The sequence below is a fragment of the Zonotrichia leucophrys genome, chromosome 4, assembly GCF_028769735.1.
Source record: "Zonotrichia leucophrys gambelii isolate GWCS_2022_RI chromosome 4, RI_Zleu_2.0, whole genome shotgun sequence".
NCBI classification, from domain to species: domain Eukaryota; kingdom Metazoa; phylum Chordata; class Aves; order Passeriformes; family Passerellidae; genus Zonotrichia; species Zonotrichia leucophrys.
Genome location: NC_088173.1, coordinates 50,348,390 through 50,404,221, shown reverse-complemented (window position 1 = coordinate 50,404,221; position 55,832 = coordinate 50,348,390). Strand labels below are relative to the sequence as shown.

The following is a 55,832-nucleotide window of genomic DNA, read 5'->3' as shown; positions in this document are numbered from 1 at the left end:
CAAATCAGAAACCAAGTTTAACTATTACCAACTAATGAGCTGTTTCCTCTGATGCAACAGTATCCCCCTCATCTGCTCTGGTGAGACCCACCTGCATCCAGCTCTGGGGTCCCCAACACAGGAAGGGCTTTGGCCAGTTGGAGCCAGCAAACAAGATGATTAGAGGGAAGGGAAAGAGAATTGGGATTTTTCAGTTTGGAGACAAGAAGGTTTTGGGGTTAGCTAATTGCAACCTTCCCTGTACCTGAAGGGAGCCTACAAGAAAGCTGGAGAGGGACATTTTACAAGGGCCTGGAGTGACAGGACAAGGCAGAATGGCTCTAAACTGAGAGAATAGAGGTTTAGATTAGACATAAGGAAGAAATTGTTCCCTGTGAGGGTGCTGAGGCCCTGGAACAGGATGCCCAGAGAAGCTGTGGCTGCCCCATCCCTGGCAGTGTTCAAGGCCAGGCTGGATGAGGCTCTGAGCAACCTGGGATAGGGGAAGGTGTCCCTGCCCATGGCAGGGGCTGGAACAACATGATCTTTAAGGTCCTTTCTAAGCCATTCTTTGATTCTGTGATTGAATTACATCAAAACTGATGCAAGAGGAAAAAAAAACCAACAGAAGGAACAAGGGAGAGGGATGGGCTTTAGGGGCAAGAATACCAAATATATGCCTAGAATAGCTCTTTGAAAAAGAAACCCAAAATTTCCTTTTGTTTTGTTTTTAAGTTTGCGAGCTAACGCACCTAGTATTAAATTAAACATAGGACTTGAATCAAAAACACACTTTAACATTCTTCCAGCAAATAATTCAAGTCCAAGTGTTCCCCCTCAAGGATAGAACAGTCTAGGCTAAGAGAAATTATATAAACAATTTTCTGCAAAACAAAACAAGTATAACATCAGCAGCAAGCTCCTATAAGATGCAAAGGGAGGTACATTTACGGATTGCTGGATCTTCCCAAGAGGGGCTAGAAAGGAGCAGAAGGACTATACAGCATCCTAATGACTGATCAAATCACATTACTGCAGCACTGGGGAAGCATTCCAACTTCAGAACTGAAACAGTGGGGCTTGTTTACATTCCTGCACCAGGTACAGGCTTTGTGCTTACAGTTGCAGCAAAGGAAGGCATCGCTCCTGTGAAATGTTGTTTGAGAGGAAATAATTGGAAACACAAGTAGAAGGAAAGTTCTAGAACAGATGAACTGAAAAAGGTCCCATTTTGGTGCCTTCTTAAAGCACCATCAGTGACCTTCCCATAAATATGGCCCAAAAAGGAAATATCCTGGACGCTATCATGAGGTTACTGCCCTAAGATGACCATTAAAGAGCCATAAATGTCATATCACTAAATAATCCCTCAGTATGCTGGTAAAAAAATAATTGTTTGGAAGGGCTGTCACTTGACTCCAGAGCAACACTGTGAGGTTCCAGTCAGCTTTTGAAATTACACCTAACTGAGCACTTGGTCAATTTAATTGGTGGAACAGTCACTCATCACTACCAGCAGAGCTTGCAAACACAAATCTTCCCAACAGACCCATCCAGTGTGTTTAAAAAAGGCCTCTAGCATCAGGGTTTTCATGTACCAGTACAATGAGCACAACCAATTTGGAAATAAGATCTGACAACAAGCGTCCAAGGCTAAAAATTTTAACTGCGGTCCTTGTTAGAGCTGCATAAACAGTATGTATAATCAGTATAATTACATAAATTATATAAAACCTTTTATATATAAACTTTTATAATTTTATATAATTATATAAAAATTATATAAAAACAGTATAATCTTCCCCAAGTGAGATGCCCAGCAGTCCCTGTAAGATGGCCCTGGGCTGCTGGCACCTCCTGGGGCTGTTTCCCAGGCGTTCTGCAGCCTCAGAGTGATCACTGCACATGGCTTTTCTGCTCCACACATCTCTAAAAATGAAGTAATGGAGCAATGAAGGAATAAGGCTGAACCAATAAAGCATTCCTCATTTAGGCTACTGGAAAGCTCCTTCACTGTCCAAAGCAGAAAAAAGTCCTTGTCATGGAGCTACAACATCCCTCTCTCCTAACAAATACTGGTTTTCTCTATTGGACCTTTATCAGCTTTTCACCCCTACAGGCTCTAAAACAGTCCCAGCAATGAGGGTTTGCTGCTTCCCAGGAATCCACTTACAAAGCCAATAGTTCTCACCCTTTCATCCTAAATGTTGTACCCAGCTTGATTTCACCCAGCTATTTTGGCTGTAGCCAAACCAATAAATTCTTCATCTATCTTTTGCTCAATGTTTGCAATACATCAGGTCTTTCATTACCTTCCAATTGGTGTTAAGACTCCATCTTGTTTGCCAAAAGTCTTTGCCTAGATGGGATCTAAAATGCAGTATTTCGAATTGGCAAGTGTATTAGTAGAATAAGGGTTTGTTCCCTGTTGGTAGCAAGGTTCCTCAGACCAGCCAGAAAGGCTCCTGTTGCAGTTACACAACACAGCAGCTGCCATCTACCCACCCATCTCTAAGTTTCTCTTTGCATTACTTTATTTTCCAAGTTTCTGCCTCAGATCTATCATCTCCTCATTTGCGTTATTTTCTCCTTTTTATGTGCTAGTTCACACTTTGCTGAGTTAACTGTAAAGTTTTCTGACCACATAGTGAGATCTCTGGCCCTGAGCTATTACTCCTATCTACAAGAGATCTTCTTGCACATAAATTAGCTTTGCAAACTGGCAGTTCTCCTACAGCCAGAAGCATGTACACACTTCTTGTTAGTAAACAGTAAATTAAATAGCCAAAAGTGTTGCATTTTCAATACTAGAAATAAATATTTCTGTATGTCAATCAGTCAACCAAATAGACACAATGATCTTTTCCTCATTATTAAAGTCCTTCTTGCTAAGATAAGGTCTTTCATTTCTAAGCTTCTCATGTTTCTCTAACACATTAAATGAGAGAATCTCAACGTAGAAGGAAATGCTGAATATTTTACATCTCTCTGCAACTAAGCATATATGAATGAGTACTAGAGGATTCCCTATCTGCTCCCCAAGTTGTTCCTCAAAACCAAGAGCACACTGACTGTGTGGCATGGCAGTAAACTACTCAGTGGTCTACAAGTACCCTAACAAATTCCCCCCCCCATCTGAATACAGAAAACTTTAGGTCCTGAAGATCCTGTATTTATCCACTCTGAAAAACCAAAGATTTTTCTGAAAATCAGAACAGCTAAGGAAGATAAGCTTAATTCTCCCTTTAACTCTGCTATGAAGCTGAGAGCCTGAAGTAATTGCTAAACACCACGAAATTACTTTAGACATACAAAAAGGAAGAGAACAAGCACCAACCTCCTGCAGTGTGGTAACAGCAGGGACATCAAGTTTCTTTGTACTGCTACCTTTCCTCCGTGTGTCACACAGTTTATTTGTTCTTGGGACACATTGGTTGCTATGCATGGATCCATCAGCCCTTTAATTGCATTCGATTTACTTGGTTTAAGTCACAGAACTAGGTTCCTTTTAAACATCACCCCTAAGGAGCAAAATAAGTCATGCTTTGCCCAAGTCCTGGCTAAAGCTGGGGAAGGAACTTCACTCCATAAGGATTAGGCAGATAAGTTTTGGCAGCATCTCTGCAAACACCAGAGAAAGAAGTTTTCAAGACCAGAAAAAATAAAGGCTGGGAAAGCGACTGAAATCCAGTCAGCAGCACAAGCAGAGCCTGAAAACAGCTGCACTCAGATTCAGGTGTCTGAAGGGCCTCAGTGGGGTTCATCAACTAAAAGTTCTCAGAACAAATGCTGAACCCCCACTGTGGTAGGACATAGGGAAGACAGCATTACAATTCCTCCTCTACTCTGTCTTGCCTGCCCTTGAACTCTTTTAAGCAGGAAAAAAAAGTCTTCAGTTCTCTGACTTTGAATCTATAAATTTCTTTTCAGTTTGCTTTCATGGAGCAGGTCTTAAGTTCACCTCAAAGGCTCAGGCCTCATCCCACACACAGAAATGCAGCCCTGGAGCATCTCTGGTGTGCCAGCACTGTACCCAGCTTCAGGAGTTTTCCCAGTATGGCACAACACAGGCAGGGAGAAAAGCTGTTTGTTCTGCAGCAGCCTGGATCTCAAGGGCTGCACTTGCACTTGAGCAGGAGAGAGCCCCCTGCTCTCCCCACAGAGCCTTTCCACCCACATGCTCATCACTGCACATCACTCTCCAAAGGCTGCAGAAAACACTTCCTGCATTTTCCTGTTGTTCTCTTTTGTCATCTTATTGCACAAGTCCCATCCCTTCTCAGTGATTTCTCATGGTCAGCTCCTTGCAGCACTGACTCCTTCCTCACAGCACAGCCAACAAGCTCCATCTCTCCTCACAGCACAACCAGCAAACCCCAACTCTCCCCCTCTTTTGTAGCACTCATCTTCTCATTGGACACAGCTATGACCTGTTAAGGGCAGGGCTGCTCCTGATCTTTGGTGATCAGTACAGCTGCAACTCCTCAGGGGTGAGATTGCCTTCTGCATTATCTTTATTTTCTTACATTCTGTCCCTCCACAGTTCTTCACACAGATGGCAGCCCAAAGCTCAAGAGCCAGGATGAAAATCAAACCCCCACTTCAGGAAGCTACACAGGATAACATCTTGCATCTCTCATGTTTTATCGGTGCAGAGCTTTTCTGAAGCTCCCACATTACCCCCCAGATGGTGCTGTGTTACATCAACCAGAGTGCCCAGGGTCACCTAATCCCCAGCCACCAGCAGCATTGATCCCTGAGCAGGCTGCCAGGGGAATGGCAAAGGAGCAGATTAAAGGATTTGTACATCACAACAAAGTAATACAAAGTAATACTTGGGCCAGACCAATTAATTCCAGAGCTGTTACAGATGGCATGGCAACAGGTAACCAAGGCCACAATAATGACAAGGTAGTTTAAAGCTGCACAAAAGAGAGAGATGCACATCATAAACCTGTAAAGGTATCTGCATCCCTATTCTGATTGCTTCTGTGCATGAAAAAATGTGATGATCCTGTCTCCTGCTTTGTAGGCATGCCTTAAAATAAGATGTGACTGGATATGGCTTTAATGACACATTTGCACTCTGAAATCTCTCCTCTAAGATACACAGACAGGAACTGAGTTTTGGGTTTTTGTTTGTTTAGGGTTTGGGTTTTTTTGATTAAGCCTGCATAAAATGGCATCACTGCTTTACACCAAAGGAGTTTTGTTCCTTTATGCAGCGCAGCAGATAACTGGAGCCACAGGGCAAGGAAAAAAAAAAAATCTATTTACTACGCAAAATGTCTGCAGCTTAAGAGACACCCAGGGGATGAGCGATTCACACAATCATGAAGATTTTTAATGTTACTGTGACAGATGTTTTGGGGACAATAGTTTTAAAAATCCTGGAAAGATGCTTAAGCAATAAAGTTGATGCCTCATTTTTTTCTACCTTATAATTGTTTCTTGAAGGCATAAGGACTTATATCTATGAGACTAAAGTCAGGCCTCTAATTCCATGCTTCACTGCCAGCATCTTTAAAGAGTAATAAACACAAAATATTCCAGGTTTTCCGTTACAGTGATATCTCATGAGCCCAAGTTCCATCCTTGGAGTTTTATGCTTGGAGTGTTCTCAAACAAGAAATCTCTAAAGCAACCCTGTGACTTTTTCCTCCTTCAACTATCAATCTCCAAGAGACCTCAGCCAGGATGTAGTCCTCCAAAATGTGTATAATTATATTTTTTTCATCACTCCTGGTCTAAGGGATTTTCTATAAGAGGCTTTCTCTAAGACTTCTATATTACAGGCACACAGTAGCCTCTCTCAGTTTGCTGAAAACTCAAACTCAGTTCTCAGAGAACTGTTCTAAACCTCTGCAGCACTAAATTTCTGGTACAACTAATTCCTTCATTTTGACTGCTTTCATTCAAACCTTTACTTCTTCCTAATACCTTCAAATATCCTCTATCTCTACAAGAAGTCATTTCCCCAGGCTCCTCAATCCCTGCAAGAGTCAACAGAGCCCATGCAGGCTAACACTGTGATATCATTACAGCCAGTGTCCCCAAGGAGAGGTTTGGAGCAAAAAGGCCTTTTTCGAGACGTCAGATATTTCCATTAGGGAAGCTCACCTTCCTGAAGCCCACCTCAGAGAGCACAGCATGCTGGCAGCATTTATCCCCTCATAAACCAGCAGCCTCCACCTATGAATGTCTGTTTTCCTTTGCTCTCCTTTAGAGACAAGTATACTCTGAATACCACTGGAGGTAACTGAGCCATGTAAGTCATTTACTGAATTACAGAAAGAGCTCAGGAATGCTCTGATGCAAACTCCAAGGAGCTGTTTTCAAGTGTAGAGCCACTTTCCTTCTCTTCTGCAGTGCTGACAAACCAGTTGCCTTGTAATGTTCAATCACAGCGTTCTAAAGGCTCAGAAAATACATCCCCTTTTTTATGTGGCTACTACATCATTTCTGGCAGTCTTATTTTGAGCCATGTGCAAAACAGAGACCTGCCAGAGATTCAAGAGTCTCTCCTTTCCACATTCGAAAGCAAGACTAGGATACAGAAATCATCTAAATTAGCAAGAGGCTGTTGACTCCACACTGGTCTCCCACCAGCAAGGATGACATTGGATGACAGTAAGTCTGGAACAGAACATGCTCCCCAAAAAAACTGCTTCACTTAAATAACCATTTTCCAGATCAGCTTTCTTTCAAGTCATGCACCAGACTTGAAATTCCAGGGAAAACAAATCCCTTGGCATTTAAGATTTTGCTGATTAAGAATCAAAGAAACATCCACTCAGAGTGCAGGGCTTCAATGTTATCTTTGCATCTCTGCGCAGAACTGAAACATTCTACACAAAGCCTGTGGCAAGGAGCACAAGGGAAAATCTGCACTTTCCACAACAGATGCAGGCAAACAGATAACTGGGCAGGCTGCTCATTGCTCTATCAAACACTGGGATTGTGTGACATGCTTCCAGACCAACACCATTAACTCCTGCAGACTCCCCAAGACATTTCTGTCCTCATCCCTTTAAGCCTGTTCTATGCCAAGCAGCAAATTCCAAAATGAATTCCCTATGGTGTCTTCCTGAAATGAAACACCAACACAGCTGCCTTTACATAGAGCCCAAAAGAAACTGATTTCTTTGTCTGGAATTTAATTCTGGGTTATCCATTACAGCCTGCCAGGAGTTGCCAGCAGCACGGCAACAAGAAGAGAATTGAGCATGGCATGACACAGAGCTGGGTGGGCACCTACAGAAAGCAAAACCAGTCAGTAACTCCTTGGCAGATATCCTAGGAAGTTGCTTGATAGAGTCACCTGACTGTTAAAAGGACAGCTCAAGAAATATACCAGATTTTTTTACAAAAATAAATCCTGATGGTTTGCAATTTATTGTTAGGGTACAGTGTAACTTAGAGCCATATGTTGGTTACTTCCCTTTACCCTCCAAACCAGCAGCCTGCATTACCATCAGTAAGAACTGGCATCATTTGGGATCAGTTTCATTACAGCCATCTGCAGAAATCTGTGACAGTTTATTTAACAAAATACAAGGGGGGGAAATAAAACCAAATACCATTATTTGCAGTTTGCTTTGGATACACACCAAGCAGAAAGTCATCTCTCTCTCTTCTTTAATAATGCTCATTGAAGCTTGGCTTATACCTGCTCCGTCAATATGAGGCAACAGAAACAACTTATTGACATTTTTGAATTTGACATCTTTGCTCACACAAAGAAAGATGCAGCCAGACCCTTTTGAAGATACCAGACACTGATGTGGAGGGAATAAAAGTCTTTTCCCCCTTCCTACAGTGAGACTTTTTCCAGAACAAACATGAAAATTCTGACCACCATATTTCTCCCCACCTTCTCTTACTCAGCTGTCACTACAGTATTACTCACTCCTTCATGTGGCATCCATGACAGGCAAGAAGCCCAGGGGTAAGCTATTCCATAAAAAGTATGGAGTACTTCGTCTTCCTCTAAGCAGTTGCAAACCCATATATAAAATCCTCACAGCAGCAGTGATTACATAAGAGAAATGGGATTGATTCCCTTTTCTGTAATGCTTTGTTTTCCCTGTTTCAAGATCCAGAATTTCCTTATCTGACTATTTTGAACTTTTGCCAGAATCCATTCCCTTTCAAAAAGCTTCGAATCAAAAAAGCCTTAAAGATAACACAAAGGTATCATTTCAAATGACTTGAAATGTAAATGATACAAAGGCTCTGTCTCATAACCCAACCCAAAGGGCCCAAGATGAGAGCAAGGGAGACAGAGTATGCAAAAATGAGCACAGGGTGATACCTCATGGGTCTCCATCCCATGCATTGCAGCTCCACTTTCTACTTGTGCTGCACGGATTTCTTTTTCCTTAATCAAACTAATGTGCCTACACATTTTCTAAGCAAAATACTTGGATTGCTTCTCTTCTCACAAGAAATAAGCTCATTTTTTCATTACACTTGCTCACAGCCAAATGAAATGTCTTTTCATTTGTAACAGTGTAATAAGGAAGCCAAAGTTAGAGTTTGCTCTCCTGCTCCTCAGCTGTCTGTGTGTGCCTGTAATGCAGTCATTGATTTGGGAGTAAAAGAGATTAATACTAATTGGCCCACACTGCTGTGAGGAAAACTGTGACTAGCAATAAGAAACCAAATATTTACAGCAGCAGCAGCAAAGCACTGGAACAGAGTGCTCAGCAATGCTGGAGGGTATTCCTGGACATGTTCAAAACTTGGCTGAAAAAGCCCTGAACAACCAGACCTCACTTTAAAGCTAATCTTGGGTTGGACTACACAACCTCCAAAGCTCCCGTTCAATGTAAATTTAATGCCAGATCGAAGACCAGGTATTCATTGTCAGCTTGTGTGCCTACAAATCTTTGGAGATCTATACCCCAAATCAATTTTTTATTGCCAGCCTTGTGGAAATGAGGCATAAGCCCTGCAATTCCATGCTGTTTGTTCGACCAGTGTTCCTTGCCAGCTTCTCCCAAACCTGCAACAACTCTGGAAACAACTGAGCCAACATGACATAGATTTGATAGAGGGCTCAGAGCTATTCATATTTCCAAGTGTTTCAAAATAAATATAAACATTGACACACACTGAGCAGTCACACAGCTGGAGGCAACCAGAGCACACCATTAGAGTAGATGGCTTTGTCATTAAATGGCTTACAACATTGCTCTTTCCTTGCCTAAGGCCTTCATCCTGAATGAAAATACAGCTACAAAGGGACTGGCAGAGCAGGTTGGCTGCATCTCTGAGGCAAGATATAAAATAGACAGGATAAGAGCATTCCTGAATGCATCAAAGGAGTCCAAGGAAAAATAGTGGGCAAGAGAAGACGCATTTAATCCATGTACATATATTCTGATTTATCTCTTCTCATTACAGCTCCCATACAACTTGCTGTGTCTTAGTAAGTGCCTAAAATTTTATAAAACAGAAAAAAAACCCCAACAAACACCACTTTATAAAGAGTCCTGCTCAGCAGAATAAGAAAAAACCACAGGCACTGCAATACACACAGGATCTGTCAGAAGGACAGGTCCCTCCTTGTCACCAGGAGGGTCACAGCAGCACTACCTACAGCAGGCAGGTGCACAGCTTCTGCTGATTTTCTGTGTGCCCCACACTGGAGACAGAACTGCTATTTTAAACAAGAATCCAAGAGGAAATCTTAGAGGTTCCTGCTCCTTCATTGACAAGGGGGCCACAAGCCAAATCACTGGAAAAGTAATTGAAAAGCAGATCAGAAGCACATTAGAAAAGCAAGAAGCACAGACTTGAGGCACTTAGTGTGCCTTTCCTTTACAAGCTTCAAAATCTGAAGTGTTTGTTGTGTCCAAAAGACAATATTTTACACAATAGAGGGGCAAAACACAAAAGCTCTGAGAGCTGTCAGGCCCAGTGTGCCTGCAGGAAGCATCTTGCACACCAGTCTCCTAAATCAAATGGTGAGATCCATTCCACCAGTGTTGAGAAGAGAGGTGCTTTTACACTTCATCAACACAAATCCATCCACACAAACAAGAATCTGAATGAAGGTTTTCCTTCTGCTGCACACAATTTTTAAGCACTTCAAGGTCATTTGAGTGTGATAGCTTCTTTCAAATGGGGATTTGTCCGGTTTTCAATCATGTAGTAACTGGAGTCCCCACTTGAAAGAGAGGGCTCCAATCCAGGTTTGGCACTTCAGTGGTAAGATGTGGCATAATAAACTTTAAATGCATTTTCTGATAGGTTTTCTGTTTGATTAATCAATTTTCAGCCTTTTGGACCCTTAAGTTGTAGTCTTGAGAACCATTTGGCACTCAATAACTCTGCTAAAAGTCAAAGTAATTTTGCATTTATGCTGTTATTACAAGCAAGTTGTTACTGTGTCAAAATCATTGCTTCAAACTCTTAGATCCTGAGCTCACTCTTCAGTAAGCGTTAACAGTTCATTCATTAATCTACATTAGCTTCCCACATAGCCAGGTAAAAAAAAATACCTATGAACTGTCTGTTCAGATACATGCAAGCCAACAAACTCATCTGCTCTGATCTATTGAGTGCCTAATTCACCAGTGAGATTCTGGCTGAGACCAATTTGAGCCAGCAACAAATACCTCTCCGCATTCTGGTTTTATTTCCATTTTTTTGTCTCATCTAAATTGTGGAAAGAGAAAAACAACACTTGCCAATATACACTCCTCCCCCTCCAAAAAAACTAGCACTTTTTTCAGATCTATAAATTAAAACAGATCCTAAAATAATCAACAACAACAAAAAAAGTAGTATTTTCTCAAGCTTCAGTAGATTTAAGAAATTAAACAGCCCAAGGGTATCATGTTCTGTCTTAACATTATGAAAAAATTTCAGTCCTTCATTTCCAAAGACTTTGTTAATATACACTGGTTCAAACCATCTAAGTTTAATCACAGAAAGTAATTTAATCTTACTTCTTTTACTAGCATATTAGCATTTCATTTTCAGAGTATTTGTTTCAGCTGGTTTTATATAACCATCTAGAAAAACCAGCATCTCCTAACATTTTTCTAACACTTCTCATTGAATACAACATCACATTTTCTATAGTCTGCACTCAAGTCTCCCCTCTCATTTTTCTCTGTACTTATTTATCGAGCCAGGCCTCACAGAGCAGGCTAAATATCTGTCACCCTTTAAATAATTTCTTTTTTCGGAGTTCCAGCAGGCTATAAGCTAAAGATATAAGTCCCTAGTGGTACCACCAGACTGCCTCGTGTATTTCACTGGAACTCAGAGATTGCTCAAGTGGAAAACACATTACATACATCAAAACAAAAAAAAGAAAAGAGACAATTCTGATTCATTATTCAACCACCATTTTTCAGACTTTGTGTAAATGCATGCATTTTTTTCTACCCTCTGCTCAGAAAACATTTTACCTCTCAAAATAAAGCAGCGGTTCAATGCTGGCATTGGAAAAAACATTTAAAAAGCAGAACGGGCATAAAATAATGTGGGATTGTCATGGCAAGTTCCTTTCTTCCTGCCTTGCTTTCTCAGCTCTCCTCTGGGAAGGCAGAGCTCTTCTCTCCCTGGCACTTCCCTTCCCCTCCTCACCAGCCTCCCAAGGGGGACACTTTTTTTGCTTTTGTGACTGTTAGCTCCGTGGAAAACTGAAGGCGTTCCAGGTTTCCTCCTCCTTCACCGCTCTCATCATTTCCCATCTCTTCCCTAATTCTCTTCCCTCTTTCCTTTCTGCAGGTCCTGAAAGCAGTTATTTATCTGAACAAGAACATTTTGTTACAGCCTAAAATCTCAAACTACAATTTGTGACTGCATATTAGGGGCCATAGGGAAGAGATTGAATTCAACCATCAGCCGGGAAAGGCTTTATTGATTATCTGCACTTACCTTTCACAGAAAGCCACCTCTGTATTTCATGTCATTCTTTAAGTGTGAATTCCCCATGACAGGGGTCTCTCAGGCTAAATTTCTGCCGTCAGTCACTGTGAGAAAGCCACTGTTCCAGACAGACAGCCACAGACTCTTAGAGATTTTGAAAGTCATCATCATATTTGAGATCATTTTGCCTGGCTGTAATGACTCAGTAATTCTAAAACACCTTGCAAAAAGCCTTTACTGAAGCGGCCTATTCAAACATTAAAACCAACATATTTACCTTACATGATCCCAAGGTCTCAGTGATCTCCATGTCATTAAAAGGCTGCATAACCTTGCTAGATGTGATCTACCACAACCTACACCTGTGTAATACAGTGTTTATATGAGGCACCTGGTACTCTGTTGAGGTCAGATTTCCAGCTATTTAAATCCCCTATATAAGATATTCTGGCAGTTTCTGAAGCCTGAGGATGTTGTCATCTTATTGCAAAGCTCTCATACTTTCTTGGCGATTTTCCATGGGCAGCTATTTTCAGCATTGGCTCTTTCTCCTTCACAACACAACTAACAAACTCTAACTCTCTTTTCACTTAACTAACCCACTCTTTCGTAGCACTCAGCTTCTCATTGGGCCCAGCTGTGGCTTATTAAGGGCAGGGCTGTTCTTAATCTTGGGTGATCAGTACAGCTGCAACTCCTCAGGGGTCAGATTATTTTCTTACATTCTATCCCTCCGTATTAGGACATTAAGGTGCATGATTTCTTGGTGGAGTACATCTGTCTTCATAGCTTCAGAGCTCACCCTCAATACCAAATGCAAGAGATTTTTAACCTCAGTGCAGTGAATCTGCAAAAGTGCAGGTCTCTGGCAGAGGTGGAAAATGAAAGCTCTTCTCTGCCTCTCTGCTGTTTTTCCACATTAAGGACAGAGTGACTTCTACAAGGAATTTCCTAAGGACATGTTATGCCAGTGCCCTGTTTTCACTACCCCTCTCTGCTGGGAAAAACATGACAAAATGTGAGCATCTACTGAATTCTCTCTTGGAGAATTTATGAGTTTATTCAACACTTAACTAAAACTTTTCCAAATCTACTCAGAGATCCATAAAATAGAATATCCATTTAGCTTTATCAAGTTCTATCAAGTATGTTAGATGGAGGGAACTAAATTACATCTCTTCATAAAGCCAGATGAACTAATAACAAAAGTGAGTCAACAGCTGAAATGTACCAGTTCAGTATATTTTCCAGCTCAGTAGATATTTTTCTCCTCATCTATGCATAATTCTGATGCCATTATAATGATGGATAAGGTAACAAAACTTTCAATCTCCTGTACATCCAATCAGGGCTCCTAAATGGCATGCCACCATCAGCACCCCAGAAGTCATCAACTGCCATTACTGCAGCTTTCTGAGCATTTTGTTGATTTAAAAACAGTGATCCCAGCAAAGAGGGAACCATCTCTGATTGCTGTGTTGAACCTGGACAAATACTTGTGCTTTTGCTTCCATTTCCACTACCCCAAAAGAAGGCAAAATTCAATCTTCATTTGTGAAAGGCTCTCATATGGGTTAAGCAGATGGATAAAGAACATCTTTGTTGCTTACTCCCTTCGGGCTTTGGTGGGAGATACAGAGATTTAGGTTCAGAAATTATCAGTCCATCATTCTTTGGCAGACACAGAAAAAACACAAGCACTGCAAGCCTACACTGAAGCTGCATAAACACAGTGTCTGATTTGGGGCATGTCCACAAGTGCAACCAATTTTATGGGAGCTCAGTCAGCTCTTCCAAGTGGAATTTGCAGCAAAATCTTCAGAGCCATCATGCTCTGAAGCGGGCAGGCCATCTCTAAAGCAGGTATGACTACAGCTATTAAGAATTCTGTTAACTAAGCACTGAGTTAGAAATAACATGGTAACAGGCTCTCAGTGCAAAAGGTTCTGTTTGCTAGGTACTAAACCAAACCAGTACACTTCTGAGTAACTGGTGGCTCAGGATGGATTCTGTTTCTCCTTGCTCTCTTCACGAGTTTCTATAATGTGCTTTGTTACTGTAGCACTTGCTAGAAAAACCATGAGGAAAAAAATAAGCTTACACAGTCTGGCATCAGAAAGCAATTTTTTCAGGCCAGCCATGGTGTTCTGCAAGGTTTTCACTATGTGAGCATCAAATGAGACTGAAAGGCAATCACAAGTTGTTCTGAAAGTGCCATAAAACCTTGATTTCTTCCTGTTATTCTATTCTCTAGAAACTTGCCCACATTGCAGCTTTCAGTGGTGTGACTTGACACTGCTTAACCCTAATCACAGCTCTCTCTCCCTGAAAGCCCTTTGCCACACTGCTTTCTCTAGGACTGACAGCACACTTATGGAATTAAAACCACCCCGCTCATCTGTCCCATTTCTCTGTGCAAGCCAGCAACAAATGAATGCACTGCTCCTTGGAGCAAAGAGGTGTCAGGGAAGGAATGATATCACCAGGTCAGTGTTTTCTAGGCTAACTTCAGAGTGACATAATATCCCAAAGACCCTAACTGTGGTGATCCAAGGCCAAAATCAAATCATACTTCCAGAATTCAGTGAGAATAATTCTTTGCTCTATATTGCTCTGTTCATTCCACTTCTCAGTAACAGCGGACTGAGCACTGACAGTATCAGAAATTACATTGTTTTTATAGACAAAACCCCGTAATCTTGCAAGAAATTTTAGGGGAAAGAAGAACGCAGCTAAGCACATTCACAAGTCTTTTTATGGACAATGGCCAATTTTGAACTTGCACAAAAGGTTTAGACTTCACCAGAGAAGCAACGAACAAAACTTCCGATCAGCAAAGCAGCAAGGTCACTTCTTTTCCAACTTGCCTCTAGGACCGCTGCTGTGAAAGCCTGTTACACCTGCACTCTGAGATTACAGCTCCCAGAGAAAAAATGTCCAGACCTGTCCAAATGGAAAAAATGTGACAATTACAGACTCTGTAGAAGTTGTCAATCCATCGAAAATGCACTCAGCCACAGAGTCCTCAGAGCCCCTCTGGCAGAGCTCTAACCAAAGGTCAAACTCTAATCCCATTTCTTTAATGCATGTTGCAGCCTGACTGCTATTTCCTACATGGGACCCTGTAAAAAGCACCTTAAAGCCCAAGGTGCATCCAAGTCTTGTGTTCTTCAATCCAGAAGGACAAGACAGTGTAAGAACAGGTTTTGTAGAAGCTTCTGCACTGTTGCAACCAACACATGCAAGATTCTCAGTAATTTGGGATAGCTGACACAAGCCCATGCACCCCCTCCCTGTGTCACCAACCCAAGACACTCAGGCTGGAAGCCCCTTCCTGCCTCTTGCTTGCCAGGGCCACAGGACTGCCAGGAAGTATCAGCCACTGTATTGGAATGGAATCTTTAAAAAGATGGGTTTCTCACCACCCACCGGGAACAGACATGACCTTCAGAACATCTACCAAGAGATATCAGGGGCAGTCCCAGTCTGCAGAGCCTTGTTGGTGAAACAGATGTGTTCAAGTGATCATATACAGCAAAGCCCACTGCTCCAGGGAGCAGTTTTGTACAGCACCACAAAAGGTTATAGAGCAGAACACTGCAGCAGGAGGGCAATCACTGTCAGAAGCAACAGGCGACTTGCAGTCCAGCAGAGAGAGATTGGGCTCTACAACATAATCATGCCTCTGTCCTTTCTAACCACTAACTATTGCAGACTGAAAACAGACTGTATGGTCAAAACTGGAGCTATAGAGGGAAAGAAATCAGACTTTGATGTGGTCAAGTATCAATTTGACTGTATTACACCAATCTGCTTCAATGACAGCTTCAAGTGTTGCTAATACCATGAAAGATACCCTAAAGCAAATCCAGCCAATGCTGAAATAAGACGTTTTTGTCTACACAAGTTCACATCTATGAGTTTCATGCTCTCATTTTAAAAATAACAAGTCCCTTGCTTCAGGATGCCTGGAAAGCTTTGTGCTATTGACTGTTTGACCTTTCCCTTGCTGTTACTGGGGAGGCTGAGCTGACCAGCTTGAGGAAGGGACTTCAAAACCCAACTGTTCAATTGTCAGGCCTTCAAAAGTAAATTTGTCCTGAGCAAGCAGTGTGTGCAGAAAGAAGGGAATGCAGCTGGAAAGGAATAGTGGCACCTTTTAGCACATGTGGACAACCATTAATGTGGCTGTTCCCACTGGCAGTAATTCAAAGAATTTAGTCTGTTCATTTATAACTGGAGTGGTTGCTACAGGCCAGGTTCAGTGTCCCGCACTGAGAGCTGTGGGAACCCTAAAATATAAAACAACAAAGAGACAGACCTGCTTCTGTTGGTGTCAGATCCTTGCTGTCCATCAGTATGGCATTGCTGCAGGCATATACAACACCTGGAAAGCAGTGAGGTGGGATACCTCTCCCCTCCACTGTTTCCAAGACTAGGAAATGGCCAAAGTCTGCTTAAAACTAAACTTGGGCACACAGCCCTACAAACCACTGCAAATATTTACCAGAAAGATCTTGTTCACCTCCACACACAACACATATCCTGTGCAAATGAATAAAATTAGAGGGAATTAGGGAGGGACAGATGCACATCCAAAGCTTTCTTTAATTTGCATTCAGTTTTGTTTTTCCAAAATGTTTAGGTGAGTCTTCAACCAAAGCAGGTTGAAAAACACTGCCTCATCTTCTCTCCCTAAGGCAGGACCAGCCATCTACAACACTCTTGACAGACTGATCTCCACTGAAAGGTTTCAGCTCATCTTGGCTGAGGTCAAACTCATCAAGGTCAGTCCCAAGAGGCCATTAATTAACAACCTCCCATTAAATTGGCATTTTCTTGTGTAGAGAAAATCTTCCTGTAAGAGTTTGCAGTTTTAACCTGTGACTCAGTAGGCAGCCATGGGGAAGACAAACGACCTGCTAGCTGGGGAGGCAAGGAGGGGAAATGAACTGGCAACCGGTAGGGGATGGGCACTTTCATCCAATAACTGGCTGCCAGCAGTGAGAATCACGAATCCATCACCAACAGGGCTCCCAGCTGCCTCCCAGGAAAAGCAGCAGGGAACAGTGGGAGCTACACTCTGCATCTGGTTTAAAACTTACCCATGGACCTCTGCATGAACTTGTCTTGTTAGCTTCTAAGAGTAATTTAGAGCCATGGTCTCCTCAGTGCCACAAATCAGCAAGTTCTGTAGCTTAATCACGACACAACGTTTTTTTCCTTTCATTTTGTTTCTAAACTGCCTACCTGGCCATTATTGCTGGGGTCCCCGTGGTTCTTCTAGTCTGAGGACAGTAAATAATGACTCCTCTCCTAGTCACTCATCAGTTTGCAGTCTTCTCTCATCCTTGCTTCCCATGAGTCATTTTCAGACTCCAGGCAATGTATGCAGTCTATAGGTCACCATACCATCAAGGCTCTACATGCACATGGACTGAAGCCAAGTGTGACAAGTGATTTTTGCTTCAATTCAGTGTTCACTCAAGCCATGCCTGCTTGGACCTCATCTGCAACACAAGAGCCTGGTAAGGCAGATGAAACAAACAAGGAGGCTCTAAACAAATACACATGGTGATCCATCAGTGTGGAGTGAAGGTGACACAGTAGGTGCTGAGCCAAGGCAAAACACAACCTAAACAGGTTAAATAATTAGGCAATCATTCTGACTGGGTTTTATTTCCTCTAGCCGGGGGATGCCTTTGACAGATCACAGAGTATTTTTACTCAATGTAAACGGCATTAAGAGGTGCTTGCTCTGCTATGCCCTGAAGGTTAACAGATGCTTTATACCCAGCTGCATGGGAGAATCACTGTGTATGCTCCTCATGAAGCAGCAAGTCAGATTACCTGCAGATGACAGCCTCTATAAAACGTTTTAACATCTAAGCATAAAGCAGGAAGGAAAAAAGGGGAGAGGGTAAAGGGGGAAAAAAACCCCAAAAATAAAAGTAAAAAAACCCAACCTCATTCTTTCCTCCACAGGTCGTGTCAGCCATGCCTGTACCATTGCTAAGGCAAATTTTTGGTTGTGTCCATTAGTGAACATCCTCACAGACCGTTTCAAGTGAGGTCCACATGTGAGACTGCCCAGGCTGAAAGCAGAGCTGCTCAGACAGTGAATATTATCAAGTGCAAGAAGTGACAAAGCTTCTCAATTTCCTCCAGTTATCCTTATCACCACAAGAGTCTTTTCTGAAAGTAAACATAAAATGGCAGAAGGATGAGCAGAGATAAATAGGTGTAGTTAATGAAGCTATAGAGGCATCCACAGAGTAACTTCCCTGATTTAATATTTCTGCATACAAAGACAAAGCAATCAGTGTGAAAGAACAGAACGTGTGATGAATACTTGGCAACTGATACAGAGCAAGACTTCTAATGACATCTTCACTGGATTTCAGAGATACTACCATGCCTCATTATGTGCAACCTGTAGCCTTCTCTTATTGAAGGAGGCTTTGAGAACAGCAAAGGTAAGAGGAAAGCACATTTACTGCAAAGCATGTGGAAATAATCACCTACACCATTTGGCTTTTCTCTCTATTTCCTTCCTTCTGGTTCCCTCAATATCATGACACATTTCATAGGTGTGTGTAAGAATGACCAAGACTTTTGTAATACCATTCTGCTACCTATTGAAATAAAGGCTAGAATTAGCCAAAAAGTTAAAGCTACCAGATTATTCTGTGGCTAAAAATCTATTCCCATGTGTTCTAGATCCAGGAAGATTTATGAGCCCATTTCCCACAGATACCAGTGTACAATTACTTTGGCCAATTTTCTTGTGGTAGCAGACCAGATTTGCGTCTTAAAACATTCTCCCCTTCTCTGCCTTAAAGAGTTTGTCATGACATCCTACAAATGCCACATCTGTTACGACAACTGTTTGAAAGTAAAAACAAACCAAAAACCCAAAACATCATCTTTCCTATCCTTTCCACCCCACACGTTTTTCCTGCTAAATTACACTGTTACTTTCTAAAATATCAGATCTGGCACAGCCTTCCAATTTCTTTAGAGAGTGCAGGGCACTTATGCTGGTGCTTGAATGATACAAAATAACACCCTGGGCTTACTAAGACCCAGCACTAATTCAGGCAGTGCAGGTTAGAAATCTTTGTGAACCAAATAATACTGCACAAGAAAATCTGTTCCACTAAATTCCCAATTGTAAATGTGTGAGTTGAGCAAAAACATTTTCTCATTTCCCATAATTGGGGAGTTAGATTGGATATTGTCTATTCGTGATTCTCACTGCAGCAGCTAAATGCTTAACATTAATAATGTCATGTGTATAAACACAGCTTCTATTTCCAATTAAGTATTTGTTCAGTGCCCTCTCTCATTTCATAGAGGACACAAGATTACATTAAAAGATGCTGAAAACATTACCAAAAATTCGATTTTCTGACTCATGCTTTAGGTAAAGGAAAACAGATAAAGCAACCTGAAAAAGGTACAACAGAAAAACAACAAATAAAAAAAATCAGTAAGCGATTGAAGAGAGAATGAGAGAGCCTGAGCACCACCCCAGCCTGAATGAGATTAGCTGGAACAACAGCACCATCCCCTGCCCACACGGCAAATGGCACAGGCCTGGGGAAAATGACACTCCTGTCCCGTTTGGGAAATGGGAATTCAACTCACTGCACTGACACCCAGAGCAACTGGAGCTGTGACCAGAGGCACTAAGAGCTGAAACAAGGCTTTGCACTTAGCTCTGTTTGCTGATTATAGCAACACCTCTTGAAGGCACAGCTAGAAAAAGCCTTGTGTGGTTCATGTGCAGCCACTCCATGAAGCTTCAGTGTTTCTGCAGATGCTTTGTTGGGACAGGAAGAAAATAACCACATGCCAAAAGCTTTGCTGGGAGAAAGAGGTGAAGATTTTCATTTCCATGTCAGAAGTGCCATGTCAGGACCAATTACAGACAGTGGGCAGGTGAGTTTCCCACCAAGTGCTGTTTAGCCACGTTCCATGTACCCATTCCAGATAAGCCATCAAGTGCCATTTCCAGAGGACACCAGAAATACCCCAACACCACCAAAGCTGTGATCACCACTCCTCACTGTAATGACTCACCAGTTCTGACTTCCAGATGAATTCTACACTAAATCAAAAAGAAAAGTTATTGCTCAGGCTTTTCATGCATAACATTGCCTTGTTCATGAATTACTGCTTTTAGCACATATTTGAGAAACTGGATGCCCACAGCAATTCCAGCTGTCAGGGAGCTGAAGTGAGATCAAGAAACAATATGAATAGCACTTATCAATCTAAACCAAGCAAAATCATAACTTGATTATGCATGAATAAGAAAACTGAGGGAAAAGAAATCAAGTAAAGAAGCTCATAAGCTCCTATCCCCCCCTCACTGCGTTCAATAATGCAAAGACAAACATACTGTGATGAAAGCAAATAAAGAATATCATACTTCTGGCAGTAAAATAGGAGCCTCTTAACACTACCCTGTGGGAGGAAGAGAAAGAAAGCAGGAAGGGACAGCAGCTCTCCAGGGAAAACCAACAATATTGTACTTACCGAAGTTTGACTTTGCAAAGAGATGGATAGGATTTCTCAACACTTCTGAATTGTGGCAAAACGAACACAACACAAATTTTCATTACTCAAAATCAGAGGATGGAGAGAAAAAGCCAAACACACCAATGATTAACTATTGCCACAGAGGGAGTAATTAATTCATTGGCAGCTGTAATTGAAAGCTCTCTTAGGAATGCACTGCACTGAAGATTCCAAAGCTGGTATTCCTAGAGGGACTTTACACAGTAAATACTACAAATATTATGATTCAATTAACTTCTTTACATGTTAATTAGACTTCTTAGAGTAAGAAGTGTTCTCAGATTCTGTTTTCTCTGTTTAATTTCATCAAAAGGGAAATTCAAATGCTTTTGTCCATTTGCATCTTAAAACTTTGTGCAGATGACTGATACCACACTGACCCCTAACAACTCCAGGTCAGAGTCACTACTTAAAAATTCTGCAAGTAATTAAGACCACTCAACTTAAACAATAAGCATCAGGTTTTTGACAAGGGTCAGACTCCGCTGGAATAGCTTCACATGTGAACCAAAAATCTACTGAAGAACTAAAAACAGATCATTAAGATCAGATGATGCTTTCCTAAGAATTCTAAAGAAACTGAAGGAAGTTGAAAAATTACATAAAGTCTAATCTCTAAATGAGTAGAAAGCAGCGCCTTAAAGATTTTTGTACATGATTTTGCCTTAGCAAATTTTAAGTCATTAAAAAAAAATGGAACCCATAACTACCAAAAACCCCCAAAACCTCCTGCTATCCATCCCAAGGTATTTCCAGGCCAGTGGTCATGCCAAACTGGCAGTGTGTGCAGCTGGCTACGTCATTCCAGGATGAGGAGCTGTAAATTAACAATCCTTGCTAACACATCTGTAAAGGTTCCACAAAAAGCAAAACTGACAAACACTGACAATTCATTTCAGCAAAAGGAAGTAAACAACATCTGAACATATATACCTGAAGATAATTTTTTCTTCTGCGTATTCTACACTGAAAACAAAGCTCTTAGTAGCAAGAGATCATGACAGTACTAATTCAGAATTACAATGCAGAAAATTTAAACTTCGCATTTATTCAACATGAAAGTTCTAAAGCTCTCAATAACCTATAAAGACTCAGTTTCAGAAGAAGTATTAAAGAGTGCAGTTTCTGCAGCTGGTGTGACTGATTGATAAGCCAAGTTTAGAGCCATGGTGTTCAGACCTTACCAAGGCACAAAAGAGAAGCCTCTTCATTCTCCTTCATACATGTCAATTTGATTTTCAGATCCAGTCATAAATGCTGAACCAAAGCAGGGAATTCAAGGCAGCCCAAACAGGCTGGTGCTTCGCTCAGCCTGCACTCTGCTCCCTGATAACCTGAGGGCAGGGATGCTGCAGCCATCCCCCTTTCTCACAGGACCCCTGCCATCTCTGCCCAGTGCAGAGCCTTGTTTTCCCAAACCAATAAATCACAAGTACAAACTCCTCTGCCAAAGCAATAATTGACAAAGAGCTTTCTTATCTGAAAAACAGATGCCATCTCTTCCTCACCTGCTTTCATTCCAGACCTCCTTGACTGGTCCTAGAGTGCAGCACATCTACTCTACATTGGCCCTGCACAGCAACTCTCCTTCCTTCCCGGCCCCAGCTTTAGAGGAGAAGAAAAACACAAAGCAGCACAAAATCAGAATGCCATGCCCAAGCAAGCACCAATATTTTGGTTTTCCAACTCTACTGAACAATGGCATCACCACAGCACCCATATCCTAGGCTAGACATGAGGATGGAGAGCTGCAAAGCACCATAGGTACCACAAAACCTCAATAATGGGAGGAAATATATACCAACAGCCTGAGGCAGTGAAATCATACCAAAGGGAAAATGTATCAAAAACATTAGATTAAAAACCACATACAACTGTGATAAGAGGGGAAAAATTTATTGGTCCTTTAGATTTCCAATGATTGCTTGTAATATGTTCAGCAAATTCATTCCAATATTACATACAAAGGATTTCCTTGCTTGCCATGTTAGAATTAGCTTAACATTCAGTGGAAATGTAAGGAATAAAAGGCAAAAAGGATACTCTTGAATTTATTGTGAAATACATTACTATTTTTTCCTATTTCAGCAAAACACCTGTAAAGGACTGGGTTCCGTGCTCAGCACCCACCTTCCACAAAAGTGACTCGCAGATCACAGAAGGCACTTGAAATTCCTGGAAGTTGGGACGTGGGGAAGAAGAGGGATAGCAATGCGCTCCTTTTTACTAAGTGCAATCCTAGTATAAATTCAAGCAGCCACAAAGCTTTTAGATACAAAACCTCAGGCAGACATGCTAATGAAGGGCTGCAAAGCTGGAGGACAAGGAGAGCTGCGCGTCCCCCGCCCGTCAGTCGTCGTCTCCGCCGCAGAGGAGCAGCAGCGCTTTCCTGTAGTCCCCGGACGTGTCTTTCTGTCAAGGCAGCACAGCAGCACCGTGAGTCACCAGGGCAGCTGCCAAGGAGGGCCCCAGCCTGTGACACACTCATCCCACCCACAGGAAATCCACATGGATGACTCTCTGCTCAGGAACGACGCAAGGAAATTCTCTGCCTCTGACAGGAGAGCTGTATTTACACAGACAGGCTGCCAGAAACAAAGAATCTCCAAAAGCTTTACTAGAAAACAGAGCAGCCTGTTGTACATTTGACACATTTGTCTACAGGGGAAAGTCCAAAGGAGGAGCCCAAAGCAGCACCAAAAGTAACTCATGGGCAAAGTGCACCTGCCACTGCCTAGAAAGGCACCAGCTCTGCTCCCTGTAATCAATGGGAAGCTCTGATATGAAATCTGTATGGGCCTGGCAGGCATTGCCAAAAAACACTCCACCCAGGCTAGTTAGGGGAGCATAATGTCAGGAATGACAACAGAAAAATCATAAAAAAACAGGACTTTCAGTATAAAACCAGAGGAGAAAAATAAAAGTCTTTTGGCTTAACTTTGCAGCAACAGCTGGCTCCAGATTTCTTGCTGGCTCCTTCCCTTCCTGTTCCTTCCCATCCACTCAAAGGAAATTCTGACTCAGAGTAGTTCCACAGTGAAATCCTTTTCACTTGGAAATGTTGCCAAGGGACCCACATCACAAACCCAAGATCTAAACTTCAACCTCATGGTAATTCAGACTCCCAAGCCCAAAGTTATCTCTGGAGCCAGCACCCTCTCTGAAGCACTGCACAATAAGGAACCCAGACAAGAACAAGGAAATGATGCAGGAGCTAAATATGGTGTATGAGTAAGTGCAACTTCAGAAAACCACATCATCTGCCCTAGTGAACACTGGAAGGAAACATTTTCCATAGGAAGTGTCCCCCTCTTCAACAATGCCATGTCAAAACTGCAGAGGAAACTCCATCTCAGAGTCCAGGTCACCCAGCTCTACCCACACCCATCCTCTGCCAAGAAAAACAACAGTGAAAACAATGACATCTCAATCACCCCTGCATTCCCTGAGAACAAAACACTACATTTACCTGAATCATTTGATACAAGGACTTGGCAAAATTCTTTCTGAATTCTTGTCTAATATCCAGCAGATCAACTTCACTTCTTGAAACCATGACTCTGATCAGGGTGTCATCATCAGTGCCAGCCCCCTAAAGGGAAAAGACCAAATAATTTTCAAATATGAGTCTGCTCTGGACAGATGCTGCAACAAAACACAAAATACAAACAAGTATTGTACAACATGAAAGCAACAAGTGGCATCTCAAACCACTCCTGCATTATGGTTCAGCTCCAAAACAGAATATTTGGGACAGCATCATGAGACATTCACACTGAAATGCAGGGAACAGAGAAGCTCTGAGCCCTGGACCTCTATCAAGTGCCAGATTCTCAGGCCTCTTATTTCATGTTTCATCTCAGGCTTCAGCTGTGAATGCCCACATAAATGTAAAAGACCCCAGTTCCAAGCTCAGGCAGTAGCACAGCTGCTCACCACAATGAGAACCACGTGTAAACCCCCCTGCAGTGCTCCCTGAGGCTGCAGAACTGCACTCACTTCTGGAACTGGGCACCTCAGTCCCAGCAGTGACCAGGAAAAAGCAACATCCTACAGCAGGACACAGGCAGAGCAACTCCTCCCACCAACTCTCCTGCTGCTCATTATGGGAGCACAGCTTCACAAACATGCCCCACTCTGTTTGTCATGCTCAGTGCTTGAAACATTTCACCTTCCTGTGTGGACCAAGGCCCTGACCCCTCTGCTCAGACAAGGCAGACTCCACGCAAGCTCAAGCTGTACAAACTTGGATGTCCTGACCTGCGGATGCACCTCGGGGAAGGACTTGGCAGAGCCCCCACGGTCATCTTCAGCCTAACGTCCAGGGCCACTCATCCTTCTGGGTGCAATATTCCTGGATTACACCTAAAAATGCCCTGAAGCTGCTCAGAAGTTGTGCCATGAGTCCGGTGGTTTCTGAGGAATAAAAGCCAAGCTCTACCCTACCTAATCATGAAAGCCAGTTCTGCCCAGTGCAGAACCCTGTTATGCCAAACCAATAAATTAGAAGTAAAAACTCCCCTGTCAAAGTAATAATTGACAAAAAGGTTTCTTATCTGAAGTGTTGAACGATTTCTTATTTATATTCAAAGAAACCTCAGGGGATCTCACCAGCACACACTGGTCTGGCTCCTCACAACAGAAGTGTATAAGAATCTAAAGGCTACAGGAAAATTGCAGTCTTTAAAAAATAAAAATAAATAAGAACAAAGTAATCCTCCTCAGACAGCTCATCCTACTGATACAATACTTTCTATTTTTCACCTGAACCTAATTCTACATTGGTATTCACAGAAGCAGTAAAGGACTTTTAAAAATTAAGCTATCATTTTGTGTCTCATCACTAACTCTCAAGCTGCCACCTCATCTTCTGACAAATGCACTTTCAGGGCTCTCCGGCAAGGGAGGAACTCCTCAAGGAAGCTGATAACTTGCCTGAAAACAATAGAGTACCTGCCTCTGGTTTAATTAATATTACCCACTGGGAGTTAAAAATTACAGCTTTCCTTGCTTATCTCTTCCCATCCAAGAGAAGGTGAAGCCAACAGAAACATGGATGCACTAATGTAATTCCCACACGTAATATTTTGCAGCTGTTTAAGCCTTTGCTTTTCTCTGCTGAGTTTCTTTTACTTCTCCAAACAGGATGGATAGTAACCAAAATGTGTTCCAAAGCTACCCAATGCCCTCAGTCTGTAAACACTCACATCCAAATCCAAGAGTACTAATTTGCACAATCTACAATTCTTTCCTTCCTCAGTACATCCACCACGCAAAGACACTGGCATTTAATCAGCTGGGAAGTGCCCAGTGGATATTGCCAGACGTTCTCCAGTGTAGCAACGCAAACCAAAGAACAGCTGATCAGACTAAAAGGTCTGTGGTCTGACAAATCCATAATGAACTCCAAGGAAACCATGAATTATTTGTATCCTCTCCCAGCCCTGCACTCCCTGAACCTTTTGCAGAGAGTTAGTGATACTGTCAGCATTTACAGTGGCCACAGAAATTAACAACAAGCTAAAGGGAGAGGAATTGTAGCTGGAGAAGATGCAAAGTGACCTAGGGAAAACATTCACATACCTTCATGGAATAATACAGGGTCTCAGCAAAATAGGCAGGCACACTTCGGATGCATTTCACTGGAAAAGACAAATGATTTAATTATTTACTGCTGTCAAACACAGGGCAATCTCCTATTGCCAAGACAAGGTGTTTGTCACTGGGTCATTCTCTGCAGAGGCGCCACATGGTCTCTTCCTCTGTAACAACTCTTTGGGTTCTGAGATGTAGAACAAATTTATTTCTGATAGCAGAGAGACTTTATTAGTCAAACTCTCCAACACTGTCCTAGATAAGCTGCCAGGAAGGCAGGTGAAGGCAGAGCTCTGTCTCAGCTCTGGCAGAGGTGCACATGACCACACAAAGCAGTTCACCACCTCTTCTCCAGACACAAAAATAGATGCCAGGTGATTCTGTTCCTAAAGGAACCCTGTTTTCCCAGCAGCCTCTGTGACACCTGCCATTTCAGGAGGCCTGGGAGGAAGCAAAGGCAGCCTAGGGCTAGACACGCCAGGACTGCATTACCCACGGCCAGGAGCAGCTTCTCCAGATCACCAGAGGTCTCACGGTCAATGGTCTCCTCAATCTGGAAGCCAGAAATGGTCATGTACTTGTCAAACACTGCAAAACAAAGGGTGCTCAGTCAGGGAAGAGCCAACATTGCTGCCAGTGCCCCTCAGCTCAGGACAATGCCCCCTGTGTGTGAATCTACAGCTCAGGTGCTATTGGCCCCTCACTGTCTTGTTCTGAGCACCAATTTCCCATCAGATGCCCCCTGGACAGCCCCTCCCTGCACCTGGAAGGAACAGCTCCATGGATTATTCCCCATGACCTAAGCAGATTGGTAAAGGGGACTTCTGGAAGGGCAAGGAGCAGGGAAAAAGCTATTGTCCCTCTATTATCAGCTCAAAGTAGGCACCTCCACATGGGCTGAGGTTTTCCTGGCCGGATTTCAGGCAGAGGTTCTCAGCCCCTCATTAACCACACTACCTACCCCTCCTCAAGTGGGAAACACTGCGGGTTCCCAAGATAGTGATGAACTTTTCTTCATCTGTTCCCCACTTCAGCTCCCCAGCTCTGAACAAAACCTGTTACAAATCCAAAATATCAAAACATCAGCATTTGTTTTGTGTCCACACCTCCTGTTGAAAAGCTCTATTTGTCTCACGCTAAGGAGAATTAAATTTACTAACAAGCCATAGCTGGAAGGAAAAAATGAAATGAAATTGCCAGGTACTGAGTTCATCTTAGAAATAAATGAAAAATATCTGAAATTGACTGTGAAGGCATTTCCATGAGTAATGCAGCTTCAGGCCCTGAAACTGACTGTGCATAGTCCTCTTCATAAGGACTCAAGTTTGCTGAAGCTGTGATAATACAGATAAAATCTCTTCCCAGTACTGCCTTTTCTGCCCTTTTTACCCTTCCCTTGTTCAAATGGCATAAAATTGGTTACATGATTGGCTTCAACAGCAAAACCACACCAACTGGACCCAGGAGGAAGTTTTCCAAGAAGGAGGGGAAGATGGATCTAGAAGCTCTCACAAAAAGGATTTTCGGGCTGATATATTCTTAGCTGTTTGAAACCAGATTTTAATCATGGTTTTAGCACATCTGTGGCTTTTCAGGCAAGTGTGTATTTGCTGCAAAGACCTGGGTGCATTTTCAGCACCAGGAAAATAAAGCACTTCAAGAAGTTGGAATGAGCAAGAGCCAGGAGAGAACAAGAAAGAAAAAGCAATTTGGAAAAATCAAACAAGTTCTTTTTCCTGACAGCTGGAAAACTTTGCCCTTTTCCAAACTGTGCTAAGCTTCTCTGTAAGGAGAAAGGTTGTACATACTATAGTATATATGATCTTTTTAATATTCATGGTACAGAGTGAAAAAAAGGTGGAGAGAAAAAAGCTCTCAAGGCATTCATTGCCAGGATATTTATTACAAATAACAAATGCTAAGCCCTGCAAATGAATCCAGCACTCTCCATCCAGTAGAAAATGGAAGTCCCAGTACAGCATTTAGAAAAATAGCAGCAAAAGACAGATTTAGAGATACTACAATATGCAAATAGAACTTTATGTCAGCTTTAAGTTGGTACCTGCCTTGCCACTGGGCAATACACAAAACGTACCTCAACTGTATAACCTGAAAGAAGTGATATTCACAAAAGCTTTTTCAACAAAACAGACTTTCTCCTTCAGGCATTCTCAGAAAAGTCCCACAATTGCTTTGTATTAATATTTAGTAATCATAAACAAAAAATTTAAACATCACTACTGAGCAAAAAGTTTGCCTTCTAATGTATCAAGTCCTTTCCAGAATATATGACTCAAAAAAACCATTGGGAAGCCAAAAATACTCCTACATCTGCACAGTCATGTACCCCAGTTCTGACCATCTGTACCTGGCAATAGCAATTAGGAAGTGACTGAATGTGTTCCCACTGTGTTGGTGGTGAATGGCAAAGTCCATTGACTCGAGGTCCCAGCCCAAGTTAAATGCATGCAGCAAACCACAGAGACTGTTTGGAAAACCAGGACCTTCTCAAGAGCTGGGTTTTAGTGCCTCCTAAATTTAGCTGCTCATTTAAACCCAATTAAAGAGGCCAAAAGGAATCTACCTGCCTACCAGGGCCAGTGCTTCATATGTTTCCTCAATTACATAGGCCCAGCTAAAAGCAAGACTGAAAATTTCATGGAACAGCCTAGTGCACGATTCAAACATTTGCCCCTCTAATTTTCCAGCTGTAATTGTCACAGGAAATTAACTTTGACAGCAAAACAACAATGCTTTCTGCATTTAAGTGACAAAGGATAGGCCTGTATCAGTAAAATATATTTTGCCAATCTGTCTCTCCATCTTGCTGTGCTTTCAGGAGAATGTTTTATTGATCTAATATTCGGTGTTCCCTCTTGTCACCTTGAAACAATCCAATTTCTTTCATCTCAACAGACAATTTATGAGAGGAAAATGTCTCATGCAGAGTTGTCTGAAATAACTGAGAAGAACCATGTATTAAATGAGTTGTAATCAAATCACTGAAATATCGACCATCACTCCAACAAAGCGAATGGCACCAGCTAGAGTCAGGCAAGGACAGGGTTAACTGCTGGCATTCCTCTCCATCCAGAGCTCAGGGGCAGGGAGCAGTCATGGACAGGTATTCAATTCAGAGAGAAGCCCAAGTCAGGTATGAAGGAATGAACTGTTAACTGAGTTTTCCAGCAGTGGGTCCCTCAGAATCACCAAGCCTCAGCCTCTTCCAATGATCTACTCACTGTTTTATTCAGGCTCTTCCTTAAGAAATGGGCAAAACTGAAGTGTGAAAGTGCAACAAATTTTGATCCCAGTATTTCAGGTTTTGACACTTTTGTCCAGAACACACAAGAGCACATGAAAATGTATAAGAAAAACAGAGAACCTTAACTGTCACTTTCACATTTGGATTCCAGCTGTTTGCCATCTTTGTGAGACAACTCAAAATACCCCAAACCCTAAGTGAGTCACCCACCTGAGCATCCTGCTCAACAAGAGCCTCATCGACTCCAACATCAGGATCTCTGTTTCCCTAAACAGAAATTCAGAAGTTGTTAAACTGAAGAATTAGCAGATAAGTCAAAAAGCATTGATCTGTTACATTGATCCTGTAAGTTACTGTAACAAGTCACCCCTAAGGCATCTTGTCCAAAACCAACTTGTTTTCCCTTTTACTTTCATGTGTCTGGATGAAGTAAGGGTCCCCTTCTCCTTTTGCCCTCCAAACCCCACGTACCAGCACCTGCTACACCCATGGGCATCACAGAAGTGTTTTGCTTCAGTGATATGGAAATGACTCAGAAGAGAGCCCAAGGCTGACCCTGCATGCCAGAGCAAGTGCCTCAGCTCCAGAGCCAGCCCTGCCTAGCACAGGCCCATCCAGAACCCAGCTTAGTCAGCAGGAAGGGCTGAGTGCACCCAGCAGTGAAAGCCAGCCCACAACAGCACACCAACCTGCAGCAGCACCACCAGCAGCCTCTGGAAATGGCCTGAGGTTTCCCCTGTGATCTTGTCCTCCAGGTCAGCTTCATACTCTGCAAAAGAGCAACATCCCCTCACCACCGTGCAGGGGCCCTCACTAGTTAGAGGGAGAGCAAGGAAAGGCAAAAAGTTCCCTTGACAGACAATTTGTAGAATCATCTATCAGAAACATCTTTAACACTCAGGACATTCTGCTTTCACCTACATAACACTACTCCAAAATGGAAAATAGAGCACCTCACAGCTCATGTCAGGAACAGATGACTCACAATATTTTGGAGTTCAAGGTGACATGCATGGATACAGCTCCTTAAGGAGCTAAAGAGGATACAGACATGGAGTCATGCTAAAATTTGGCAGTTTTACTGTACAAAAATCATGAGCCCAGACAAGTTTGCTACTAATAAATTTTTCCCCTAGAGACTCTGTGTTTGGGCTCAAAATTTGTTAAAACGTGACAATTTCTTGTGTGGCAGGAATCTGCACAGAACTAAAAGGAATCTGTTGAATTAAACATTGCCCTGAAAAACAAGCCCACAACCACAGGGTAAAAGCATCTACTCCTGTGGACAGCCAAAAGCTGCACCTGCTTTAGCATAAGTGCACTTGAACACAACACAGAGCAAAAGGCAAAAAAACCCCCACATTTGTGGTTTTTTATGTGACTGTTCTCTTGTTTCCAATTACTGAAAATTGCCTTTCAGTGCAAGGGATGAAAATAATGGGTGGAGGAAATAAATGCTTTTGAAAGGATTCTAACTATAAAGCACAAAGCATCACAACCTGCAGTCACAACCCTGAAACAAACTATTTCAATTTACAATTCAAATTCTAGTTCCTTTCAATATGAAGCTTTGCAACACAGCAGAAAGAATTCCCTTGTATTGGACACATCCATCAGCTCAGAGATAGACCTTACTTCAAAGATGACATAAAATCATAATAAAGAAACTGAACTGAGACCCTTATTTCATATAGAAAATTACCTTGCTGATAAACCTGTTTAATATTCTGCACTTCTGCAGGTGTTCTGGAGGCAAGAATTTCAGTCAACACTTTCTCATTGGTTCCTGCTCCCTGCAGGGGTGCAAGTATGAATCAGTTGATGGAATAACAAAAGCAAAACAAGAAATCCCTTTGACAATCAAAACCAAGCATAAACTTATATATTTGGATCAAATAAACAAAAATATTTTCTTTTTTCTGAGACACTGTGGGGATTTCCAAGATAATTTCTCCCAGTTTGTCTTGATTGTTTTCAAAACCAAGCCAACAATTTATAAAAGCCCAGCGCTGCAGGATTCAGAGGGGCCCTTCCACACCCAAGCACAGCCAGGTGTGCCTCATGTCACAGCTGAGACAGCCACAATAGAGTGTCACCCCACCATTTCAGAACCTACAACACACAGAGTAATGCCACAGCACTCCAGAAGGCTGCAGGCATCTGCCCTTCCTGTCCCTCAGCCCAGCCTTTCATCCCCTCCTGCTGATGCCCTGCACCTGTGTGCCCTCTGCTCCCTTTGGTGGTTGGGCAATGCCCTGGGCTCTCGTTACCTTCAGTGCTGCTCACCTGCTGCCCACAGCTGTGCCCATTGGGGATGAGGCTCAGCTGCAGCCCCAATCATCAACTGTGTGCCTACACCTTGCTATTACAATCAAGGACATCAGGAGAAGTGAATGGAGTAAGTTTCCATCTTAGCTCTAATTCATACAGTGTCTGCCACCAGCCAGGACACAGATAAGCACAGAGCCACCCAGCACAGATCTGCAGCCTGCTGTGAAACAAACTGTGTACTGTTAGACAAAACTCTTCTTCCACTGGAAACACTGTACAAGAGAATTGCTAACCCAGATAGTCCCAGCAATTCTGCAGTTCTTAATGACAGCAGCAACAACAACCACTCTTTCATTTTTATGAGGACAGAACTTACAAAAGCCAGGCCAATATCTTGTTTCCACAAGTCTAATCCTTTGTTTGCAAGAACAATCCACTGCTCTTTACACACACAAAGGAGTCATTTCACAAAAGCAACACTGAAATGCAATACTGACCATTTTTTGCTTCAACATGTGATTTTCAACCTTTCCTGTAAGGAAAACACTGAATACTAAACACATGCAAACATATGCAACTGCACACAAAGCTATCCAGAATACAAACCTGCCAGGTTTCAGGCAATCATTTCCAAAATGCAGATTGTTTCATGAACATGCCTACTCAACAAGGGAGGCAGGCACAGTTAAACTCACTCTAATCCAAGCAGCAGCAGTGAAAATGGATGGGACAGCCTTTGGCACAGAGCTAGTGCTTTTAGCTGAGTTACCTTGCAGTGAAGTCCCTGCCATCACATCTGCTTTACTACCACCCCCCTTGGCTGAGCTGCAGCCAGTACTGACATCCTTTCCTGTGCAAGCAGTCTCTAAAATTCCATGGTGTTGGGTTTCAACTTTTTTTTCAGTAAGAAGAACAAAACCACTCCTGTTTCACTACCTCTACTTTCCCACCTACAGCCATCACTTTGTCAGTTCCCTGTCAGTCTTTGACTCCTAAATCAATAAGAGGAGCTTGGGAATACAATTTTTTATTAATCAACAAGGCCTTTATCAGTTTCTCTGTCAGGTCACACCGTCCCTTCCCCCAATACACACAAAGGTGTTACAGAAAATCTCCAGGAATTGAGTTTCTGTTGCCTGAAGGACTATTTGCTGGGACACGGGTGCATGAGCACATGCTTGCACAGTTGACTAAAGCCCTACATATTAACCAGCTGCTCATCCAGGATCTTGGGAGTTTGCATGGAAGTGTCATTCCACAAAGCACTACCTCACACTAGAGTCAAGTTCAGTGTCCTCTATTTTGATCAATACTGTAAATAGTCCAGGGACATCCAATTCCTGAAATTCCATAGATGTGACAGAGACAGAAAAAAAGAGCACACGGAAGGGATACTGAAATTTCTACACATCCACATGGTAAATTGTTTGTTTACCTAACCTGCCCAGAAAGGCACTAAATGCATTCACTAAAGAGAAAATTTAGAGGGGGGACACTAATGGGCTCATCAATTATTCCCTCTGTGTAACTGAAGGCAGTTTTTTAGAGGTCATTCAATACTACAGACAATACCTGCTCATAATTTTTGTGGACACCAGTTTACACAAGCTCATCAATTTTGGACTTGCACTGCAATCCATCAGGGGTAGTACACTCTGTAGCTTAAATAACAGGAAGAAACAAAGAGCACCACATTTCTGTTAAATGCTCTGAACTAATTTTCATACAGCTGCATAGTTATAAAACCTCAGCTGCTCACAGCAGAAAAATCCAGAGCCCTCTGAACTTCAGCACTGTACCTGAACAGCAAAAAGATTATGAAAGCAACTGCACACCTAGTCATTGTCTTTAACCAGAAGGAACAATTGTTCTGCTGTGTAAATTTCTAAATTGCCTCTGAGTTATTAGGATGAAAAAATACCCAGGCAAAACCACAGCACTGGCATCAGTCAGCATAACTTGGCTAATTTTTTTTAAGCCTACTTCTATTAGCACTCCCTTTAGCAATCAAAGTTCATTTTAAAAAAATCAACCAAAAGCACCAATCCTTACATGTAACACATGAATTTTCTCTCCTCTTACCTTGATGGCATGCTTCAGTGCATGAGCATCAAAAATATACGCTGGTCTCATCAGAGACACCATCAAGGTTTCAAACTTGCCAGTAAGTTCTGATTTCAGGTCATCCACAAGATCCTAGTGCAGAACAAACAGTGCTGTGATGAACAAGGACTAAGCATTTTAAAAGGATGCACATGAGTCTGCAAGCTGAAAGGCTCTGGGGATACAGCAAACAAGACAAGAGAGGAGTACCTCTCTTTCTTATAATTGGTACCTCAGCTGAAGCAAATAAGGCAGGAGAAAAGGATCAACAGGCATTTGCAAAACCTGAAACACTTCGTGATTTTTTTTAGGATAAGGCAGGGTGGGGGACAGGGGGAGGCAAAAGCAAAAGTAGATATTCTCGCAAGGAATGTTTTACAAGGAATATGGTGAATGTCCCTCATATTTTAAAGTAATCATTGTTAACCAGAACCAGCTCGTTTCCAGAGGTATTTCTTCTTACCCTGCCAAATAAGGTTTTAAAGGCAGAAGCTATTTCTTGACGCTGAGCATTGTTTCTAGTGGTGAGGATCGTCAGCACAGTTTCTTCATCAGTCCCTGAAGGTAGAAAGTACAAGTCACAAACACGCTTTGAAAAACAAACTGCAGTGGCACAAACTCAAAAGGCAGTGAAAGATGCTTGGACAACAAAAGCCTACTGGCCAACAGCAGAATCATTCAAATAACAAATGCCACCGTACCCCAAGCTGAGCCATCAAGTTTGGTGCAAAAACACGACTGGAGGACTAAACACGTTTGTTCTCCATCAGTGCTCTGATCCAGACTCTGCTCCAAGCACCAGCTATAACACTTAGTCAGTCAGTGCTCCACAGCAAGTCTTGCCTTTGGGCTAACCAACAAACAGCCAACTCCCAGCAAAACTCCATCTAGCAAACCCAAACACCTCTGAGGGCAGCAGTGTATGGAAAACAGCAGAGCTATTATCCATTTTATACACAAAGCTTGCAAGGTAGGTCCTCCCAGCCCTACTGAGTTTGCCTCTAGGCTGAGGTGTATCACACATCCCCTCCTGCCCCTCCTGCTTCCTTCCACTTCAGAGCAAACAGCACATCAGGGTTTGTTCTCCCAGGAAATTTTGGGGCAGAAAGCTCCAGTGTGGGTTTACTGACCACCTCCTAGTCTGCATTCACGCTGTGTGCTCACATTCCTGCCCCAGTCACTGCACTGTGCTCACACAATTCCAGAGCCAGAGGCTGCTGTGGATTTTCCATGCAGAGCTCCTACCATGCTGCTGTAATGCTCCACAGCTGTCCCTGTAAATCCAGAGCTACTGCACTGTAAAACTTCAGTGTGCCCAGAAAGCATGTGGAACATCCATTTCTTAATGGCGAATGTGCAAACCCCTTCCCTTTTCCCTCATGCTAACCCAAAAATAAACACCCGTGAGAGCTGCACAGCCACAACCAGGACACGCCCAGAGCAGTGCAGTCCCAGGGCTGTCATTCCATAACTTGTAAACACATGCCCTACCCTCATCTGCTGAGACAAAAAAGATAAGAAAGGAGGTTTGCAAAGGAGGAAGAGCCTTTTCTTTGCTGTAAAATAAAAATTATCCTTACCCAATCCCTTCATGGCCTTACGAAGGGCTTCTGCATCAGCTCTGGCATCGAAAGGAGCAAAGGCTGTCACGGTGCCTCTCGTGTACTAGAGGGGAAAAAGGGGTCGGGGAGAGGGAAAAAGTAATGAAATAGAATTTTGCATCTTTCAGTTCATACATGAGCTTAGGTTACATTTGAATTCACAATCCAAAAGCTGACTGTCTTTCTTGCAATTATCTGGCTAAAGAGCAGTCTGTGGTGTTTAAACACAGCTCAGTCCAGAGGTACTACTATGGATTCCCTCAGCAGTGCAGCTAAACTTGGGTGTATTTTCATACCAATTCTGTAAACTACTCTTATCTCCAACACTGGAACCTGAATGCAAGAAAATTATTATTAATTTATCATTTGCTAAAGTAATTTGAAAAATTAATTGCACAAACCATGTATGCTAGCCCAAATGGCACAAAGACACATATGGAAATGAGAACTTCTCAAGGAAAACCCTACTGGAACTCTCAAGCCGATTTTTTCCACCACCCTGCAACCCACTGAATTCTACAATGGCTTTCACTATTTCATCATAGTGCTTTTGACATGAGCAATTTCTTAAAAAGTGATTCAGCTACATTAGTTTATAACTAAAAAAAAAAAAAAAAAACTAGTTCAAACATAAGGGTAAGAGATCAGTTCCTCCAAACACAAAAACAATTCTACTAGGTTTCCATGGAACATGGCTCTTGAGGGAATTTCTCTTTGGATTAAACACAACGGGACATTCATCATCTCTGTGGAAAAGTTTTGCCTTTATTTAAATAGGATAGCTCAAGAACCCAAGAACCTTTATGTGTTTAGCACAGTAGTTAACTATGGAAGTGGCCAAGAGGGGAAACAGCTGGGTTTGGGGAACAGGAAGGTGTTTCCAGCAGCTGAAGAGGGGAAATTTCCTGTGAGCACAGCCATAAAAACACAGCAATCAAACAGGCAGGGCATTTTTCCACTCTCAAGAAAGAGCACAACAGCAAGTGCCAAGACACCTACTGAGATTGGCACCGGATTACTCCAGAGGCAGCACAGCCATCTGGCCTTCCCTGGAGTTAGGAATTTCAGCCACTCTGGTCTCCAGTCAATGCTCTCATCAGAGACAGGTCAGCCAGAAGGGCAGGGAGAAAAGAGCAGTAACCAGAAACTGCCCTGGGGCTCCCTCCTGCTCCTGCCAGCAGAGACTCCTCAGGCTCCCACAGCAGCAGCAGCCGCCAGGGTCACTTCTCACATTCTGACAGATCAGAACAAAAGCATCACAGTGCTAAACGGCAAGAACAGATTTTTTTGTGGGACACGGTTTCCAATAGCCAGGAGAGCTCAGAGGTGTGACAATCCCACTGGAACACTCTGCTTGTCCCATTATAAGCCATTTTTTCAGGTAGTACTCAGAATGGATTTATCATCATCTTCCTAGCTAATTCCAAGACTACCATGAAAACAATCTCAAGGATTTGGGACTCACTTTTATGCACTGAATTCAATTTGGTAAAACAGATAAAGACTGAAAGTCTTTCCTTCCTCCTCCCTTACTACCACTCCAGCCAGAGTGGGGTTATTTATTTTATTTTTGTTTCATATCATCTCAACATAATGAATATTACACAAGTACCACAACTCTCCTTTGGAAATGACCAAAGTCAACAAATCTCAGAGGAAGCAGACACTGATCTTGTGCTTTCTTTTGCTTATCTTGTTATAAGCAAGTGGAATTCCCCTCCACAATCCTTAAGTCTTGTGACAACAGCTCAACATTCCCATGTGGCTGTTATAGACAAGGTATGAGTGAACACTAAATGCCAGATGAAATCTCTCTGCATGACCCTTCTCATTTTTGTTAACTGACAAAAGCGCTGCATAGAAAGCCTGAACATGCACTAAGCTTGATGAGCAGTTCCTGAAAATCTGGTGCAGCTGAAGCCTAAAAGACTTTTCCTGATGTCTGAGCACCGTTTGCATTCCAGGCATTCCCCTGTGGCACACAGCACTCAGTGGATTTTGGCTCCCCATCTGCCACCACCGCCCTCCACCAGAACCTGAGCCACCCCTGCCTTTAGGAGCCACATGTGGGCAGATGTGACACTGCCAACAGTTGGCCCAGTACTGGGAAAGGGTGAAGTTATCCCTAACTTCACATCAGAGCACAGCTCAACCTAGTGCTTTTGAGAGCACTGCAGCATGGCCTGACAACTGGGGTACAGCAAGGATTGCTCAGGCATGCTGTGTTCAACAACCACAAACCCATCTAAAACACTCCTCTACTCACAAGTGCCCTTTCAGTTACTCCAGTTCAGATTTCTCATTTGTGAAATCAATGGACAAGAGCAGAAAGCTCTGCAGCAGTGAGAGCCTCAGTCCACAGAGGCAAGAGCTGCCTCCCCCTTCCCAAACATGGCACATTTTGGCCACATAAAGAGAGGGCAGCACCTCTTCTCAACCACCACCACCACAGCCTGACCCAAACCTGCTGTCACAGCAAATCTGAAAAGGAGCTATGAACCAGACAAACTTCATTATTTATTTACCTCTACGAAGAGATGGCTTTAGTACCACTAGAAACATTCCTTGTTTAAGTAAGCAGACACAGTAACACTACAGCCTCATAGGTCCTTCTTTCTTTGGATAGTAAGCTCCCCATACAGTAGTACCCAAAGCACATGAATGAAAAATACAAACAGTCTTTGGTATAAATCCTTTTGTAATCTGGAGTTATCATTTACTCAATCACCACACCTTACACCAGGCAGTAAAATGAAAAGATAAGCACAACACAAAAAACCTCAACACAATGTGTATCACAACATTAAAACACTCCAAACCTACACACATTCTTCTCTGTCTACGTTCCCCAATACAGTGATTGCTGTTAAGGAGTCATGTGTACTGCAAATGAAATTTGTGACTACACACTAGAAATAAACAGCAGCTTTCATTTTCTCCAGACGCTTTCCAATGAGACCAAGGAAGCTCCTAGAAACACAAAATTAGCATGAAAAGGCAGAGGGGAAAAAAAATAAAAAGACTACAAAGCAAGAGGTAATATTGCTTTAGAATTTATGCCCCTCCAAATGAGCAAATTAACATTCTCTGGGGTTTTTCTCCAATTCTATGCTAGCAAAGGTTTCCAGAAGATGAAACCTCAGGTGAAATGTTTCTAACCAGCACCTCCAAGTCAATGTCTCCCAAAAGAATTTAGCATCACAAACTAACAGTGCCACATATGCTGGCAACAGTAACAAGAGCCACTTAATGAGGTTCCTTTTAATTTTCCTCACCAAGACACAAAATATTTCCCACCCACAAGGCCCTGTGTTTAGCCACTGCTGAATGCAGAGCATTGACATCAGCAAACAACAGACCATACTTGAACTGCCTGAGGCTCCTTCCCCACTACCATGGCTCTGTACCACCTACAGCACCTTCTTCTCAGTCAGAGTTCCACAGATGAAGAGCCACCCCCTTTCTCTGCAGCAACAGAAGCAGGGTGTCAAAATTTTGCTGCTGGAAAACCCAGTATTTAGTGTAAAGAAGGTGCTGTGAGACTTTTTTTTTTTTAAGCAGCCATTTGTTTACAAGATGGCACAGGAAAACTGTGGAGTGGTAAGATTGGAAATGGAGAATATTTAGCAGCAAAGAGAGAAGGTAAGCTATTTCCAGCAGACTGAGGACAGCCCAGGAGGTCACGTGCTTGAATAAATGACAGACTGCTCTAAGATGTCTTACACAAGACCCATCTTGCAGATAAACACAACACAGTGTTCACTGTTGACCTGAAAGCCTTCAGAGCCATTGGAGTCCACACAGAGATGCCAGTTCAAACTGTGGTCTAAAACCAATGTGACACAAGAAATATGCCCTTAATTTCTGACATTTCAAGGGCAGTACAGTGCAAATGGCATTGTGAGTAGATGGATACAGGCACAGAGTGATGCAAATGTAAAACTAAAAAGACCTGTCTACAAAACACCTCTCCAAGTTTAACAGTGCTTCAGACTGTCTCCTTAAACAGGAGGAGTAAGCTCAGGTCAGCAGACTACTCACATCTGCCCCACTAAATTTAAACTCTTGAGAAAAAACAATTACACAACGTCTGTGGTGAACTCTGAGTCAGTACACCACAGAGATATCAAAGATAGGGAGGAGGGATGGGAAAAAAAAGGAAGAGGGGGTGGGAGAGAAGGAGAGCAAGCAGCATCTGTGTATGAACCAACACAGAGACATTGAGAAATGTCACGAGTAACCTCAACAGAGCCAGAGGGGGCTGCTCAGAGCCCAGTTCTGAAGGGCTGTTTGTACTTGGGAACATGAGACAGTTTTCTGGAGCACTATGGAGCTGGCAATACTATCCCTGTGCTCAGACTCACAGGTACACATTGGCAGAACAGGAACTCCAGATACAGTGCAGAGCAGCCACACCTTCGGCAGCAGCAAGCGATCCTCTCCTGCCGGTTTACATGTGGTCACACCAAATCCTCCCAAAGTTTTATTCAGGAAAAAAATTAGGAGTAGCAGACCAAAACAGACCAGTCCACAGCACCTGCTGCTTTCTTTCCAGATTTCTGAGCCAGCAAGCACAGGGCAGCAGCTCAGCCTGTTCACTGAGGAAGAGATGGTGCCCTGTGCATTGCTGCAGTAACAAAGACCACTGCAACACAGCTGGGAGAGAAAGGGCAGCTTGTCGGGGCAGCAGTGCTCCCTCAAAGAAAGCACAAACACAGGCAGACAGACACCAGCCTGTGCAGCACATGCTGTAGTTTTCCTACAAAATGAATGAACCTTTCTATTCTAGACAGTAAACACAGTTCCCCAGGCCTTCGAGCAAAGAAAAAAAAAGAAGCCTTTACAGAAGTGGGCAAGGACAAGTATTTCAGTGACCAAGACTCCAAATATAACTTACCTGCTTCAAAGGTTTTATTCTTCAGTGATGCACCTAGGCTAAACTGAACTCCAGTACACTGAGCTGTGCAGCCTTTGAGAACCCTGCAGCTTTAGCTGTACACAAGGAATTTCTGTCAATTGACAGTCAGCATTTCATGGGCATTTTCACTCTTGCTGCCATTTCATAATGCAACATATAGAACAGGTAGCTGTCATGAGAAGTAGAGCTTCTTCAACTTTGCTTCTTTTATTTTCATACAATGAGTTACAGGCTACAATGCTTTAAGACTCCCAGTCTTTTGTGGCTGCCTAACTGCACGGGTAAAGAATACTGCTTACGTGGAAAGCAGCCCTCTGAATGTGCAAACTGGAGAACAAGGCCTCCCTAATAAAAACCCTCATTGTTCCAATGACTTCCATCTACCAACACCCACCACAGATAAAGCCATCCCTCAAGGGTTACCTTAGGCAGTACAAAATTTACTACCTGGAGCCAAGAGCAACTGGCTTGCACTAGTGAAGAATGAAACATTCCTGTTAAGAGGGTGAATTAAAGTTTGTCTCTGTGGGACAGACGAGAGAATATTGTCAATTTCCATGCTTTTACTAAAAGGAAGTTATCCTTAAGCCTATAAGTAATGCTACACACACTGTAACAAAAGGCTTATTGTCTAAGTACATCCCTCTGGCCAGGTGTCCTGCATTGGCATGGGTAAGGGCTCCTTGCACTCTCCTAACATGCATCCTACAACCCAGGCCTGATGTATAGAGAAAGAAAAACTCCTCCTTTGTCACTCAAAAGAAAACTCCCCCAAAAAATCACAATTTCAGGAATTTAGAAAAATACTATTAAAAACTTTTTTTCTTTGAAAGAAGGTCTCTTTCTTTTATAACTAAATTCAGACATAAGTAAATATTCACAAGGGTATTAAACCTAGTAGTCACTCCACTCATTAAGTGCAATTATTCTGACCTTTGTGAAAGCCCTAACAGACCTTGATTGCTTTCACTTTCCACAGCAGTACAAGCCCCATAAAGCCATTACAAACCCCTACAAATAAGCCATTAAACTCCTATTTCGCTTTTCAGAGTGTATGCATTTGGCACAATTATAGAAACAAATGCTGAAGTCTGCCCCATTTTCCACACCTTCATCCAGGCTCAAACCACAGCAACCAAAGGGCTGCAAAACAAAGTCCCCCCCAAACTAAGAACTGCACAATAGCTCCCAGAAAAACTCATGTTAGCTGTAGGAAAACTGGGAATAGAAATACCGAGTCCCCACTAGGCACTGCCACGGCGATATTTTTTTTCTCCTTCCTTTCAGTGGAAGGAGCCTCCACCCATGCACAACATAAACACAGGGTACCGAAAACTTGGCCAAATTAGTGGAAACTGGTGGAAAAAAAAGAAAAAAAGAAAAAAGTTGTGCCTGACGTGTCCCTCACATGACCCCCGTTCCCCTCCCGTCCGCCCGGGCTTGTGGATGGGCTGGTTGAGGGGAGCCCGAAAAGAAATGGGTGAGGAGGGAAAGTAAGGAGAGGGATAATACGAGGACGTCCCCGGGAGCGGCCGGGCACGGGCTGTCAGGCCGTGTCCTCCCGGAGCCGCCGCCTTCCTCACCTTCGCCATCTCTGGGATCCTCCGGGTGGGGCCGAGTCCGAGTCTGCAAAGAGAGATGCGACAGTGAGGGACAGCAGGAGCAGAAAGCGACGGCGCCCGCCCGCCTGGGCTGCCCGCGCCCCTCACCTCCCGCCGCGCCGCCCTGAGCCACCGGGAGCACCGAGAGAGGCAGCGAGCGAGGCAGGAGCCAAGAGGGAGGAGGTCCCGCTGCGGCCCCGCCGCTCTTGCCTCACCCGGGGGCCGGGCCAGCCCCACCCGGGGCGGGCAGCGAGCCCCGGCCGCCTCCCGGCGCTGCCTGCGGGCCGGGCCGCGTCCCAGCTTTCCCCTGCATCCCTGCCGTGCCCTGGGACGGCGGCATTAGTGCTTTGTTTCTTAGCGACCGTGAGCCTTTTAAAAGTTACATTTGCCGATAGACAGCCCCCAGCAGGTGATCAAGCGCCCTCCGGATGACGTCTGTATAGAATCGGTTCCCGTTAAACTGAAGGGGATCCTATCCCAGCACTAAAGGGCAAGTTTGAACGGAATTCGGTAAAAAGCAGACATTTCATCAGCTGACCTAGCCTGGCTTCCAAGTAAGCCAGGTTAGCACAACAAGCACAGTGTCGAACAGAATGTTAGGGCTGTAGCTCAGAAATTGCAAGCATTTCAGGCGGCAACACTTATTTACTTCATGTTTTCCAGCAGGACCATTTCCCTAGCCGAGGAATAGGGAAGATATGTCCAGTTGAGGAGAGCAAGGAGGATGCAGTCTGCAGGGCTGCTCAAAGAGCTGCTCCATCTGAGCTGCAGACAGACTCACTGCCTCACCACACAGCCTTGAGTCAGAAGGAGGAAAAGTGACTGCAATGCAAATGGAATTCACTGTCTCTGCCAAAATAAAACATGAACATAATCCCGCTGTGTGAGCATTTAAACATGTAACAGTCACTTCTGTCTGAAACTAAGTTGCATTTACCTCACAAGCAGCAAGAGAAACATAGATCATGATGTAAATTTAAATATTTTGTCCAGCATTTCTTGCTGCCCCAGCAGTGCACATACAGTTCAGCAAAAACATGGGATCCACCCATCTGGCTTCCTCTGCAGGACCAAGGAACAAACTATTTGCTAAAATGCCCCTGATTTCTCTGATTTCAATCTAATCCATTGAAGTGGCATTGCACCCATGCCCAAAGATGCATGAAGGGAATTGAGAGCTGCTCATAGCATGCATGTGGAAATTGGATTAGATGTAGAATCACAATATTAAAGATAACATTATAGATTATTGTTTTTAAAAAGTGCAGTTGATACTCAAATTGGTTACTTTTTATTTAAGCACAACCTTGCTTAGATATCCAGCCCTTTTTGCAAAATTAAGTCCTTTTCTCCTTACACATCATACCAGAGGAGACACAGGCCACACTAGATCATGTTTCAAGCTGTACCATTTAGAGTGCAGACATACAGAAATGCAGTGGGAGATAAATCCACTCTGTTTAACACACTCCAAAATTCTGTCCATCAGAATGAGGTACACAACCACTGCAGTAAAGGCACCTCAGGTGCCACATGGAAGCCAAACCTCATTAGTGAATCAGATGTGTGATAAAGAAATATTATTGGGTGAGGCAGAAATTTGAAAAAAGCTGTATCAGTATCATGTGAACAATTAATGAGACTCTAGGAACTAAGAAATCTGTAATCATCATTACTGTGAAATACGTTAATAGAATCTCTACTACAGTAAATATCACAAAGGTCAGTAAGTTACTTTCCTTGACACAAAAATATCTACTAAACTTCACAAATAAAACACATCCTTGCATAACTTGGAAAAATGTGTCTGTTTGTCTGACAAATGATTTAGCAGTTCGCATGGGACCACCTGGAATGCATCTGCTCTACCTCCTTCTTGTTCCTGCAGCAAGTCTGTCCCAGCTCCCAGCACTGCAACCCAAGGTTTGAATCCTTGGCTCCCTGAAATGCTGGGCACAGTTTAACAGTGACACACAGGCACCATGACACACAATTGCTGCTATCCTAAAAAATCTGTTCCAAGTGTGTCATGTGTATAATAGCACATTAAGAGGCAAGGAGGAGAGAGCTTAGCTTTTTACCTTTCAATTAGGAAAATTGATTTTTCTGGATTATAGGATTTTTGTTTCCTATGCCTTACTTAGTATACTTACTACTTTATGGCAACTCTCAGACTCGAAGAAATGATCCAACATATGTATTGAATTCCATTCTGCCCTTTAAACTTTGTGTTGGGGGCTGTGGATTTGGAATCAAATTAACATTTGCCTTTTATTCTGCAGTAAATGTCTCTGTGTACACTTGGCTTCTCATTTCCAGAGGCAAAAGTCTATTCCATTAAAAACCAAAATACTCCATTCAAAATCTATTCCAATCAAAATACCATCAACCAGCTCGTTATTCTGTTCTTTGTGAACAAACATGAGGTAACATTCAGTCAATAGGAGGCTACCATTGGACTTCTAATCAGTGAATAACAAGGAAAAGAATCTTGGGAGTGAGAACACAGAATATTTTTCTGCTCTGGAAAGGGTCTGTAATGCATGATCCAAGATGAATTGCAGTGGTAAGAAAAGGTTAAACAGAAGAGAAAGATCTTCTTGCCAACGGACACTGGAAGTAAAACCTACTCCAGTCAATCTGAAACGTTATCAATGTGTGTTTAAGCAAAGGAATATTTACATAACTTCATTAAGCAAAGAGGCCTAGGGGAGCAGGGGGAAATGTTAGAGTAAAACCATGGGAAAGATTCACCAGGCCATTTGGAAAGAGCTGATGTTTGAAAAGAAAATAAATCTGATTACCACACAATTTCAGCCTTTGAATTGATTTGAATGCAAAAGGAAAAGGCAGGAATAGCTCTGTGAGCAAATCCAGATTGAACCTCAAGACACGAACACGTGCCTGGAGAGAAACACATTTTGCACTGATTGCCTTCAGCAGAAACAATCCAAGTGAGGCTAAAACAGTTGGAGATGGTGACTCACAAGCACAAGCTGCAGGACCTTCATGGCCGTGGGCAGGTATTTCACCTGACAGCAGCTCTAGCAGTCAATAGTGCTCACCCACAAGTCACAAATAAGCCTTCTACACTTAGTATAATCCTTGTTCTCGTTTTTTTAAAAATGGAGACAAATTTTCACACAGGTTAAAAAAGCCACATGAGGTCATAGCAGTCCTTTCACCTCCCAAGCACCTCCCTGCTCTTTGCATCTCCAATCAACAGTAAAATCATACCAGGATGTAACAGTCTGCTTCCCAGGGCTGCTGCTGGCACAGTGCACTTCCAGTTCTTCCTTAACACAGAGCTGCAAACACCTGGAACAAAAACCAGCAGTAAAATATCAGAAAAAGAGTGGCATTCCCTTAATGGTATATTTAGCTCTGGCACACATTGAGACTTGGCAAGCAGGGCCCTGTCAGCTCCCAATCCATTTCAAGGCACAAGACTTGTCCACACAGAGAGAAATCCTGGGGTTGTAGCTGCACAGGAAAGCAAGAGGGAATGCAGGAATTATCAGATATGTGAAATAATTCATTTGATATGGGGTTTCTAATAAGGGGCTTGAAAGAGTTTTCAGAGTCTCAGGGTTGCAGCACTGAAACACATCTGCATGCTTTTCTGGAAACAATGGAAAAGTCCAGGGGGAAGAAAAGTTAGCACAAAAGCAGTTCAATTCAGAAGCACAGCCCCTTGAAGTTGCTTTTAGGAGTTTGTAAACAATAAATAAGTAGGAAGATGGATTGTTTGCTGTGCCAAGGCAGTCTCCCAGCAGGTGCTCACCTCCTGCCCAAAAGCATTGTGCCTCATTTTGCTACCAATGCTATCCCTGAGCTGTTATGTGGTCCTATGTAACTACCTTTAAATGCATCACAGAAGAGAATAAAAGAGCAAGGCCCTCCTTAAAGCAGAGTTTGCTCTGCAATGTATCCAGAAGCTGCGGAAAATGGAAAGGTCCTTCAATTTATCAAACAGAGTTGGAGCACACAAATCACATTAAAGCACTTCTCACACAGGACAGAAAAGCCAAGGCCTGTTATTGTCCTAGTTAAAATATTTCCTCCTAAAAATAAAGTCCCATTGCAAAATATTTTAAAAGCCTACTGCAGAGGTACTGAGGGGGCAATAGGCTTACCAAGGGAGATTTTCAGGCTTTGGAAATTTGATGGAGCAGACCATTTCCTTATGGAATTATAAATGAAAATCAACCCTTAATGCTTTTCCATACTTTAATGTCCCTATGGAAGTGAAAGGGTCCAAAATCCTTGATGAATCACTGTCAGAAGAAAGGTGAGGCTGGGAAGAAATAGGGCAGTTTCAAGTTCATGATTTGATTAAGACTGACAGAGAGCAATCTGTTTTGTTCCAGACTTGGTGCCAGAGAATAGAAATCTCCCAGGGCCTCCTTTCCCTGAGCTCCTACTCGAGGACAGCTCAGCACAACTGGAGAGAGCTTTGTGCTGCACTCCAGCACCTCGTGGGTGGAAGGTGTGAGGCAAACACTAAGCAGTAACACCATTAAAACAAGGGACAAGAGCAGAGTTTTACTGCTTTACAGGCAGGGGGAAACAACTTCCAAGTTGAACACTGACAGAAAGTTGATAAAATTTGTTCCCTGCTGCATGTGCTGGCATCAGGGGGCTGCTGAAGGACAGGCTAAGAGTACAAAGTACAAGACTTTGTTGTTTTTTAAAGCACTGAAGTTGCTTTGGAGACTAAATGTTGTTTTATATTCCAGCAAAGACAACTTCCTCTAAGTGATTCATTACTTCTAATCCACAACCCATTACAGAGCAGCACTCTGACAGATTCCTGATTTCTCTGGGGACACCAGTACAATGTGAAGAGGTTAATGGGAGGTACAGGCATTCATACCAATTACAGCAGCAGGCAGCTGAATTTCTCTTACTGGAACACAATGTTATTTTCTTTTACTCAGAGGAGGTGCAGGTTTCTTTGAAATGGTCTTTAGAGTAAGACATATTACAAGGTTGCCATCAATGCAACAATCTCAATTCAAGCAAAGACCAATCACTTAAGCCAGATTCTATACATGATTCTATGTAACTCTTGGTTACTTGGACAGCTCTACAGCCCTGTACTAAGGCATTGATTTCCAGGCTAATTCTTCCTGAGGAACACAGTTTACATCCTTCATTATTCGTGATAAGGACTCCTCCTCTGGGCAAAGGAGGGAGAAAAGGAGCCAGGTACTCAGGCTGTATTCCTGCATTTCCAGTTGTTCCAAGCTACAGCTTATCATGAGCAGATCACTTGGGCCTTGTGCTCTGCACTTCCACACACAAATGGTGTATGAGGGCACAGCTCATCTACAATAGCAAACACTTGTCTCCCATGCAGGAACTTTGGGATAGCACTAACTATCCAGAGCAACCAATTCAAGTTCAGAAAGGAACTTCCCTTAGTCATTAAGGCCATTCGTTCTACTTAGGAGAGAGGAGCAGAGAGAAAAAGAATTGAGTTCTGTTAGCTTAATGGAAATTCAAAAAATCTGAGGCACAAAAATAAAAACCACCCATGAGTGGTTGTTTCTCTCTGTGGAGAAGAGAAATAAGTTTAGCTGAAATGAACTGGCATAAGGTCCCTAAACAAGTGTGGGTTTTGCATTTACTGTTCCCTAAAACACTTTTAAGTGAGGTCTCGTAACAAGACCTCTTTCTCACCACGGGGACTCCCATTAGAAGCCACACAAGAGTCCTGGGATACAGGAACAGTATTATCTTCATTTTCAAATGCACAATAAAGGCAAGCTGAGGCTCAGTAGTGTCCCCAAGGTCACTGCTGGGGACTGATAACTGAGCCCAGGTTTCAAGTCACAAGCTACTGACTTTGCTCTGCTTTGTTCTTTCTCTCTCTACTTTGCCAAAGGCCCTCTGTGTCACTGAGAGCTGCCTCCTTCATTCACCTATTGACTGATGAAGAAGAATCCTTAAATTATTCTGAAGGTGCCAGGATAAGAAGCACCTTCCCATCTCCATGTGGCTGTTCTCACCACACACAGCAAAAGCCTTGGCTCCCATAAGGAAGAGCAGAACCAGGCCCACAGATTTCTGCTTTGATTATGAGAAAGTAAGCCTGGAGACAAAACCAAAGCCTACATCAACTTCTTTTCTTTTCAGCCTCTCATTAAGTTCCTAAAACATGCTGATCTCAACCTTCCAAGTGGCCATTCACCAAAACCCTAACAGTCTGATTTCATTTCAAACTGCATGGAGTCTACATCAAACCCAAATAACCCAACAGTTTTATCAGGAGGCATTTGTGTCCCACAGAGCTTTAATGATTTTTTGGAACTTAATTTCAGTCTGTCTATAATTTTCCATATAATCCTCAACACTTTGTTTAGTACTCAAAAACACAAGAAATATTTTTAGCACTTAGCTCAAGACTTGTAAAGCCACTTTCCAGGTTTCTACAATACATTTTGATACCTGAACTAAGACAAACCTGCCTAAACTGCCAGCACATAAGTAATGAGCACTTAAGAGCATTTTAGTTGTTGTGTGTGTTCCAACACACACCCAGACACAAACACTCTAGAGCAAAATGCTCCATTTCTTACTTTTTAAGCTTTAAAAGGCAAGTAGGCCACTCAAAGGTTTATGCATGAACAACACCATTTAAACATGGAGCTTTGGGCATAACCATGGACAGGACAAAATTCCATAAACCTTCTCTTGCTCACTGTCATACACAATCAACAGAAACACAATATTCTGAGTTGGAAGGGACCCACGAAGATCAAGGCTGAAGGGCCTGTAACTGCATAAACCCCAACCTTCACCTCAAGAAGAATATTCAAAGATAATTTAAAATAGCATTTCTTAGCATTCTACTAATCCCATCCTGATAATTGCCAGGCACAAGGGTTGTTTTCTTCCTCCATGGATTACTGACCCTACTGTTGAAAAAGGATGCTATCAGTAGTTTAAATTTCTCACCTCCATCATATTTTTAAAGAGTTGCCTGTATGACAGAATATTTTTCTTATCCCTAAACTAGCCTGGGAATAAACTATAAGTTCAGGAGAAATGTCCACAGTATAATTCCTCTAAAAAAACTCAGTGACTCTGCAGCTCCTTTTTTGGTGGAGTCTTTGTTATTTTAATTCATATTTTCAAGGTTAAAACAATTAATATAGCACACCAACAACTTCCACTGTTAATGACAGCAGAGCTGTAGGTAAACCAGAGCCAGGTTAAGGTCCAGATTAGGAACAAATAACATCCTGATGCAAACTGCAGCTCTGTTTACTGAAAGGTGTTCCCCCTCCCACCCCAGTAATAACTTTTATGTAGTTATTATTCAGGCATTCACAAAGCAAAACTTGGTTTTCTTGATTCTATTGGTAGTATTTCTAATGCTGTTTTTTTTCAGATTAAAGGATGAATTCAAAGTCAGGGGCTGCAAGTCTTGTCAAGATCCACTCAGGCTCCTATGAAACTCAAGCCTCTTTTTCCAGGAGTGATATGCTTAAAACTGCATTTATTCTTAATAAAAGTGCCTTGATGCAAATCTCTACCCAAGAATTAGTAGCAAGCACTAAACCCTAAACTACAGATTGGAATTGGTTTTGATGTGTTCATGTCACTCCAGCCACATATCCTGACCCCTCACCAGACCAAGGACCAGAGTGGGGTTTTTGGCATTCTGATGCTACAGGATAATCCCATTTGCAAGGGGAACCACAGATGCCTGATGTTAAATGTCATTCCCTGCCTCCTCCTCTGTCCTGAGCCCCTCATTTTGTTCTATCTATTTTCAGTCAGTGGTTTGGCTGACTCCTCGTGAGCTGCCTGCAACACCACCTGCTTGACCACACCCCAGGTAATCAAAACCCTAAAAAGGAAATTGCTAATCCATTCCATGCCTGGAAGTGTTGCTCAAAAACACAAATGCCCAGATCTGTTGGAGATTTTTTCAGAGATGGCCTAGCAGGCAGCTGTGAGGAGCAGGTTCTCACAGCCTGTTTCTGTGAACAGCAGAGGTTCTCAGGTTATTTTTAATTACAAGTAAAGGTGACAAACATGAAGGCCTTGAGAGCCTTGCACATCAGAGTTCTCAGACAGCTTTCTCATAACAAGTGGATGTTCTATCTTTGGCTGTTTTGGGAAAGCAAGAATAATTTTGAGAACCCAAATCTTGGTATTGGAAACATAAGGAGGGGTTGGTATGTTATCTCTGACCTGTTGTGAGCTCAGATTTTGCAATATGCATGAAGTGAATTAACACCGTTATGAAAGGTGCCTGATTGATGAATGGAGTGGAGTCAATGCTGACCAACGCAAGGTGGGTCGTCTCCCTCCAACTTCAATACAGATCCAAGAGTGGAGTTCAGAAGGAAAGAGATGTCCTAACTGAGCCAGTCAAATCATCTTCCCAGACTGAGAAAAGAGAAGTATCCAGACCTTGTTATCCCCTGGCATGGGTAAAACTGAGGTTAGACAACATGAAAGTTTTGTTACACAAATTTTCCAAACACAGCAAATCTTGTTCCTCTCTAACTGCTCAACTCCTAAGTCTGGACTGCTAAGAGGGAAGAAAAGGGGAGAAATTCCTGCCCTGATCCCTCCAACACCTCTAAAGCCCTTAGACAGTGCAGGACTTGCAGCAATAGGCTGTGAGCTGCAGGAAAAGGTGGTGCAGTCCCATCTGTGCCATGGCACCTGGCAAACCAGCACGTTTCACCTTGGCATCCAAACCACCATGCACGAGCAGATGCATTTTATTCCTTTAATGACTTACCTGTTTCCTTCCTGGGGTGCTATTATTTGCTGAAGACAGCTGTGGACTGAAGTGAAAACTGAAAACTACCTTTTTGCCTTCAGCCAAAATAAATAAATATTTATGGCTAATCAGGAGTTGCCTCTCAGGGGTGGGAGGTGCAGCTGACGGAACAAGAGGCAGTGCCATAGGTCCTAGGGACAGGGAGCAGCTGCTGTGCCTCTGAGCAGAGGGAGAAACCAGGAAACACCAGATTCACAGCAAGTCCGGCCTCCATCTGCACCAGGAGCTGTATCACTGCTGAACAGCAGCTGAATACAAGTTACTCTGCTGAACACAGCAGCAGGCAAGGAGGGATCCTGCTTTTTGTCAGGCTCCCCTCTCAGTCACTGTAGGAACTTCAGTTAAACCACGCTCAGTAGCAATTTTTTCGAAAAGAGGCACGGTAAAAGTCAAAGGGGAAGTGAAGAGATGAATAACGCAAACGCTGACTTGCTGAAATCCCTTCCATTACATCCAATAGTCCCAGGGATTTTGAAGGAGGGCTGAACCTCGCGGAAAGTGCGCCATCTCGTGGCACTGCTAGGGAATTGCGGCACTACCGGGGAAAAGAGGAAGGGAATTTTTACCCACACACCCTGATGTTCGATCCCGGAATATTTCTGTTTACTAAGCATTCCCAGCTGCTCTAGGCAGGTCCCCCACCAGCTCTGCTTTCTCTAGTATCAAACTGAGCAGGTTTCTGTAAGCCAAATTTCCAAAGGAATAGATCATCTCATGCCAAGAGTTTGTCTTTAACACAGGAAAACTCTACTGAGCTCAAAATGAATCCAATACTGATGTAGCAGGATCAACAGGGGAAAAATAAAACCCTGGTTTGTGTTTTTAAAATTTTTTGTCATCAAGCCTTATTAAGACTTTGCATTTCAGGTTATATGTTACACACTGAGGAAACCGTTAATGCCCAAAAGACTGCAAATTAACCCAACATTTTGTGATGAACAAAGGAGAAAACAGTAAAACCTGTCAATTAGTCAGCTAACTTCAGTGGAAACTGCAACCAAAATAATCACAATTCACAAAAGCATTTCATGCCTTCCTCTGTACTAGCACTGAATGGTATTTCAGTGCTTCCCCAGTGTTCAAATAATTCCCCTCAAAGGAAAGCTGAAAGGGGAAAGATTTTACAACAGTGAGAAGTCTCTGCACTCTAGGCAGATTTTGGCCAAGCAAACTATTTTTTTTGATACTCATAAATGACATCAAGCAAACAGCTTTCAAATAGTGACTAAGAAATCCAGCCACGCCTTGACTATGCTCAAAAGACCAGACTAAAGTGGAGGAACACAATTAAAAAAAAACACCACCACTTTTTCATTTAATTTCTGTTTAAATTGGTATTGCACAGTTCCATGACTACGCATTTCCTTTCCAAGTTACTACAGAAACTCCCAGGTGATATTCGGTTTTTCAGAGCCGCAGGCTAAGACAAGCAGACAAATGAGTTTGTTACAGGTCACACATCTCTGCCCTGTCACAAGCATTTGCTGATTCTTGAGGTCTTTTATTCCTAAAATGTTATCAAACCTTCATGTTTTCCATGGAGCCTGCTGTTACTTACAAGACCTGGTGGCAGAAACAGAAGGTTGCAAAGGAAATTTGTCTGGGGGCTTTGGGCCACAAGTAAAGGCCACCAAGCTGCTTTCACAGGGTGGAGGGGACCTTTGTGGGTTCATTAAAAAAGTTTCCTCACTGCACTCCCAGTAACCAGCCACCCACAGTGCAAAACAAACTCTTTCCTAAAGCAGATTCACCTGCCTTGATACCACAACAGACCAGAGGAAAATGCTCTTTTCCCTGAGCTGAAGGCCAAACTGCAAACTTTCTTAGCTGGGATTGTAACACTCTCCAGCAGCCTTCTGGCTTTCTGACCTGCATTAAAGTGGCAGGTAACAGTGCACATAGGAGCAGCTCTGATCCGATTGTATTCAGCTCCAGGAACCCAAACCTTTGGCTTCAGCCACCAGGGCCTTGGGGCAGGAATGTCACTGCCCACACTCAGTTTTGAGAGGCACACAAACTCAGGAGATCCCCACCAGAGCCTTGCACTCTATCCCTGCTCAGAACCACTTCATGCCTCTGTTTCCCCACCTGAGGAATCAGGGTAACCAGCAGCCAGGAGAGGACAAGCAGGGCACACATTTCCCTCCCAGTTTTTTTGAGCCATGGATAAAGTGATTGAATTCAGGCAGGCTTGAATGGGGTATGCGAATACAGGGCTGGGGCAGAGCAGCAATGAACCTCTTTTCTTCCATGCTTATTCTTTGCACAACAACATATTGCAGACTTCTAATTCCTCTGCTAAACATCCATCATTTTCTGACAGCTGATGAGTCTCTCTCCAGGCATTTATATTTGAATTAGGGCAACAGGCATCCACAAGTCCATTAAAGTAGACTTCAATAAAGCAGAAATATAAAATTTATAGACTTCTACTTCAACCAAACTGTGCATTTTAACAAAGGAAAATGTTTGTATCACTTCAGTTACTGTCAGTCTTAACAAAATTATTTCATTAGAGGCTTATGAAAAGACCATGAAGATACACTGTCTAATTTCCATAATTTTAAAGCAAAGGACAGCACATCCACCCAACACATGGTACCCCTCTGGCTAGGAAAAGGGTGCTAAGCTGTTTTCACAGGACAGACAGAAAAACCTCTATGCAGATGTTATGTTTGCCCAATTATCCCATAAAAAAAAAACCAAACAATATTTAAGGTAGCAACAATTTTAACTGAATAGTTTAGAAAATATATAAATAAGGGATAATTTGGTTCAAATAATAGCGCATAAGCAAAAACAACCGCGGGGTACAGAGGGCAGGGTTCTTGACCCTTGCCACTTCCCGTACAAGCTTGCCAAGTGAAAGTCACCCCTTACATGCCACGTGTCAATGCCATCTCCTCCCATTTTCGGTTCGTCACTTTTCTGTCTCCGCCTTCATTACCACCTTTACCACGCATGCGCCACCACTCGGCTTGGTGGTCGCACAAGTCTTTGGGGGTCGTCACTGATGAAGGCCCTGTAGTCTTCTTCGTTGTCCTTTAATTCACCTTTGGGTTACACATGCGCACCAAGCCAGTACAATGTAAGCCAAGACTAACGTATCACTGCATCTACATATCAAAGCAATAAGTTCCTTATAATTAACATTTTCTTGGACCCAACCAGGTTCTTGGTCATTTTTAGCAACTGTATCTTCAGCTTCTTTCCTGTGGTCCTTGAGAACATCTGCTGGGAAGGGGGGGTGGGTGGAGCCCCTCCTTTCCCTCTCTTCTTTGGCATTACAACTTTTAACTATTAACTATTTTATTATTCTCAATTACTGTATCAATATTGATTACTGTTTCAATTTTTATCAGCACGAATCATACCTATTTACCACACAGACACCAAAACTGCTGTGGAACTGCTGGGGAGATTTGCCAAAGCAGGAGAGGCCTCATCATCACCTGCTTTGTAAGAGCTCACTGTTCTCCTGGAGAAGACAAAAAAGCCTCACATATACATTTCCCTTCACCCTCTAAGGAGCGCCACGCCCTGCTCTTTCCTACACAATAACTCAAGCATAGTGAAATACATAAACATGTCACCTGCTGTTCCTGGGTCTCCTCTGCCCCAGGCCCCTCCATCCTCACTGGCTTCTCTTGACACAGACAGCCACCAAGCTGTGTCCAGAGGACACACAGGCGCCTGTCCCAGCGCTTTCAACCTCTCTGTGCCCACCCTCAGCTGCAAGTGATCGAGCTGATGCCCCCTCTCTATTGGCCGCACCTGTGTTTTGTGCTGCTCCTCCTCCGCCTCCTGCCAATCCTCACTCCCACTCCCCCGCGGCTCCCGCGGCCGTCAGAGCCCCGCAGGGCTCAGACACAGCCCTGGGCTGTCCCAAGGAGTCAGCGACACTGTCATGACCTCAAGTTCCGGGAGGTTTTGGGAGGCTTTTCTCATTTTCAGGACGGGAATATCGAGGTTCCATGCCACGTCTGATGTTCCCTGGCATTCACGCCCTGTAGAAATGACTGGCTTGAGTACATCAATCACCTGTTTTGCGGAGAAAAGAAGAAACCTCACAACTTGTAAAAGTTGTGAAGCCCGGTATGCTTTTATTACGACGCGCGCCGGACGCAAGCCTCGCCAAAAGGGCATGCGTACCCCTGAAGATTTCAGACCTCCTTTTATCCCCCTTCCAAATGCATATGCATACAGTTTCACAATAAGTTCATACATATTCATCTTGCATGACACTTAGCACCAGTTCTTCTTTATCAAAGGAATTTCTAGGTCGGGGCAAATTGACCTCGTGGTCTTTTCTGTTTTTCTTTCTCTGTCTCTTTGCTGTCTCGGCATGTGAGTTTTTCCTTCAGCTTTGGCCGTTTGACTTTTCACCGTTGTCAGACACTTCACCTAATTCAGGACGGATCCCTACTCTGTCTCACACCCCAAAGGAAGAGAAAACAACGGAGGGAAAGTACGCACCAGCGATCCTTTCTCCAAGCAGAGCAGTTCAACTTGTCTGCAGCTATCAATAAAAGCTCTGGCAAAACCTGTTCTACCAAAGACAGGTGATCTTTTGCGAAAGACCAGATTCCTCTGAAAACTTCATTACCATGCGTGAGCCTCTTGACAGGCTCCTTAATGCGGCATAAATTTTAATAAGCCGGCACACAGCACTTCGCAGGTGTTAAATAGGTGTGAGCGTGCCCTGGTGAGCACAGCAGACCTGCAGTGAACTCAGCTTTTAAAGATATTAAATCTCGAAAAAGCAGAAGAGCCATTTGCTAACACAGAGATTAAGTAAAGCCTTGTGCACAAAGGCTAGAATGAAAATTAATTTGTTTTTCTCTACCAACTGCTTTCTTCAGCAAGCAGGGACTTGTCTTTTAACCATTTTTGCAGAGTGCCATTTCTGTCAACACAGATTCAGAAAAAATACAAAATTAAATTTAAGAAAACCCCACCCATAAAGACAGAAATAATAAACTAAGCAGACTGAGGATGTACATTTTATCCCTGATTATTTAAAAAAAATTATCCAGGAAATGCAAAATATTATTTTAATACCATTGCTATTGACATGATCTGTTCTGAAGAGGATAATTTTTCTGGAATAAAAAATAGGATATGCATTTTCAGAGAGAAGTCACCTGAAGCACATGCTGCTGAATTTCACTGACAGTCACAATGAAAACATGTAACATTTGGATTTGTCAGACTT

General features: G+C 42.9%; 1 protein-coding gene across 2 annotated transcripts; it reads right to left on the bottom strand.

Annotated features, from left to right (window-relative positions):
- Positions 1-22,329: 22,329 nt before the first annotated feature.
- Positions 22,330-54,337, bottom strand: ANXA5 (annexin A5). 2 transcript variants are annotated; one of them, XM_064711627.1, is made up of 14 exons: positions 54,211-54,337; positions 45,046-45,126; positions 41,791-41,833; positions 35,269-35,353; positions 34,152-34,246; positions 33,668-33,781; positions 31,017-31,107; positions 30,004-30,083; positions 29,525-29,581; positions 27,011-27,104; positions 26,542-26,637; positions 26,038-26,096; positions 23,924-24,046; positions 22,330-22,866 (listed from the first exon to the last, which is right to left on the bottom strand). In XM_064711627.1, exons 3-14 carry the CDS (start codon positions 41,797-41,799, stop codon positions 22,804-22,806), a joined length of 966 nt encoding a protein of 321 aa, XP_064567697.1. In that variant the 5' UTR covers positions 41,800-41,833; positions 45,046-45,126; positions 54,211-54,337; the 3' UTR covers positions 22,330-22,803. The 2 variants fall into 2 exon arrangements, with proteins under 2 accessions (XP_064567697.1, XP_064567696.1); XM_064711626.1 differs by lacking the exons at positions 45,046-45,126; positions 54,211-54,337 and adding an exon at positions 41,917-42,036.
- Between the last annotated feature and the right edge of the window lie 1,495 nt (positions 54,338-55,832).

Coding starts and splice junctions, on each gene's coding strand:
- ANXA5 (XM_064711627.1), bottom strand. Junction 30,084..31,016: donor TAAACAGGTTTATCAGCAAG/GTAATTTTCTAT, acceptor GCTCTTTTGCAG/AGTATGAAGCTGACCTGGAG. Junction 22,867..23,923: donor CCTTGTATCAAATGATTCAG/GTAAATGTAGTG, acceptor CTGCCTTGACAG/AAAGACACGTCCGGGGACTA.